General features: G+C 35.1%; 2 protein-coding genes and 2 long non-coding RNA genes across 8 annotated transcripts; 3 read left to right on the top strand and 1 right to left on the bottom strand.

Moving 5' to 3' along the window:
* Positions 1-27,011: 27,011 nt before the first annotated feature.
* On the bottom strand, positions 27,012-41,187 carry fbxo8 (F-box protein 8). Of its 5 annotated transcripts, XM_034013173.3 has the most exons (8): positions 40,891-41,186; positions 39,193-39,285; positions 36,334-36,385; positions 31,840-32,170; positions 30,854-30,980; positions 28,782-28,900; positions 28,483-28,679; positions 27,012-27,647 (listed from the first exon to the last, which is right to left on the bottom strand). In XM_034013173.3, exons 4-8 carry the CDS (start codon positions 32,160-32,162, stop codon positions 27,457-27,459), a joined length of 957 nt encoding a protein of 318 aa, XP_033869064.1. In that variant the 5' UTR covers positions 32,163-32,170; positions 36,334-36,385; positions 39,193-39,285; positions 40,891-41,186; the 3' UTR covers positions 27,012-27,456. The 5 variants fall into 5 exon arrangements, with proteins under 5 accessions (XP_033869064.1, XP_033869067.1, XP_033869066.1 ...); XM_034013176.3 differs by lacking the exon at positions 36,334-36,385; XM_034013175.3 differs by lacking the exon at positions 39,193-39,285.
* A 247-nt stretch (positions 41,188-41,434) lies between these two features.
* On the top strand, positions 41,435-50,550 carry cep44 (centrosomal protein 44). The gene is made up of 11 exons (XM_034927295.2): positions 41,435-41,719; positions 42,023-42,136; positions 44,265-44,412; positions 45,079-45,225; positions 46,403-46,501; positions 46,691-46,840; positions 47,377-47,586; positions 48,248-48,314; positions 49,256-49,380; positions 49,653-49,690; positions 49,870-50,550. The coding sequence occupies exons 2-11, from the start codon at positions 42,048-42,050 to the stop codon at positions 49,916-49,918; spliced, it is 1,122 nt and encodes a 373-aa protein (XP_034783186.2). The 5' UTR covers positions 41,435-41,719; positions 42,023-42,047; the 3' UTR covers positions 49,919-50,550.
* An 11,421-nt stretch (positions 50,551-61,971) lies between these two features.
* Positions 61,972-63,656, top strand: LOC131700594 (uncharacterized). The gene is made up of 4 exons (XR_009308437.1): positions 61,972-62,186; positions 62,472-62,634; positions 62,708-62,787; positions 63,007-63,656. It is a non-coding gene; the product is annotated as an uncharacterized LOC131700594 (long non-coding RNA).
* A 1,239-nt stretch (positions 63,657-64,895) lies between these two features.
* Positions 64,896-67,532, top strand: LOC131700592 (uncharacterized). The gene is made up of 3 exons (XR_009308436.1): positions 64,896-65,059; positions 65,371-65,585; positions 66,239-67,532. It is a non-coding gene; the product is annotated as an uncharacterized LOC131700592 (long non-coding RNA).
* Positions 67,533-72,089: the final 4,557 nt, after the last annotated feature.

Below are 72,089 nucleotides of genomic sequence, written 5' to 3'. Positions count from 1 at the left end.
TCAACTAAAACACATTTCCTTCTTGTCATCCCCTTTGATTTAAATCTTTTTTGGACTAGAGAGCTGCCTGGAGCTCTAATTTGTTTCAGAATAGTGTTCACAAACAAGTGCGCCCCAGCGGTGCAACTGCAGTTAATTATTTCGATTGCCCACAGTGAGGGTTCTAATAATTTACAGCAGTGTGATTTCAACCTGTCTGAGAGGTTATGCAGCTCAGCTTTCAATCCACACTAATAAAATATGAGGAGTGCTGATTGGTTTGCTGAGTAAGCAGTAGAATGGACTGCTCTAATTGAACTAGTTATGTGTGACTATCACTAAACCTAAATAGAGAACAAGATTTTCTCCATACAGTACTCATCCAGTTCATATGTATACAGTAATTTGCTAAATACAATATTGGCACTTGAATGATGTTTGTCAAAGTTAAGGTAGCAAACAGCATTCCAAGTGAAATGTGTTTGAAAAGAGTATGGATTAAACATACCCAATGACATATCTTTAATAGGTCTGTATTGTAACGGTTCTCATAAATCTTGAAAGCAATGCTGGGACAATGAAAGCTGTTCTACCACCCAGGTGCAAGTGCCTGCCCAGTCTTGCACTGCTTTCAACAGCTCTGTAATGTAGAGGAACACAGCAAGGAATCATGGGAAATGTAGTCTGTTTTCTTTCTTTCATTTTACCAGGTCTGAAATGTAAAAATTAAACCATAAGTGGTAATAAGACTTGATAGAATATGTGTTTTTTGCATACATTAGATTGTAAATACATATCACACAACAATATTATAATGCCTGCATTTCTTACAATGACAGAGCCATACATGTTATTTATGAAATACAAACATTGCATGCAGAAATACAAATTATTTGTATTAGTTATCAGACATTTTACTATCATGCAATGCTTTTAATTGGATTGAAACTGGTTTAAATAAAGACAACATTATCTTCCCAGCAGCTGCTATGTCTCATACCCACAACAGCTGGTTGAACAAGACCCTCATAAATTGAGCCAGCAGACAGATAAATAAGATAATCACATTTTTTTTTGCTGTTCAGCATTAATTATATAAACAAGTCTACTTTATATGTTTAACTCTTTGGGCTTTGGGTTTCCAAACACTGACACTGGTACAACTCATGTAATCGTAATTTACTGGCTATGTATGATACATATTTTTAAAGGGCACAGGGGTCATTTATTACATGATTTCTATTTATGAAATAGTGTTTACTAAACAAATACAGATCCCTGCCACATTGTATATTTAGTTAAGCAAGTTAATCAATTAGAATATGTGTAATTGGTGCAGCTTAATTTATTAACTCAAAATAGCATCTGTGAAGGTTTATTGATGTATAATATAAAATATACTGGTATTTAAAGTGCTAAATATTGCACTTGTGTGTGTAATGACAACAACAAATGTGAGTATTTTTACACCCAGATGGTATTATTAAAACATTTTTTTTTTTTTACTACAAGGCTATGTCATGAATTGTCTCCACTATTAAAGAAATAATGATGGGGCACGGTAAAACACTAAGCCTTACCCCTGCTGTAGTTAACCAGTAAAAAGGGCTACATCTGCTTTTCCTCACATATTAACATCAGTAATGGGACGAGACAGCTGAGGCCTGTGAGTGGGAAGGCATTCTGTAACTTATAAAGGCCTCAACTCCTCTATCTACCTTAACCAGCTTGGAGGAAAAAGCCCTTGGCACCATGTCACCCTTTAGGGAGAGACAGATAATGATCACGGCAGATATACTGTGGGCTCCTGCCTGGCTCACTTCAAAGACCTCCTTTCTTAATCTACATTAAGCAGTCTTTTTTTCTCTGATAGAGACAGCTGTACACAATCTAATTGTTTTAAAACTGATTAAAATTAGGTTATTTGCCAGATTTTGTTCAGCTTTGATCTGTTTGCCCCAGGATATGAGTAATTTATTATTATTATTATTATTATTATTATTATTATTATTATTATTATTATTATTATCATAACAATTTGTGAACCTGTTTCAACCCATAAGGAAAAATAATATATTGCAGTATATGTCAAAGCAATAGAAATATATTTAAAATACATAGTAATATATTGTCATTTCTTTCCTAAATATATACTGTATAGTGCAATATATTTTTTAATATATTCTCATACATTTCAGAAAACATTCAAAATCTATTGCAGTACATTCCTACAACAATACAAGATATATTGTTTAGCTGGCAAAATACCAAAATATATTGCAATACATTATTAAAAAAAAAATTAAAAAAAAGCTACTTTGCATGCCATGGCGTGCCCACGCTGTTTCTGTAACATACATATTTTCTTTAGTGCATTTTAACAATTTTTAAAATGTTATCCCGGGTCTAAATATAATTTCTTACCAGACATTATATTTTACTAATATAGGAAAGCAAAGAAACACTTGTATATTGCAGGTTTGATTTATTATTAATATGTATTTATCCTTTTTTGAAGAAGTTTAACACTTTATATTATCACACACAAGTCATTATTGTCTTGACACAAAACAACTTTATAAATGACATTACCTCACAGTACAAGGAATCACGGACCTAATTAGTATATGGCAGGCGCATGGCATGCTGGGACAGAGAGACTGGATTTTCTATTGGCTCTGAAGGACAGATTGACTGTTCTGTTTCCCTTTTCGGACGTTAACCTTTGTGTTATTGTTTCCCCTTGTGTTATTGTTTCCCCTTGTTCTGTTGTTCCCCCTTGTGTGTACCACTGTCCTGTCCTGTCTGACATAAATGTAATGTGTTACCGTATAGTGTGTGTGAGTCATTTGGTATGTGCCCTTGTCTGTTTGTTAGATGCCCTGACCTGTGTTATGCTCTGTAGCTGTAGGGTGAATAAAACTTGATTGATTTTGTCTGTGTTGAATAGAGCATTAATTCTGGGTGTACTGGATGTGTAGCAGTTGTGAAATGTTAGAAAATATGTAAATCAAAATGTTATAAAAATATCTGGAAGCATGTTTGAAGTATGTTCCCTTATATTTTGTTTTATGGGCATTTCATATATTTAAAGATATTTGACATGTATTCCCAACATATTTCAAAGTACTGTATATGGAAGCATATGTTTCCTTATATTTCATACTATATGTTGGGATATATTTTAAAATATGTCAATGTATGTCTAAAATCTATTTAAATATATACAATTACATATTTTTACAATGTATTTCAATATATTTTTGCAGCCATTTTTTATATATTCACTACATGTTTTAAAAATATATATATATTTTTAAATATATTTATTGTATATTTTTTTCCACATGGGAAGCTAGGATTGACTCTTTGTTCTTAATTGCACTTTCCATTCAGGTATGTTTTAATAGGCCACTGGGGACTAGACAGTCTTCATCTCTGTAACCCTGGTAAAAATATATATCCCTAGCTACTTGGTGCTACAACTTAGTTCTATAAAAATGCCAAATATCCTCTTTGGCTGTTGGTGGTCTATAACAAGCAAGGCCAGTTAACTACAAAATGGGGGTTTTGAATGCATTTTGTACTAAACGACCATCTGAAGACATAAACTTCAAAAGAGCTTAATCCAGGTACAAAATGTACTTTTAGTTTTTTTTAAAGCCTACATCTGGACCAGCAGTAAAGGCTCGGGCCACTGAAATATGAGAATGATGTTTTTTATGCAGAATTTAATTAGCTAATGTATATTTTAATTTTTGTGACATGTTATATCAAAGGAATCCAGCCATATTCATGTGTTTGTGTCTTATCATTTCTGAAGATTTACTCACAGAGGAGGCAATATGGACACACAAAAGAAAAAAGGGTACAAATCAAGTCAAATATTCTGCACTGAAATATCAAAACCTATTATCACCATCTGTCTCTATCAGCATGCAAACTGTTCCACATCAATATAACTATTTCAGCATATTTCCAAAGCACAGCCCCAGGTCTTTCAAGAGAGGATGGATGCTGTATTATCAATAACATGCATCCCCCACCACGGCTGTAAATGGCTTCAGTGTGATGAAGAAGCCAATGGCCATGCCAAATATCAACAGTATGTACAGAATAGTATACAACGAGAATATGCAATCAAATGTTTCAATGCAAGTACAGTATATGCAGAAATGTAAGCGTGCCATACAGATAGATAGATGGACGAACAGATTCCTCCATAAATCTTCTGAATCTGAAACTCATAATAATACTAAATAATGTTAAAACTAAGCTTCATGAAAATTGGATAAGCTGTACTCCAGAGTTATGGAAAAATAGGAAGTGTGATGTCCGCCTCCACTATATCACCTTGTGACTGAAATCCATAATAATCATCAGCACATGTCTATATCTACAAGTTATTCGATGCTAAAACTAAAGTGTATCCATTTTGAACAGATTAGTGCAGATGGATTTGTTGAAAACTGTTTTAAAAGAAATATAGTTGCTTTAAAGCAGTGCCGTGGTAGTTTGTTGTTTCATAAAGCTTTTTACACTGTAGCACAATTTTTGAAAGGCAGTGCAATATGACTTTATTCAGTTGTAAATGAATACCATGTGTGTAGGATGTCTCTTATTTTATTAGTTTTAATGCAAAAATATAAGTGAGACATACAGATGGTTGCAAGAACAGACATAAAAAGCCCCCCTATATAGGGACACCACCTTATATCCCCAGAATCTCAATAACTTATGCTTAATAGTGTTAATACCAAATTTCAAGTGATTATTTGTTCTTCTTTTTTTCATAATTGTGCCATGACAGTTGATTTCTTATACTTTACTCTTTTAGGTATAATTCATAATTTTATTTAACTTGGAAAAGTGGTAACAGGAAAAATGGTACAACGTTTATGAAAAGGCTTCATTCAGACACAATGTTTGCATTACACTTAACCACCCAAACTCAGATCTCCCAGTCGGGTGGTTTGTGGTTTGTGTTGTAAGTGTAACACCTGAAGAGTCAATGCAGAACTTCCAAAATCCCCTTTGAGAATTCTCTCAAGATCCTCTTTCCCATTTATCATAGTTTCCAATGTAAATGAAAGGATTGTTGTGAGGGATTCAGGTAACACATACTAGATTTTACAATTGGAAAATAGTTTACATTTTCTTTAAATTTAGACAGACAGTAGCTTAAGTCTTCTCCATTTGTAATAAAATAATGTGACTCACCTTATAAACAGTATTAAATTGAGTACCGGCTTAGTTATGTGAGCTTGGTCTGAACCCCACTCATTTTAATATGACTGGGTTCGGCAGGTGAAAAGAGGCCATTGAGGAAGAGGACAGCAAGAATAAGGTCATTTAATCCTCCTGATGGGTAAGTCAGGGACATCTGAACTGGAAATTATAAAGGCAAAATTGATTTAAAACAATTATACAAATTAACAAATAATTGAAAGAAATGAATATACACCATTTGCATGATTATCATTAGCACAAACTATATTTATGTTATAAATTGAAGCAGACATATGATTTGTTTACCATATCTTTGTGTTTGTTTGTTTGTTTTTCATTTAATGATGATTAATTATTGTAAACAACATCCTGTTGGACAGATTGAAATTGTTTGTTAAAGAAAAATCAGTGATCACTATAAAATTCTTTCCATACACTCTTTATTCATGAGAAGTAAATAAACTCATTAGGTGACTTTGTTTTTTTTTCTTTATCTATTATTATCCTTAACTTTATTTGCTAAAGCAACAAAGTGCAACATGATTTTCAAAAGGGATGGAATAAGAACTAAGTGGCATTTTTTTTAACCTGATACAGTATAAATATTTTGTGCATGATGTTCAGCAACATTGGAATGTGTTCCTCTTGAATATTTCAGTCAGAGAAAATCAGTTTTTAAAACATACTGCCTATTCTTCAACTTTTGAAAATCATACAGCTAGTACCCCAGACTGCTGTTACTAATCAATGTTACTAGTGCTATGTCAAAATATAACCTGTCCAGTGCGTATTGACATTTATTATGGGAGATTATAATGCCACCTAGTGGTTGATTAATGTATTAACTCCAAAGCTAAGAGTATATATATATATATATATATATATATATATATATATATATATATATATATATTAGCTCAAAGAGCCAGCTGCCCAACGTTTCGATATGTTGTACATATCTTTCTCAAGGGAGCCTGTGTTTGAATCAAAACATTGGAGGTATTTATAGGTTTTTGACGGCATGACAACTACTTGTTATTGTTTACATTCAAATCCATGATTTATTCTTACATGATGTAATAGTGTTCTATATATTGTGACATCATCTCTACTTCTATCTTTGAATCTGTATTAATTCTAATTAACATTACTTTATATAAACTTATATTTTTATTATATCATGCAATGCTGGCTCTGAGGATCAGTCTTGATTTGGCCTCCCCAGCGCATCAGCATGCACAACTATTATATAACTATATATATATATAAGTGAAGGCAACTTCAATTTACAAATATCACGGTGTTACCATAACATATTACAAATACAATAACTAAAATCTGTTCTGGGGGCAGCCTCAAATATAAGATCCATGTTATAGTTAATAGTTTTGACTAACCTGAACATTAAAAAAGAAGGTGTTCTTCTGCTGTCTTCACTCCAGCTTGATGAGGAAATGTATTAAGGTTTGCCTAATTGCTTTATAATAATATCATAATTAAATTCAGAAATTATAGTACAGTGTGAAAAAAAAAACTACACCATTCCAAAGATCTCCAAAGGTGTCTTGTTAACATAAATATTAAGCTATGAAACTGTTTGCTGTTTAAATTATAATGCGCTTAGACAAACTTCATATGTACTTGTACACTATTGTATGCGTGTATTTCAATGTTTAAAAGTGTGAAAGCAGTTGAGTATATTCAACAGAGGGATACAATATAAATTAAACTGTATAAAACAGTTTTAAATGTAATATAAATATGTTTTGGTGTTTGTACTCATAAATTCATAACATATGTATAAGCATTGCTTCTGATTTTACAAAGTTAAAACAATACCATAGGTATTTATTCAAATACAAAATCAAGGAACACAAATTAATCATGAGTAAAATATTCAGTAACAACAAACGTGCATGGATTTCATTGACTCTGCTAATAAATCATGAACGAAAACGTTAACGCCTATGTCACTGATTGCATTTATATATACTCTCCCTATTTTTTTTTTTAAACTCAAAATGAGGTGCCAATTTAGGCAATGAAGGACAACTGTTGTATTGAGTAGTAGGCTATACAGTGCAACGAAGTTAGCCAAGATATAAAATATTAAATGGATATAGCTTAGTAGCACACAAATTGAAGGGGTATACAGTGTATTGTGTAAATAAAACACTGCACTAGACAAGGACTAGATTTACAGAGCTTGTAATCCAGTACAAAACTTCAGCAAGTAAGGAACAACTCAACTATTGTTAAAAGCCTTCCAAAAACACACTGCTGAGTTTATTTCTAGTTTTAAAACAGGGATAGTATTTTATTCCACTTAAATTTTAAAAAAAAATGAGCAAACGGTACAACAGCTTGGTAAATCCAGCCTTTTTTTCTGTACTGTAGCATTACATTGAATCTCACATAATTTCAGCAAATGTAGATCATTTATATGCACATAAAAATAAAAATTACAAAAATGATCAAAAACAACAATATTTCTGCCCAGAATACAGGATTGCATTAAACTGAAAAAAATATATATTTTAAACTTTAATATATCAGTTTACCAATCTAATAAAAAAAAAAAAAAAACGCAGAGACTTGAGATGTACTGCTATGTATATACACGTCTAGCGCCATTGCACAGAAACAACTTGCCCTTTGAATGCAAAAGGCTGACATTTAATTTGTTTATTTATCACATCTGACAGATATTGTTGTCTGCAATTAAATATAACTTTAAATGTGAAATGTTTAATTGTATCACATTTCTGCAAATCATCTGTTTTTTTTAATCTGTAAAATAATATCCCTGAGGAAGTAAATTTATCATAATTTTTTCTCAGATATTCTAAATTGACCATGTTGATTATCATTGTATAAACAATGTCTGGCATTTGCTTCAGTCAGACTTGAGAGCAGAAACTGGCGCTGAGAGTCTTGAACCATTGAGCCGCTTCAGTTTAAGAAAGTGGCTGGAGTGTTTAGTGCAGACTGTAACGATGCCCAACATTATTAGACAACTGGACTTATGCTTACTGATAATAGGGCACTTTTCCAGTGTAACAATTTGGATGAGACAAGTTTAAATGGTAAAAGGTTAGAGTGACAGAGAGGGTTTAATGCTGCTGCTGAAAGAAGATTGGAGTAAGACAGTTATAGTGTGTAATGCTAGACACAAACATGCTGTACAAGAAAAAGTGTTCCTCTTCTTGAGAATTGATTTAAGCAAAGAAGCTCCCCTAGAAAGATTATGTAATTTTGGAAAATTCTTTGGAATGAAATGAACAATGAAGCTCAGTTAATTCAAAAGCATCCTGTAGATAAGCTGTTGGCAAGACAGGGATTTTTTTGTAGTATTCAATATGCTTGTTTACATTGCTAAAACAATTTAACAGCTATCACATTATTTAAAAAACACACAAGATACATATTTTGCAAAATATTGCACATTACTGTGTCTTATAAATGATTTATTGATTATGTCAAAATGTATTTTTATTATGCATTGGTTAATAATCCAAATGTGTATATTAACAATTTTAATTGTGCATAACAATGCATTTTATTAAGTGGTGTATACAGTAATGTCATCTTTCCAAAGTATTGTCTACTTTTAACAATTAAAAAATTTAACTATACAAGATTCTCAAAGCGCAGAAAGTTGCCTTCCTTGTAAAAACTATTCATGAGTATTTTAATATTCACAGCAAAGGAAGGGATTCAACACAATTTAATATAGATGTGGTAGGTGACTGCAATTGATCACAGTATTTTTTTTTGGTCACACGCCGGTATAATTATTATATAATATAAAATATCAGGCTGTGCATATATTTCTTAGTTAGCACAACTGTAACTGCAAGAGAATTCAAACTCTAAAATCAATAAAACATTAAATATTTGCTATGTAGTATTGTTTAATTGTTATTATTATTATTATTATTATTATTATTATTATTATTATTATTATTATTATTTGTAGTAGTAGTGGTAGTAAGCTACAAAATAAAAATATATACATGTATTTATAGAAAATAATCATAAAACATGTTATTATAAGCATGGGTTTAGAAAAGAGCATAAAACCTACATAGCAAAATGATTTTAAAACATGATTTAATTCAAAAACAATTATCAGTATTAATATTTTATTTCTTTAATTCACCTATAAGAATGTTTACCTAAATCTTGAAAAACTGTCAATTTTGAAATCAAAGCCTCCTTACCTGGTCCCTTTAAATACAGTTACTATTTAGTAATAAATACATATTCATAAAAGTCAATCAATGGCGCTAAACGTGGTATATATATATATATACATACACACACATACACACACACACACACACGTATGTGTGAAATAAATTTCTTTTCAAGCATACAAAGCTCAATTGAATGATGTTATGTTTAGCTAAACTGACATTTTAGGACTTGAAACACACATCCTAACTAAATATTTTCAATGCAAAATGTATGGATGTTCTTATGGTGTTTAACTTACGAAATAGTAAAGAATAGTACAATATTTATATTTTATATATAAATATATCTACCAGGTGTATAAAAAAAACTATGTATCATACACCAGTATTTTCAAAAATAATGTTTATGTAAATGAGCTGAAAAGTAAATTCACTTTGAAAGTGAAATGAAGGTTTGTATATGTTCTGCGAAATAATGCAGTGAACAAAAAGTGGTAGTATTGATCATGGTTGTGGCACGGTTTGTCTGCTCAGAGTTTCCCTGCCTCTTGATAAATGGGTTAGACATGGCATTCACAACATTGTAATTCACCTTCTACAAAGATGGAGCCAGTAAGGGGAAATTATTCAGGAGAGAGTAGATAGCAAACCTGCACTTTGTCACTCTGGTCAGGAAAGGCTGTGTAGACCTGTGGGAAATACCCAGTCTGTAGCAAAAAGACAGACAGCACTTCACCCAAGAGCAACTAGTTGAAAAGGCTTTTAACCACCAAAACACAAAGAGGAAACGCCCGCACACTGGTAGAGTGACCTTTGACATGAACAGAGGCCCAAAATACCTAGATTACTTGATCTAAAATGTTGTATATAAATTTAACAAGAACACATTGATGATTTTACCTCTAAAACATGTACAGGTGATAAAACCAGTATATACTACAATAATAGTAGAATTTAATGAGTAAAGATCATGGTATTAAATGAAAAAAATGCAGAATACATGAGGTAATATGTCACAATAACTCAAGACACATTTTAAATTACCATAGTAGATTCTGATGACACATAATGAAGGTTCAGAAACATGTGATACTGTAAGTTGATTTATATCTGAAGAGACTGTTAGATTGGTCACACTGATTATTAATGTATTGAAATATGTTGATGCTTATTTCTCATTGTCAAAATAACAATGAAAAGTGAGCAAGAGCAAATTTAAAATGTTGAACTCAAATATTTTGCTTAAAAAACGTTGAGAGTGTGTTTGCCTTTGGCTCTGTCTACATGAACATATCACGTTTTAAATGGCTTCTGTCATTGCATTTTAAATAAGACACCCCATTAACATGTAGAAGATATAGAAATCATTAATGCTAATTTAATGCATGAGAAACAAGGGGTTTTTCTACACCTAGGGGCCGGACCGAATCGAATCAAATCGCTCTTGCAAAAGTGTTTATGCTATAATATTGCTAGTTTCCATATCGCATTTTATTTCCAATCCGCGAAATGGGCTGAGAGATGTTTCGCAGGAGTAGGAGGGACTGCCGAAAGCAACATGAAAACAACCAGTCTCCAGAAGGTATCTGTGACATTTTGAAGGGGCGGAAACAAGGCGGTAACATGAGAAAAGGCAGGCGAAGACAGCCAGGGCAGAAAAAATAAAATAAAATAAAAGTCTGTGTTGTACTACTGTTTCATTTGAATCAGTGAATGAATGCTATTACATACAACTACTACTGGTAGTAATAATAATAAAAATATGTTTATTATTATAATAATAATAATAATAATAATAATAATAATAATAATAATAATAATCTGCTTTTATTTTTATTGTGTAAAATATTGAAAAATAAGGACGAAAACACACACACACACACACACACACACACACACACACACACTTGGCAATTACTTCATTTCCACAACGTCTGCAGCATCGTGCTGCATTGTTCTGTCACTGTTATCAAAGCGTGCCACATTGTTTTCATGATTTTTGTAAAAGTCCATACCGTGCCCTGGCTTGTGTCAGCACCATGCAATATCAACATCCTCATACCCGACTGGCATGGTGCTGCCCAGAGCCCTGTTGTGCACAGGGCTGTATAGTAACTGCACAATAACGAAGATTAAAAAAAAAAGAAAAGAAAAAAAGGTTAACAAAGAAACTCCGTGCGAGTATCATAAAATTAAAATGCTGATAAAAAAATTAAAAATAAATAAATAAAAACCTTGGGGTGAATAGAACATCCAAAAACCAACCTAACACTGTCTCCAGGATCAGTTCCGGTACATATTATATATAGGGCTTCTGTTTTTTGGGTTTATTTGTATTTTTCGGTGCTTATTTTTTAGCTATTTTCGAGTTTTATGTAACAAAAACTAACAAAAAACAAAAAAAACAAACAAACATCGTGTTTATCTGAAATGAAATCTGTTTTTCTTCAAAAACCTTCCAGAAGTAAGTCTCTTCATGCTTTCAAACCATGTTACCTAAAGATCAAACAGTTTGACACTGCAAAAATCTGCAGTTAAAAGACTGATCTGATTGGTTTGTTGGATGTTGGCCGGGGAATGTTATGACCGAGTAATTATGTGTCTTGGACAGATGCATTAACCAGGCTTGGAGCTGGAGCCACTGGATATTATTTTAGTGAGAAGGTCTGAGGAACTGACTCCTTCCCAAGGAGCTGACTGGCCAAGGTCCTGCACTGGTGCCTGTTCCAAGGACTTTTTGGCAACTGCTTCCAAAGATGCTTTTAACATTACCATCCCAAATTGGGGTCAATAAAGGCCATCAAACTTAATTTGTCTCTATGCTTTCAAAGACTTTCCCTAATTATTTATTTGCTTACTTGTGAAGGTATCTAGCATAGATTTTTCTTTTTCGTAAGCCTGCGTTGTGAAATCCACAAAGATGATTTCTTAAAAGCAGTTGCTAAGTATAACTAATGCTAGAAACGAGCTGGATAAAACCTATTTATTTTATTTGGATTATACAATGTAATATGTATGTGGGTAATTTAGGTACTGAAAACAAAACATTTGATAATTTAAATCTTTTTGGATGTTAGAAAGATTTTGTTCTAGTTCTTGAGGCCACAGTTACAAAAACCTAAGGTAGGTTTAGGGAACAGTGCATTATGTTACTTTCCTAAACTAATAAATGTAATGCACACCATGATCATTATGGCATTTTCTTTGACAGTTATATATTTTGAATATTACAACAAAGTTCAACATAAAGAAGCAGACTTAAAAAGTATGCAAGCTAGTCATTAGCCAATAACACCAGGATTTATCTTGCATTTACCTGAGAAGACAGGTATTTCCATAAAACATTTTCTGATGTACCTTGATGTACTAGAGCATCTTGAACTAGATGTCATGGAAATAATTCTTATACAAAAATGCATCATAAATCCCTCTAACACTTCACAAAATGTATAATCATGTTTCAGAGGGGCTTGAATGATGGGAATGCCATAGAACTACAGTAAGAAGGTAATTCACATAGTTGTTTCACTCCATTGGTACCATTTTGATTGGTAGTTCAAAGGATCTACTAAATGATCTAAAAATGATGGTCTTTCACATACCATCTGTAAAATGAAATTCAAGCAAAAGCACACAAGTGTGCAAGACAGCAGCAAGTGTCACAAGAAAAAAAATAACCTTTTCAGGATGCCTTTTTCAAACTACTGCAGGTAGCAAACAATAATGGGAGATATGACAATCTGAGAATCAAATTGCAATTATGACTTTTTATGGCTCTAAAAGTACCTACTACACGGACAATTTCCAACAGCTGGTATGCATATGGCTCTGTATTTGCTTTAGAGCCCTTTTAGAGTAGTGGAAGGCAGGGGTATTTTATCTGAATAGATGAATGATAAGAAAGTTATTTTTTGTAAAATATTGACGATTATACCTTATTTAGATAACAGAGACAATTTTGTTGCATATGGTGCACTGTTTGCTTTTCTGCGTGTTCGTCTTGGGCATTTATCTCAGATGCATGCAATGCACTTTCGGCAGACCGGAAATGGGACATCGAGTTTTCATAAAAGTAAGCAACGATTACGTAAAATCAGGACAAATGTACACAACTAATTGCCAACATGTTCTGAGAAACAAATGGGGAATCAGTGTAAATCTTTATTTGTTATAGAGAAAGCACAAGATGATAAATCAACATGAGAAGGTGTCGTATGTTTTCACGTAACTGTCCCAACATGTTACGTGAAAACAAAAGTCTCTTGTGAGATACTAAATAAGAATACCAGTTTCACAAATAGCATACATCGTTTATAAATTCTATATTGTTTACATTCGTGTAGAAAAGGGGTGTCTTTTATTAGTTAAAACTGAGATCTATGAGATAATGTGGATCAGATACCTCTGTCCGTCCGAGCTCTCAGATGTTACGTGAATTTCTCTTGCAGCTCATATAGCTCTCAATGGAAATTTCCACTGTGACGCGATGTGTACATTCTCTCGTTTTCAAGGCGGGCTTTGAAATGATAGCCTTCTTTGAGGTGCATGCTGAGGAGAAGTGCCGGTAATTTGTGAACGTTTTCAGTCCGTGCGCTACTTATGTGAGATAGTCCAGTTACGTGAGGAAGAGGAATTGCCTAATAATTCTCGGTAATAGCAGTCTACATTCTAATTTTGCTTTAACAATTTACATTTTCATAATCGCAAGTGTTTGAGCTATATAATAATAAAAAATAGGTTTTTTATTACATTGTTTATTTATTGACCCGAGTCCCCTATGTTTGTTTCCAAATTATTTGAAAAGTGAGAGGACGGACACTTGTTAATGAATCATGTAACACTGACAGAATTTTTAAGTTCCGTCCAAGTTACGATTTCAGCTTTTTAAAGTAGTATACCTGTTAATCCAAATATTTATTCAAATAATTATATTTTTGGAGAAGCTCATAGATATACAACAAGCAGCCAAAACATTCAGTAACTACAAACCAGTTTCATCTTGATTTGAGGCTCACCAGCGCAGTGTAACCTTGTGACAGGTACAGTTATTGCTAAGTACAGGGATACCCAAAAATGTTATTTGGGTATTTGCAGTCTTATTGCATACCCAGTTAACATTTTTGGGGTATCTCTGTCCTTAACAATGACTGGAGGTGCCAGCTGAAATGAAGGGAAAAATTACTACACTGTTTTGACTACTTGTTTATCTTATTATTAAGTTATTTAGCAGTTATTTGTTTATCTATGAGGTTCTCCAAAAAGAAAAGTGTCACAATGTTATTAAATTTGTTATTGATTTTGTACTTCATCCTTTATGCCTTTTAGTATGTATTCAAGACTTATTGTCTGTCATTTATTATATATTAAAGACTTGTCTGTTGTTTCAGCCGATCTGATTGAAATCAGTCGATTAAATGGCACGTTATCAATCAAAATCATCCCATATTAATGGGCCAGTAGGTACCTACTAGCCAACTAACCCCTAAATCTACCCCCTACCCTAAACCTAATGTATACCCCTAAACCTAATCTCAACCCCTAAACCTTACTATTAAAGTAATTTTTACTATTATTTCAGCACCACTTTTTAGTTCCCTTAGCGGCTGCTACATCCAACATCCATTAAAGCACTTCATCCCAACCTACTGTAACTCTCGGGAGACTATTAGGTACCTACTGGCCCATTCCTATGGGATGATTTTTTTTGATAACGTCCCATTCAATCAACTGATTCCAATCAGATTGGGTGGTTGTTTATTAATTTGTTGCAAGACTTACTGGAAAGAATTTATATTTTTAAATTAAACAGTTGTTTCAATAATTAAAGGCTCCGTGTCTGTCCTGTTACGTGAACAATAAAATGGCATCATCACTTTCACTTTTTTAATACATTTTTTAATCTCTATAATATCAATGTAGTATTAACTGGAAATCACATATTTATGTGCCTGCAAGTAGTCAAGTAAGTTTCAAGTGTAGGTGTGGAAGGGTTGTGGGCAATTCACTGACACACACGGGAGACAAGTTTTATTTGAAAACACCGCACTGGTGCCCAGTGTTATTATTTTTTTATGTTGTCTTTTAGCCCGCAGAGGGCGCTGTTGTCCGTGGCCTGAGTACCGGCAACGGTACACAGGACCACAGGAATACTAATAATGGTAAACAGTAAAAGAACTGGCGCACTCACAGGTGCTCAAAATAATAATGAAAACAAAGGGCAATAAAACTACAAAATAAAGGTGCTGCTTACGCAGTGCCCCCACTGTCGCTAAGCCGGTCAGCTCGGGGTCTCCGTCCTACGCTGTTATGCACTATACACTGGAGTGGCCAAGGTTCCCCTGTCACTACACACGTCCCCTTGGGTACGTAACAAGAGACTTACAGTGCCGTGAAAAAGTATTTGCCCCGTCTGATTTTCTGCATTTTTGCATATTTTTGACACTGAATGTTATCAGGCATGGACTAAATTATGTGGTAAATCAAATAATTAATAATTTGCTTTTATGTGTATTTAATATCCATGTTCTAGCATCTTGTAACACAATTATCACTTTTAAACAAAATTAGATGAGTAGTACACATTTATATGAATGCATTTGGACATGTCCGTCCTGTTACGCGTGTATGAGGTTGTGTTATGAAAGAACCACTATGTAGGAAGGCTGCTTTTAAGTTATCTTTTAAGTTACATAGTTTGAAACACTGCATGTCAGAGTAAAAGAAAAACACAGTTTCAAATGATTAACACTACCTTGGTTTTATTGCTACAATGTCCCCACAAAGGGACTCTAGAGCAAATACAGAGCCATCTGCTATTTCTATGGACAAATAGTTTCATGGATATTAAGCTTTGTTTAATTCTACCAAAGAGGTTATGCTACCAAAGAGGCCATATGGTCCTCTATAGTGGAGAAAGTAAATGCTGTTGGTGTTACCAGTAGGACAGTCAACCAGGTAATAAGGTGGCAGGACCTGTAGCGGCGAACAAAAGGGTTGCAAGACTTACTGGTGCAAATATTATCACATTTTATTGTAAAGGCAGTGAACATGAGTTTATTTCCTCTTAAAATAATTTTATCCTCAAGGGAAATAGGTAATCTGAATGTGTGTCACCTCCCTAGTATCTACACTCCTTGGTCAGGTTTTGTTTTATTGTCACGAATATTGTTTTTCTCAAACCCATCTGTGGCAATGTGCCCCGCCCCTGTGTGCAATTGTGTGTTATATGTTGTATGGTTGCGTGCGTGTGTTAATGTTGGTGTATAGTCATTGGTACACGGGATATAAACGGGTCTGTGTTTCACGTGTATTTAAAAAGTGTAGATTTGTATTTAGGCACGAGGAGAGCACAAATCACTTCACGTGCTGGTTAAATGTAATATGTGAGCACGGGGTTGCACAGAATTAATTCACGTGCTGGGATTCAAGTGAATAATTAATTAGTAATTGAATCCCAGCACAACAGTATATATAGATGCACATTTCTTTCACTCGGGGTTCGGTGTTCGTGAGTGGAGAACGGGTGAGAGAGAGAAGGAGAAATAAAAGTTAGGTTAAATATCAATTGCTATTACGTGCTGCATGTCCAGCACGATACTTGTTTATTTAAAACTCACCGTGTTTGTTTGTGTGTCTGTCCGTCTGTTTACTGTATAGTCCGTTTTGTTTGTCTCTTTATTTTTGGCGTGAAGTGCCGTGTCCCGTGTTTTGTGTTAAAACCTTTTATTTTCTGTTCTGTTTATTAAATGCTGAGCGCGATCACGCGCTCAGCTTCACCAAACCACATCTCTCTGTTTATTTATTATCTGGCTCTGGTCTGACACCACCCACTCCGGCCGTCTTTGTGTCACGATCATTCTGCATTTACCATCCTAAAACTTTCCAGCTTCATGCCGCTCTCTCGTGACAATAAATTGTTGATATTTGCATTATTTTGTTGTCCACAATTGTTCAATACAATACGTGATACAAATCTGGACCAACCAGTCTGCACAGCAAACATGCAATCACGATCCTAATGCTGCGTTTACACTGGCACCTCGGACCTAAGCCGATCCAACTGATCGCGGATATTCTTATCATTTTTCATGTACCGTTTACACTGCGGTTGTGCCCTGAGCCGGCTTAGGTCTGAATGCGCACACACACCATCTAAATTACAATACGTGCTCGGTGACGTCATAACGACCACTGAAGGGATGACGAGTTTTCCCCTCCCCAAACCACAAAGGCTTTGTTTGACACAACATAGCGGTTCCTGACCCATTTGTTATGTGAAGGATTTCACCTTGAGTAACATAAGTCAATATGCTGTTTATTACTGTAATAATAAAGACACTTTTGTTTTCAAAATAACTCTATTCTGTTTCTTCACCAATATTATCTCACCTTGTATATATACATAATTGTATGATGCATAAGTCCTTTATTTTGAGTTAAAATAGGCTATGCAGCCACAGGAATACCAGAGAAAAAACATTTACTGTATACAATTGCAGTTAACAAATTTAATTTTTTCAAATTAGCCTTGCTACAAATACTACTTTTGCAAATGAATAAATAATAATAATAATAATAATAATAATAATAATAATAATAATAATAATAATAATTTGCTATATAAGTACACTATCTAAATTGTTTGTAATTATTCAAAACATTTAGTTTCTTTTTTTTAAAAAATGACAAATTATTAAAACAATCTTTATTTAAAACATAGAACATAACATGTAAAACGCAATTGTGTACCAGATCAACTTTAATCAAAAAGTGCAGAGAGAGGGTTGCACAGATCTTTCGCCAGACCTGCCACTATTTATCAGTATATGTATTTATTTTGTGTTTCCGCTTAGAGTGCACTCTGGATTGGAGTTTCGCCCTACAATGCTGTGACAGCTCTGTTTTCTTGGTCTCCCCAGTTCACACCGCAGTTGTCAGAAACAAACAAAAAAAACAAACAAACAAAAAAAAAACTATTCCATGTTTTTAAGCTAATCATTGGTACAATCAAAATATTTATTTAAATAAAAATTTTAAAAAAATTAAAAAAAGATGTGTGTTAAAGTGTTTTTAAAACTAAACCAGTAATAAGTGGCTTACTGGGAAAAACACAATCCAGGATAGTTTTTGTATAAAATTCTTTTTGATAGCATTTTTTTTTTTTAAATACTCCCCAATATAAACAGTTAATAAATTGAAATATTCAGGACGCTTGTGTCTCAAGTCATTCTTCTCTTTTGTGATGCTGCAATGGCACTGCAGCTTCTTCCTGTTTAGATTCTGTGGGGGAGGAGCCGAGCGGCACACACGTCGTACGTGAGTCGTCCTAAAATTTGGTGACTTTACACTGCCTTTCAGATGGACCTAAGCTGGCACTAAGCCACCTCTTTAGTTGGCCGTTTTTAGGACAGCTGAAAGTCGTCCGTGTGCGTTTACACTGCAGAAAAAAGACCCGAGTTGGCCCAGAGCTGTCCTAAAAGCAGCCAGTGTAAACGCACCATAAAAGAGCCAGGCTCGCCTTGGTTGGGCAGTAGGACACACATACACTGGAAACCCACATTACTTTACTGCATGGAAAACAGAAACATGTTTCACATCCTTACTTCTCCATATAAACATCTTTCCATGTACTGTACATATATTTTAAAGCATCTGAAATATTTTGTGTTGAAACAGTTTAAAACACAATGGATAGCAATATTAAAATTAAAGCTGTAGTGCACATCACTTACAACAGTTGGTTTAATAAAACGCATAGCAGCAAAGCACAACTGTGTGACAGTGTTATATAATAGCATTTTCAATTTGAGTGGAATGTCAAAGCTTGATAAAGGTATGTTGGGAGCATTTAATTTTGATAGCAATGATATATAGCTGGGGAAGTGAGCCAGCCTTAACAATTATGCAGCCATTGACATGGTGGCCTATTTAAGGGTAGATTAGCCAGTGAAGCACAGGCAGTAGTTGTTAAGAATTCAGGAAACAATTAAACAAACAGAGGCACTCCCTTTTTACAGACTGTTTCTGGATTACATAGAGATTATGAATAGACACCACATGTGACAAGGCAACCTAAACAGCCCATCAACCCCATTTGCCAAATAGAAACCCTTTGTTGAAGTGACACTATTCCGTTTCTTGTGCCAAGTGTAGGTAATGTAACAAACCTAATCCTAGCAACCGAAGACAATACTGGGTATGCATATTGAGATATATACATCGATTCATGTCAAATAGTTTTCTGATTTCTAGCTTAATGTTCTTTTTTCTACTTAAGAAGGTAAACCAGGATATCCTATCTACGTAGGAGTGTTCTCTGACTTAAGTCTGGTTTAGTTTCAATTTATTTACAAACACCTGGAACCACAATGCCTGTGTGAAATGTGACTTTCCTTTGTTATTATTTTCATATTGATTTTTGAAAACGATTTTATAAATCTTATAAAGCTTGCACAAATTACTATCCCACTTTTGCACACGCAATCAAATTAGAAATGGACGACAAGAAATATATAGATAACCTGAAAAAATGTATTTGTCATTATTCACATTACTATCACATTTACTGTACATCTCGAGATTTTGAAAAAAAAAAACTATAACTTTAGTAATTTAACTTGTAAAATAAAACAAGCAACATTCTAACAACAATTAATCAAAAACCGCAGCACATCTGTCAAAGAATGGTATATATGTAGATAAATTCTGGAAAAAAAGAATATATAACTATTCACACGCACGCACGCACGCAAGCACACACACACACACACACAGTAGATTCATTTAATTTATATTTACGATAAAACTATAAAAATGTTAAATATGAATTGATAACTAAACCCCACTCTTACAGTCTAGGTATAATTTCTTTTGATACTTACCCATTGAATCCTTAAGACTGCGCGCTATGTTCTGTACTTTTACGAGATACTGTTGAACTTCGTGATATTATCTCTAAGACACCCCAAAATGAGATGTTAATATTTATATACTTAATATTAAATACAAAGAAATTACTTGCAATAAAAAGTATTCTAATCAATATCAGTCGAACTAAAAAACACGATTTAGATATATATATATATATACACTAAGCAACTAAATCTAAGCAATATGAACGTATCGTGTAGAAATGGAAATGTATACCTATAAAAGTTCTGTTTTAAATATGATACATAGGTACATACACACATTGATAAATAAATAAATAAATTCAGTTTCTTATCAATTAATAGTCAAGAAACGCAGATAATACTATCAGCCATTGATGTTTAATCATCTAAAAAGGTCAATTACATGTCTCTTGAATAAAAGCCTTTGTCTTCAGGGTTATCTATTGTCTGGAGCGCTGTTTTTGGAAATCCTGGTTTGCTATCTGATTGGTCTTCTCTAAAGCCTCATCTCAATGAGTTTAAAAACGCTGTGCTATAAAGTGCGTGAATTAATATATTTAATTAATCTCCCTGTAATTTACAAGCCTCGTTCTGATGGTGCCAGTTATTTACTGTAGAATACTATTCCCTTTAGACTGAAAATATGTAATTTATGTATGTTTCAAACATTGTTACAAAACGAACTAATAGTGTAAAACGGTTTAGATCCAGAATATAGCTTTCTCACTTATAGCCTATGCCAATACAATGTTACTGTACATTAACCATAAAGGCTATTAAAAAGTAATCAGTTGCGATTCTTTAATTATGAAGTCACCTAATGTATATGCAATATATAATGATAAAAATAACATTTAACACAAATGGTAGGCCTTGCTAGAACCCAAAATACTCGTCAACAACATTTTAAAACATTTTTTTAAACCATTATGATATATCAAAATATTAAGGGACTTAGAATGAATAATAAAAAGTGAACTACCCTAAACAAAGAAAGAAACAAACAAACAAACAAACAAACAAACAAATAAATCACTAAATAAATAAGCTCGTTTTCAAGCCTGAAATCGATCTTATGTTATTGAACAATATTATTTGAGAATAACCGTTTTGAAGAATGCCCAATCATGAACTCAAATGTAATCACTTTTTTATTTATCTATTTATTTATATAATATATATTGTATTATATCGATTTTTGTTTTTTTTAGAAAACACATAACACTAAGATTGTTGAAGCTTGTGACCACCACAAAAAAAAAAAAAAAATACTGAAATACATATAAGAAAAAAGAAGGAAAGAGAAGCAAACAAATAAACATCTAAAAAAATGTAAACTTTCACAATCACAACAAATAAGTCCATGTTAGAAGTAGCTGATGTTAGAAGCCCATTGATAAAAAACTATATATATAAAAAACAACATTTTAAATATTATAGACATTGAAAGTGTGCACAACTAAAACAATTCCTAAAAAATTGACATTCCTGGAAGATGGGGAAATCCTAGAATATTGTACCCTTTATTTCCAAATAATGTGTATATAGTACACTAGGAAAAAAATAATCATAATGTAATAACTAAATGAGAAGAATGTATGTTTTCTTTATTTATTGATAAATGATCCTAACAATCTATCTAGTAAGTCATATAAATATGTAATATGCATATTACAGATAAGGGTGTTATTTATAGCTGTGCTAAAATGTTGAAGGTATCAATGAGTGTATTATCCCTGAACAAACTATGAAAAGCCTAAAGACAATGCCACAGACATGTACCTGGTAAAAGTTATTTTGTTTATTGTTTCTTGAAAGGTATTTCCAGGCGACAGAGTGGCGTCATGGTTTCCTTGGTTGTTGTGTTGACAAACTGCAGTGATGTTAAATACAGGGAGGCAGACACAAAGTGATTAATCATGTTAAATTAAAACCAGCCTTTCTGTCTAACCCACTAAGGAATGCTACCTTTATAAATTACATTCAACCAAACAAATATCTATCTATCTATCTATCTATCTATCTATCTATCTATCTATCTATCTAGGGTATTATATTGTATCATATATATAAATATATATGATACAATAGAATACCCTTGGCAAAAACAGCGATGGGAAACAGTGAATACCTTCCCTGCCAGTACGTAAATGCATCATATATTATTACTTAGCAGCACTTGTATTGCATGTAAAAATTCTGCTAAATGTATAGTTTTTTCTGCATGTGACTTACACTGAGTACAGTTCAGTTTCCCCTGTTACAATCCTGCCAGACAAATACATTGCATGTCAGCATATGTACACCATAAAGAGACCTTGCCCCCATGAATCAGTAATGCCGTTAACATCAAGATATATTCCTTTTAATTCTGATGGCATGTGACATTGCAATCACAATAGCTTGTTTTTAGTCTCAAAGTATACAATTAAAAGCCTATATTATTGTATACTAATACAAAAAATCTTCACAATATACATTTGCTATAATAGTAAACTTATTTGTTAACAATCATTTAAAAAATGTAAATGAGTTTTGTATGCTATGTTATAATACACTCCATTAGTACACTACATGGTATCATTTTATATATATATATATATATATATATATATATATATATATATAACACAAAAAATTATTATCTCTTCAAGTGCCTTATCATGTTGCTGTACCTCTTTATCCAGACTTATTTTTCAAGTTGACACAGGTGAAGTGTACTTATCCTAACACCACACTATGCAGAAGATGTACTTCCTGTGCAGCTTGTAATAGTGTATCACCAAACGTGTAAGATTCAGGTAATACCTTCTGCACTTCACTAGAGTCAAAGCAAATATAAAGTTAACTCTACAATTGACAGCAAACTTATAAGGGACTTGTAAGTTTTATGGTAACAAGAGTTCTAAAAATACAAATCCTTAGCGATGTAGAAACTAATGTTTAAAATGTAATTGAAAATGTTTTCATTAAATTAGAACACCAATCTCTTAACAGGATATATTGAAGTCAGTATTCTATGCAACACAGCTTTACATTGTACCTCCAACTAGCCTCAATGCAGCACCCTCTGCTGTTTCAGTATCAAATTGCAGACCTAGATAACACATTCCATCATATTGTAACAAAGGGTTGGCTCTGGGACTTTGTTGTTCTGTGTGCCTCTGTGGAACTGTACTTGAACTGTTCTTGACTGTATTGGCTTGCACAACTGTATGCAGGACTGAGTTGCACAACCCTGCACCTGTGATTTCCTGTGTGCGGAAATGCTTCCCTGCTTGCAGCCCTACTCCCCATTCTGAACTATTGTTGCAACTTTGCACCAGTACTGACCCCTACCAAGTGTGAGGAAAGGCACCCGGGAATTGTTAAGTGCACCTGGCAAGAGCTAGGGGAGAGTGACAGATAACAACCTACTGACTGGCCAGGGTTCACCTACAATGTTGCAATGTTGATAGGGTTGTGAGCTATAAAAGAGGCAGCCTGCGAGCTAGCTGTAGATGGGGGATTCAAGTGAGTAGAGAATTGAGCTGAACATCTGTCTGCTTGCCTGTTGCTGAATACACAAACAGCCATTTTGAGAATACCTGCTCCACATTTTGTTCTTGTTAAAATACTACATTGGTGTTTAGAAGTGGAATGGAGCAAAGACCCTAGAAGGGGAAGGATAAGCTGGAGAAAGCCGCAGCCAGAGCCGATACATCACCACTGCTCAGGTGGATGGCGGAGAAAAAGGAGACCGGTCCAGGAGGGTGACTGCTGCAGCAGCTGTCCGCAATGGAGGAGAACAGAGCGAATCCAAAGGCAAAAGTGCAACTTGGCACAGTAAAGTTCCCTGGTTTCGATAGAACCAGCAGCTGGGAAGCGTTCCAGGTACAGCTTGAGATGCTTGCAAAGCTGCACGGCTGGAACAAGGCGGAGAAGGCAAGCTACCTGCTCGGCGGAGCACTGAGAGGCAACATGCAGCTGATTCTGTTGAACCTTCCCCCCAGAAGCCTGGGGAGCTACACAGCTAAAACTGAAGCTGCAATGGTGACTGCAGAGCTTACGCTTTGCCCGTGGCCAGCTTCAGGCGGCTGCCAAAAACAATATTATGACACTAGGCTACAGAGACAGCACTTTCTTCACGGGGAACTAGTGTGGGTCTACACGTCCCAACGTAAGCGAGACGCTGTCCCAAGCTGGACAGTGCCGGGCTAGGGTCCTGCCGGGTCCTAGAACGACTTGGGGAAGTGGTTTATCAAGTCCAGCTTCCACCAGGGACCACAAAGTTGTGCTGCATCGGGACCGTCTTGCTCCATACCGGAGGTGGGACACTGACTACTTGGAGGATGAGGCTGGGGACCCAGACTCGCCGTAGCCCGGGACTTCAACATCACAGGCCAGATCCTCCAGCTAGCAGCTTGCCGGGGCCAGCCCTGGTGGCAGCCCAACCAACCCGCAACCACAGTCCGTGGTTGGGGGTACCCCGACTTCTACCTCCTCCCGCCGGCCACAATGCCACAGAGCTAGGGGCGGGGGATGGATAACAGCCTACTGATTGGCCAGGGTTCAGCTGCATTGTTGCAGAGTTAGGGGTAGCATTCAACTACAATGTTACACTGTTGATTGGGATGTGGGCTATAAGAGGCAGCCTGCGAGCTAGCCGTGGTTGGGGGATTTAAGTGAGTAGATAATTGTGCTTGCCTGTTGCTGAATAAACAAGCTATCGTTTCGCTTCACCCTTCTTTCTTGCTAAAGCGTTATAATATGTACGATCAGACTTGATCCACAGCTCCTTTCTTAATTACAAGGATGTTGTGAATCACATATTTCGTGTACCTTTTTTAAAAGCTTTTAGATTTATTTTCCTTAATAAGATGACACATTGCTACTGCCATACCCGTGGGTAACGTTAAAGCGGGGGCGGGGCTATATCAAAAAGGTATTGTTATACTTTTGTTTGGGGACTGGTAAACAGTTTAGCTGCCCAGTTATAGTGTATAATTTATTTACTAAGTTTAGTTAGCATTCCTTGCAGGAGTTGGGCTTTTGTTTTGTTTGTTTTATTTTTTGTATTGTGTAAATAAATATACAGGCATTGCCCTGTTTACACCCTATCTGCTGTGGTTGTGTTTTTGATTACACAAAAAGACAGTGTTAAAGGTTCCGAAGCATGGCAAAGCAACCCCACTTTGCCTCATAATGTAGTATAATAGTGAAGTTTTTTGAATGAGCACGATTCTTAACATACAGTCCAAGGGAGTTATGTTAAACTCCCTTTGGCTCGGGACATTTAACGGCACAAGGTGGGCCTTACCAGGCGGCAAAGCCGTCTTCGAGTTCTATTGTTTAATTGGTGGACGGCCGTACAAAAATGGCCTATTCCAAACATACAAATATAGAGAGCAATACATTTAGTACCCAGATGTCTGAACAGTGTTTTTGAACCGTAATACAAGGTGTTTTATAAACCATCTGATTTGGCAGTATTTTCAGGTCTTAATTACTATTGAGAACCTAGTTAGGAATTACTTTAATTATAAAAAATAAAAAAGTAGAACACTTTATTTCAATTGTATGGGAACAATACTTACTACAGTAAAATGTACTGGGTTTCCACTGCAGCAGGAATGTTGTTGGGCTGACACTTTCCATCTGTGACCTTTGCACTGAAGTTGAAGACGAGCATATGCACTTGGTATGTTTTACATGCAGTCTTAAATTAAAATACGACATTATCAAGCACTTGTCTTGAAAGCACTCGCTTCTGTTATCACAATGTAAGTGCTTTACAAAATTTACAAACAAAAGCTTTCTTGATTAAAAAAAAAAAAAATGGAATAAAAAATACACACGGGAAGCATCTTTGTTGCTGGCTTACTTACACTAATATATTTTACAAATGGCTCCTTTTTGGTATGTCTGTGGGCTAAGGGTGTGGCAGCTTTAGGTTGTCCAATGAATAACTGAGCAAATATAATCAATTTGTAATTTAAAAGTACACATAGAACACATATTAGTGGGAGTTATTGCATAGGATATCCCTTGTGTTTGTCATGATTGTCTACCAACTTTCAGTCTTTCAATCATGAATCTTTTGTCTTAACATCCATGTATACAGGCAAAACTCAATCTCAATTACTTCCAAAACAAAATAGATCTTATAGATGAAATCACTTTACTAACCAAGGAGATATTTGGAATATTCTTTATCCTTTCTATGTAACTATTCACTCTCAAAAATATACAACATTCTTGGGTCAAAAGTCATGTTATGTCTCAACTAGGGTCCTCTGCCTTTCACTTATCAATCTTCTGTCTGACCTGCTGCTGCTAATTTGACAGTGCTTAATGCATTACACCACACTTAAACCTGACTGATAAATAGTCTTGCTTTGGAGAATACTGTATGTTCTGGAACACCTGACAAAAATACTACCTTTGATGCACGACACATTTTTCAATTTATCTGATGCATTTGCATACTGTAACACCCTCTTTTCCTTGCATGACAATACTTTTAGTTGAATCATGTACATTTAAAATTAGGCTGTCAAACATGCAAGTACCTGTACCAAATATTGTTTGTCCATATATTAGCTTCTAAATTTGAGTATCAAGAAAAAAAGAGTCTATAAAAGGAGTTTACAAATATTTTAGATATACTGTTGTCCAGTCAGTGTTTTGGAAAGAAATAAATGCAAATGTACAACAATAAAAATAAACTCACTCATGTTAGAGAAAATTCTTTAGTTAAAATACAATAAAATAATGATATGTTTATAAAGCTCTCTAGTTAAATATTTACACATCACACGCAATTTAAAAAAAAAGTTAGGGTTTAATTTAACTTAATTTAAGAAACCCCATTACCACAATGACCACTTTCTTGCCCAACCTTGACAAGTTAGTGTTATACAAATTACTGTGTTTTTTCAATGCGGTCTATTGGCACCACTATGTGCAAAACATGATAAATAGAAATACACAGAAATAGTGCTCTTCACACGATCAATCAGCTATCACACAGCAGCTAGCATGGTAAAGACTTAATAACTGATTGTATTATAGAGGTTAGAATGACCAGCACCAACACAACCCCTTGTCTATAGCATGATTATACTTTTATGTGCATTTGCTGCTTTTTATGCAAATGTTAAGTGCAATGTTTTGTTCTATGAAGCAGCCACATGGCCGATAAGATAAATGTTGTCGTAGAGGTGCCCCACAAAATCCTCACTGATGTTCTGAGCAGCACGGCGAGTATTTCGAATGAACTCTCGCTTTGACATTTTGTTTTTGACATGTGGGCTGGACAGGTCGATGGACAGCAGAATCAGGGAGTAGCAAAGTACATTGACTGCATCTGGAAAGAGTGCACAAATGGAAACACCAGTTACAATGTGTATTGTTTTTTTTTAGTAAACTCATTCTGTAGTTAAGATTCCCAATATAGCCTGCATTCACCTTTTAGAAGATAAAGGCAGCTGAGCTGTGCTACATATTATTAGAATAAGGAATCTCGATTGGATGATGCAGTGGCTTTCACCGCTAATGCTTTAAGCCTGCATGTGATTCACCTAAGAGTCAATGACATTAAGGGTGCAATACCAGGGTCTCCAGTATTCACTTTTACTGATGTATTGTTACTGACAACTCGTAGCAAACACACACACACATTGATGTAGTAGTGTACAAAACAGGAAATGCAAAAATATACAATGTTTTTAAATTGGTATATCCAAAATAAGGCCACTGCTGGTAGGATATGTGCAGAATTATGTTATATCAGTTAACATAATGCTGTACGCTTTTAATAAACTCTATAAGCTTTTAATACTTTATCTATAAGAGAAAAAGCAACTGTGTTGTAATATTTTGTGCTGATAGGGAGCAAATATTAGGCTATTTAGGTTCACTGTTGGGTGAAAAGAGACACAAGAAAACTGAAGTGACTTCTTGTCCTAATCTGGGAAATTTTTCAAGAACATTACTTTTCAAATCTAAACATATTAGGGACTAACAATGGTATAACACCCTTTAAATATTAAATCATAGCAGTATTTTCCCAAATAACTGATTTATTTTCCCCTTATTTTAGATCCGCTACTACTTAGATAATTAAAATGACCCCCTCAAGAAAGACTTTTTTTTTTTCAGCAGAACCTGAGAACGATTAACACTGAAACAATGATTTTTACCTGGACTTAGACCAACCTCCCTCACCAAAGCAGGGTTGCATGCACAGAACCGGTGTGAGAATTTAGTAATGAGAGTCTCAAGGTACTCGCCACGCTCCTCTGGTGCATGAATGTGCCGGAAAAACTCTCGCAGTGCATTCGGCAAGAACTGGTTGCTAAAGTTGTGAAGGGTTACAAGCTCATCCAAAACATCCCTCCTGGATGAAACAAAAAAGTGAAATGTTTAGAAATAGAATGTAAAAACACAAAACCTTTAAACTAGATCACATCACATTTTAAATACACTTAGGACCCTTTACCTTTCATCAAGATATATCCTTAACATCTTCCAATTTAGTGTTCTTGTGTAGAATATAAACTTAGCAAGTTCCTTTGGGTGGTCATTCAGAATACCCTTTGACATAAAGTATTCAATTCCCTAAAACAAAAACAAACAGTAACAAACTGAACAAAAAAAAACAAACAAAAAAAAAACAACAAAAACTACCAATGGAATTCAACATGAACACAATGATTAAAGCTAATAAAGGTTATGTTTTAGATGTATGATGTACAATATGGTGAAGTACAAAAAGCATACTTAAAGATACAATGAGCTTGACTTACAGAATATTCAAGTTTCTCTTATGTCTGTTTCAATCTTGTTTTAAGTGCTAGTTGTGTCTGAATTTCCATGTTAACACATATAATAATTAATAAAGGCGTTTTGCCTTCATTTACATAAATTACTATTTTAGTATCATGTTCAGACAGCATAACAATGATTTCTTTTTTGCATGCTATTAACAAAAGTTTAATGCATCAAAAGTTTTTGCATGCTATTCACAAAAGTTTAATCCAGTATTTCAAAATGTTTAGTGCATGGATTTCAGTGAAGTACCAGTCTGTTAAAAATGTAAACTCAGGAATCTACTGTTGAAGGAGAAAACTCTCAGAAGAGCAAAACTATTATGTTAGATTACAATTTTCACAAACTTTTTTAAATTCCATATTACATAAATAAATGTAACCTTAATAAACACAACCCCCCCCCCCAATACCTTTTAATATTACATTATATTAAACTACCAACTAAATATAGGTAAGCTAGTGGTACATATTTGTGGTGATGAGCACATTTTTCATCCATGACTTCAAACACATAAAACTTAAACATAAGTTTCCTTTCAAAAGGAAAATCCTACCAGAGGTATTTTGTACAATATATGAAAGTACAGAATTGTACATACCTATTCCATTTCAATGTCTGTCTCAGAGGGTGAAAACTGTGTGCCATCTCAATGAGTTTATTCTTGTAAAACATTTTAATAAATAAATATAAAAATACACTTACCAATAAAATCATGGTTTTTCCTATATTTTACTGATTGTGTAATTTTCAAACTATAATGATTTAATGAATTTGAAAACACAAAAGACCTGAATTGGCTATTCTAGAACACAGATTCCATCAGCTAGCCTGCAGTTTTGGCATTTAAGATACAGCTGGAACACATAATGTGTGTGTTACGGTAAAAGTCAGAATTCGGTGTCAATCTTACATTCTACTGGTAAATGTCTGAAATTATGAAGAAATAAGATTGCTTTTCAGACATTTACCTGTTAAGTTTATGATTTACAGAAGCATATTGGTAAATGCAGGTATATCATCAAAGAATGTATTTATGGTCAATTAACAATTAATGTCGAACAATATACTTATTTCTGCATACACATTTTCCATTAACAAAATAATCATTAATGAGCTTACAGTAATGCACAATTGAGCAATTCATTATGGCACTGAACAAAATTGTGATCAACTTATGTAGAACAACCAACATTCTGGTAAATTTGTGCATAAAACAATTCACAATGGTATTGAAGGATATTGTACAAATATGTAGTAGTTTGATCACAAATAATATGCTGTTAAATGCTAATTAAATCATTTAGGACCTTTCGTTATGACACAAAACGGGACAAATACAGGCACAAAATAGATATATTTACTTACTGCAGCATGGTAGACTCTCGTGGCACTTGGAGTTATACAGGACTCCTGAAGCCTTACATTCTTGAGATTTACCGCTAAATGTCCGAAATAAAGCGTTATCGTGTTTATTTCTGACATTTACCGTTTTGCTAGGTAAATGTCGACATTTACCAGTAAATGTTAAGATTTGCCAATATTCGTACTTTTACCATAACATATATACACACTAAAAAAAAAAAAGTAATTCAATCTTTGAATACACTTTGAATACATCAATAAGTTGATTATTATTGTCAGAAGTAATGATAAACCATTCACTGTGTATAAACATTATAGAAAACCACATCATTTCTACCACTTTAAAAATAAGTAAAATAATACATTGGATATATTTACCTCATTAGGGTTGCCGTTGAAAGTAAGACTGCCCTCATCTAGCTGCATGTAGAGTTTTCTGTAGGAGAACTCAGATGGTAATCTTCTATTGTATATGGAACAGTGACCCCATGTAGACTTGCACTGTCTGAAACAGAAAACCAAACTCAACTAGAAATATTTTGTGAACAAAACATCCCTGGGGACTGTATGGCATGTCTGCAGGAATAGTTTATAAACCATTTATATGGTCAGTATCAGGGAGTCAGTTTTTCACTGGACAACATGGGTTATGGATCCTGACCGTATGTATTTTAGAAAACAGCTGTGTAAAGACAGTAGGCTCTATTCTTTGTTAAAGACTTTCTTTCACAGTTTAACATACAGGAATTTTTATAAACACTCAAAAAGTGGTGCCAAAATGTTCTGTCTCTACAGCCCAGAAACTAGTCACATAACCTCAATATGGCAGCCATCTTAGGTCAGAGGTCAATGTCACAATCACCAATACATCAGGATTATATAAACATTGCAAATATGAAGTCAGTACCTCAAATGGTCTGTGAGACTTTAGTTGTGTGATGGGGGCAGTTTTTAAAAGTACTACTTTATCATCTAAATTTAAACCCTGCAAATATGGTCTTATTCTATCCATTGTTACTGTAAAGTAACCACATTTTATTGCCTACAAAAAACCTAGAAAACCTAGAAGTAATTGATCATAAATGTATTGTAAAAAGATTTGAATTTGACAATGGCATGTGGATTACAGTAAATATCTGTGATACCCAGCCCCTATCCTGCCCACTTTGACATACTTTTAAGTAAAGTTTACAATTTCAGTGAGTGACGAGAAGCTGTCTTTTTAGGCCGTTCTTTACAGGTTGATGTATACTGTGATATAAAGCCATCGCTACTGGTTTCTTCAAGGTAACATCAAAAGTCAGAGTGGGTTCCCCTCAACCAAATTCCCTGTTACACATAATGTGAATATACAGTTCACTTACCCTTGCCACAGGTACTCATCTTTACCTAGGTCCTGCCAGACACATGATGCCAGGCAGAGGTCAGTAGCATTCAGGTAAGACAGGATAGTAATACTCAACTCAGGCGGAAGCATTTCTAAGTCAATGAACCCTTGTTCTTCCTTGGATTTCCTAGCTTTCAACAACTGGTAGATATCTATTCCACCTTGGCCTTGTCTGTGGTGGTTCACATTATCAGCAGTTGCAGCCGTCCTTCTCCCACACTCCCTTGCAAGGTAGCTCTGCTCACTGTATTCTTGCTGAAACTGCTGGTTTCTAGCAACCCTCCACAGCACCTGACCCATTTGCACACCTGGAAAACGACAGAAATTATCCCCTTAAGAAACCCACAAAATGTATTTAGGCTATTTATTTGCAATGATGTAGCCTATCCATTGCTAAAAATCAACATCATGAAAACAAGGACTGTAATGTGTATTGCTACCTGTTATTTATTTTAAATATCACATTTTACTAAAACCTTCTAAAAGCTTTCAGGCAAATAAATCATGTGGTGGATATCTATTTTCTAATCTTTAATAAGCCTAATAATAGAGTGCATGAAAATACTGATGTTGAAAAAGCAGTTTAAATGGATTGATTCAGCAACTTTAATGAGGATAATAACTACCTACTGTACATTCAGGATAAAATATTTATTTTGTTTTTCAATCCAATCTTTGTTTTCAAACATTAAAAACTGAGAGACTTACTCTAGGAAAGTAACTGAGCCAATGAAAAAACAGTGGTCTTTATTAGACTCGAGAGATGAGATTCATACTATGTGTCTCTAGTCTGCCCACTGAACTGTAACAAGGGGACATTGAATGCTTCGCTACTTAAAAAAAAAAAAAAAAAAAGATATGATTATGTACAAATTAAACATATTTTCTAATGAACTTATTTAAAGTAAATGTCAAATCAGGGTACATTGTGGTACACACTTAGGTGATAATTTAAAACATTCTTATTGGTCATGAAGTAATGTTACTGTTTGGTGTGGATTATTGTGGATTATTGTTTACTTCACTTTAACAATAATTACTATTAAATGACAGACTTGAATTACACTGATACCAGTTTAGTGCTATAATATCCCAGATCGAGACCTAACCATATATTATTATTATTATTATTATTTATTTCTTAGCAGACGCCCTTATCCAGGGCGACTTACAATTGTTACAAGATATCACATTATTTTTGACATATAATTACCCATTTATACAGTTGGGTTTTTACTGGAGCAATCTAGGTAAAGTACCTTGCTCAAGGGTACAGCAGCAGTGTCCCCCACAAGGGATTGAACCCACGACCCTCCGGTCAGAAGTCCAGAGCCCTAACCACTACTCCACACTGCTGCCCATATAGTATAACGTAGTCCACACATCTCAAGAGGGGGGTGATCTCAGGGAACAAGAGCTACAACAGAATGTGCACTAATAATGTGCATTCATTAATAATAATAATAATAATAATTTTTTTTTTTTTATATCCAATCTTTTCCTATACAGTACTTTGATCAATAGGTGCGGCCGCAGAGTAAGTAATAAGCGATTCATTTTGTTTAGGAATAAAATCTTTTTTTTACTTGTATTTAAAATGATTTAACATGTATTCAATGTGATTTCATTATTTTTCTTTTCATTTAGAACGGTCCCTGTTGTAATTTGTGTCTAGAATAGAAACATGTTCAGATGATACGTCTAATATAAATAATATAAACATATTCAAAAAGGGTTTTATGGTTTTAAGTTTACATTTAGGTATATTTAGGTAGGGCAGCAGTGTGGAGTAGTGGTTAGGGCTCTGGATTCTTGACCAGAGGGTCGTGGGTTCAATCCCAGGTGGGGGACACTGCTGCTGTACCCTTGAGCAAGGTACTTTACCTAGATTGCTCTAGTAAAAATCCAACTGTATAAATGGGTAATTGTATGTAAAAATAATGTGATATCTTCTAACAATTGTAAGTTGCCCTGGATAAGGGAGTCTGCTAAGAAATAAATAATAATAATAATAATAATAATAATAATAATAATAATAATAATAATATATGGAGTTTAGATAGTTGTGCAAATATTGTGTCCTTGAGGCCCTCATGCCAGATTGTTTGTTCCTGTTTATTTGCTGTCTTGTTTATTAAATGCACTCTAGTGCTTAAAACTGCAGCTTTCTGTCTAATTCCTGCCAGGCCAGTAGCCAGTCAGGGCCATGATCCTAACCTGTCACATGTGGTGTTAAAGGCCTTAAAGGCTGCCACATGCCTTAAACTGATTTATTATAGTTAGGGTTTGACCATGGATTCAATGTTAAACTCACATTTTTGCCCTTTAATAACTTTAGAATCGTTTGACAGATTTGCCTGAAACATCGTACGCACTGTCCCCTGTGGTAGATCTCTTGATGTGGAAAGTAGTGTTCCAGATAGTGAAAAAAATGCAAAAAATTGCTATTTTTTTGCAGTTTTTTCTCTCGCCCTGCGCCAATACGATTTGGAATTTTAAACAGAATGTTTTTGTGGTAGAACACGCTAGGATGACTGAGTATACCTGCGTTTTGTTTTGTGTAAAAATATTAATCCGTTCAAAGATTATTCACATTTTCATCCCCCATTGTTTTCAACTGGATTTCCACTTTTCTTGGATAGATGTCTGATACGTAAAGTGTAGTGGTTAGCATGTTTGCCTAGCACATCAAATATCAGTGGTTCGAAAACTTATTTTTTATATCCCAAATGCTAACAGCTTATTACATTTTATATATTAAATATTTTAATGGTTACAGTAAAATTAAACGTCCTCACTTGAAAACTATCAACTATTACTATCTGTATTATATCCCAGCCCCGAGTCCATGTCTTTTTTTTTTTTTTTCTGAGCCCACTTTAATGACTAGACGTAAAATATATACATGGGCGGTTCCAGGGGGGGTTCCTGGGGGTCCGCCCCCCCCCCCCCCCCCCCTTCGTTAAAAATGTCAAAATATTGTTTACTTTATCGGTATGTTTCATATCAGGTATCCCCCCTTCATGACCCCCCTCCCCTTTCATGAAAGTCTGGATCTGCCCCTGATATAGGTTCAATCTACTCCACTGGGATTAGAAAAAAAAACGTAGCAAGGTAGTATTAGTGGACTGTCAATCAAAACACAAATTCCCAAATCACAGCTGACAGATTGTCTATCTGGAGGCGGGACGCACAGCGAGCGCTCTGGCAATAGGTCAGTGTTAAGGTCATGTGATAGCTCTCTACAGAACGATATTGGCATGTTGGATTTCGAAATGTCAAATTTTTTAATTGTTGTCAGTTTTTAATTAAGTATGGAAAACTACAAAGTGGTATGTAATTCAGGCTTCATTCGTCTCCATGAAGCAAAATGATTTAATTATATAAGGAGATATAATAGATAAATTACAACTGTACATGCTTACTGGCAGAATCAATAAACATAGTGTCAATTTACAATGGTCTGTACTGTATAGCAAGATGTGTTTATGTATTTCACCCATAATATTAATGTTACAGTTTATTACATATGCTGTAACTACTAGTTGGAACTCTTTGTCTAAACAAAATCTCCACAACGCACAAACAGCATTCCCAAATCGCTGTCAGCCAAAAGGCCGAATGTGTCTGAGTATGCCTGCCTCACAAAATTCCATTAACTCTGAATATTACTAATGAATGGTGAAAATTCAGTATTTAAAAAAAAAAAAATGCTTTTGGGATATTATTTTGTTAAGTTTGTTCATAGAATGATGTTTTTTCTTATGAGTTGTAACGAAGGCATTTGTACTGTGGGCCAGGTTTTTTTTTTTTTTTTATAGAAGCGTTTTAGTACTAACTTTTGTACTTGATAATATTAATTTAAAAATCCAACTGATGCATATGATTAATATGTTTTAATACGTTCCGTGACTAATTTGAAGATACAGTTTCAATATTAAGTAAACAGAGTCAAATTAATTTATCTTGTTACACAATTGATTTATTAAAATGTTTGGATATACTGTTACTTGATTGATTCCTGTCTTATTCACAGTCATCTTAAAATAACGTCACAATATGTTTTGTTGAAAAATAATATGTTTTTGACCGATTCCGATTTTGCTGCTGATGTATTTATTTTCAAACGGTTTTCTTTAGGCTGTGCTGCAGCAGCACTGTACTTTCTTTTTGGGGGAGGGGTCTACTTCACTGTCTGCACCAGGGCCCAGTAAATCGTAGCGGCGGTGTCGTAACCAATTGTGCCTCCCTGATGATACTGTCTTTTTGCTAACTGCGCATGTGCAGAACTTTGAAGACATGCGCAGAGCAGAACAGGGAGGCAGTATTGTACAGTGTTTCTCGGGAAAATGAATAGACTGATCTTTAGATCTGTGCTGCTTTTGCATTTTTTAAAATGTACACTCAGTTGGAAGGGTTTTTTTCTTTAAAAAATAAACAAATAAAAAACTCTGTGTCGAGTTACACACACCTTACATTGGGGCATCTGGTTTTCTGTGTTTTCGTCTGACTTTTCGCTCCTCCTTTGCAAATTAATTTCACAATTAACACATTTCTCAGTTTTCATTCAGAAACCAAAACACATTAAACAGTATTCAGAGTAATTTTAAAAGGAAAGTAGTTAAACACAATGAAAAAATATGTATTATTCAGTGGTAGCAGTTTGAAGCCTATTTGTTTGTCAGATTACATTTTGAAATGAAAACAACTGATTTTGAAGCGTTTTGATAGTTAAGACTAAATCAAAGTAGTTATTTTAGAGGTATAAAACTATCGTATGGGGAGGCAGTATCGGTTACGACACCGGCACTGGGTGGGTCTAAGATCGTTAAACACTTTGTGTGAATAGGTGAAGAAAAACTAATCATGTGTATTATATATAAACCTGTGTCAGTGTTTAATCAAGTTTAAAAATATAGCCATTTCTACTTTTTGTGCTCTATAATAGAATATTCAGGCTTTCTAGCTATACATGTATTTTCAAAAAACTTTGTTAATGCATCTTAGGGTTGATATTAAAATGACAAAAGTAGAGAAATTCGATATTAGGGTTTTTAATCCTAACTCTGCATTCCCTCCCACCCCCTTACAAGCAGTGGAAGGGGCAAGGCAACACAAGCAACCACAGACAGCCGCCATCAGTTAACTCTCTGCAAATAACACAAGAGACATCCATCATCATAGTCTACTAGGTGTATGAGGCCTACTGCCATGCCAGTGTGTTGGGGGGTCATGTTTAATATCTAGGCACTGCTTATGCGGGTCTAATAGGAGACAAATGCATAATAGTGGCACCAACATCACACTGTACCTCTATGAAATCCACTGCCATGATCAATGTCTAGTGTGGCATCCACATGTTTGATGTGCATCAGTTTGTTGGGTGGGTGCTGGAGAACAGAATGCATGGCAGCATGAGGGGAAGTGTATGTATGGTCAATCGTCAGACACAGGTGCATGACAGAAGGACTACCAATAGTGCTATGAATCTATGTCCTAGCATAACTTTCTGTTGTCTGGAATTGCAGATGTTCAATGGCATAATACAGTCTTTTGCAAGGGAGGAAGGGGTGATGGGCCAGCATTAGCATTCATAGTAACATGGATAGGGGGAATGGGAGCACTTTAAGAACAGGACACTCATGCGACAGATGTAAGACACAATGATAATGTCACCTGCAAAAATGGAAGTGTATGAGGTACACTGTTATGAAACATGGGCGAGTGGAATGTGTGGTGTGTCATGTCAGTTTCAACATTTTTCAGTGTCATACTGGATGAGCAACAGAATACAGCTTATGGGAGGGATGGTCTCAACGTCACAGTTGGGCTGTATACGTTTGCCAATGTTTTAGGACTATGTTGGCAGACAGCACACACATGCAATATCTGCAGAGAGTTGTGTGTTGTTCGTCTTAACTGATGGAGGCTGTCTGTGGTTGCTTGTGTTGCCTTGCCCCTTCCACTGCTTGTAAGGGGGTGGGAGGGAATGCTGAGTTAGGGTTAAAAACCCTAATATCGCATTTCCATACTTTTGTCGTTTTTAATATCAATCCTAACTGATGCATTAACAAAGTTTTTTGCAAAGAATATAATTGCATACAACATACCTTTTACTTATTATAATAATACGTTAGGCTGCCATCTAAAACAACAAATAAAGATTGAAAAGAGAGGACCTATTTCAGAAAACTTGTCATGTTAGGCAATCCAGATTGTCTGTCAACATTTTCTGTTTTACAGCATTACAGTGTTTGACTTTTACAGGACATTTCATTCATGTGCCTCTCTGAGACTTTAGACTTGCTGGACTGACAAGAGCTTTTTTCTGCTTTTTATTAATTACAGTGTGCTTTTCAGCTCACACCAGTGCTATTTTTCAGCTTGTATTAATTCCACAGCTAGTGTTCCACTGTTTATACCCAGTAAAACATTCCTCAGATGTTTCTAATTGCCTTAGATATGTGAAGTGGGTTGAATAGGCTAAATGTCATTGCAGTAATATAGTCCAACTTGTTGTTCAACATTCTATTCTAGGAACTTGAGGAAAGTGCTTGGTGAACTACATACCACACTCAAATAAATACAGTTTATTTGGCTACGCCAGTGAGAATTTACATTCAAATACAAAGTATTACTTGACAATGATAATTATTTAACAATCCAATACTTTCAGTAAAGCTGTTTTTTATTTACCACAATTTAGTATTTTTATAGTTCTGATTGATCTTTTTTTTTAGTTCAGCTTATTGCATTAAATATGATAGGTCACAAAATAAAGTATACTTTTATGTATTAAGTATATTTTAACTGTTAATGTTAAAGATTTTGAAACATATGCTCTATATGACCTTTGGTACTAACAAGATTGATCCTTAGCCAGCAGCACCACCTGGTGGATACAATTGAAACTGAACTATTTTAATTTACATAAATCTTTAAACACAGTCCTAAACACAAATCAAAAAGTAGTGTTTACTGTTATGATTCACTAAATACTGCAATTTAGAAATGATTACTTGTAAAAACAGGTTGAACAATTTATTTACAGTAGTTTTTGTAGACAAGGACAGTCCAAAGGCTCCAAAGGTTGACTTGCGCTCCACTGTCATGCTTATGATTTTTTTTTCATGAAGGAATGGATATCTAGCATTTCCAGAATGGCACTATATGTTTTTAGTATTGCTCCACAAAGAAAGCACCCCCAGTTAGCTGAATTTGTGACAAACTGATTTTAGCATGTGGTGTCGCTAAGAATTTAGTGTCTTCGAAACTCAATTCAATAAGTTAACCAAAATTTACTTTACAGTCCAATGCAACTTGACCTCACCTCCTATTTCTTTATTGTAAATTTTCAAAAACTCTTCATCTCACAGGTCCCTTAAGTATAATTTCACAGCGTACCAAGTTTTCCCTTTGGCTTCTGTTTTAAGAAAAGACAATGTTTAACAGTAGAAAAATTATAAACTGTAAATTGTAGGATATGTATATATTTGATAAATAATTTGCAGTGGTAAAACATTTTCCATTACAGTGAATTCTTGTTAAAACGAACTCAGATTAGACTAATTTCTGGATAGTACAGATTTTCTATAAGGTCCTGGCAAAATTTAGCAGTCGCTCATTGTAAATTACTTCTTATAACACAAATTAATTTAACACAAATTTCCTGTTAGTGCAAATTATTTTGGAGCCCTGCCAGGGAAAAATGTGAATAAAGCAAACTGTGAATGCAAGTCGTCAATGTTTCTGATTTGCTTAATATCCTGACGTTGAGGACACTCTGCTTTTATGGTTTAAAAATGCCTGTGATCAGAATGGGACATCTAGGTTTCACAGTTCATTTGCCATGTATACTTTTCAAAAGTTCACTTAGAGCCATATTTAACAGTCTCTCTGATTCATCATACTGATTCACATTCAATTGAATAATATTGTTTTTGCAATATTTACATTACAGAAAACATGACAGTTGTTACATACATTATTAATAGAATATCATTGTCAAGTTTTACAGTATCCACTCATAATATTCAACCAGTTTACATATTCCTATAACTGAGTGAGGCAAGTTCCCCATGAGCATGCTGTAGGTATGGGGAAGTGTCAATTTACATAGTCATGCTATTCTTGTTGCTTTCTTTGATTGTTTATGTATTTGTTTAATTGTTTACAGAGTGTTATACCACTAACTACAGTACAGAGTAAGTGCGACCAGCACTGAGAATTGAAATGACTCTCCAAAGCCTATGTGCATACCATAAATTCCCTTTGACGTAACACTTGGATAACAACCATTTTAGCCACTTAACTACAGTAATCCCATTAATTCAATCCAACATTGACAATTTATTTAATACTCTGCATAACATTAAAGCGGATTTATGTCATTCAGTCCATCAAAATACTTATCTACATCATCGCACATTTTAATGAAAAATAAATATACAGTAATGTTTAAAATCTACTAATACTTTACTTTTTTTGTTGTTGCCAATTTCCAATTCTGACAATTATCTGTCAATGTTTGTTTTTCAATGTAAAGAGAGAGGGGGTTACACTTAATTTCACCTGTAATATTACAAACAAATTCTTATCTTGCGAACATTATATTGACGATGAAAAAAAGAACATATAGTTTGATGGTTCGGTGTTATTGCAGCACGAGCACACGATACACATTCTTTAAACAAAACAAAAAAGACTGAACCAATGAAGCTAGTATCTTCTTGGCTCCCAAGGACATCATTGCTAGATTGTTTGCTTGGTAGTTTAATGGTTAATGTTGTCATAATAATATATTCCTGTCTATGTAATGTTGGACAAATGTCAAGTTTTGTGAGCCTCAGTATTTCATAGACGTCTTGTAGTTCCTATCAAACTTGCGAAACGGACAATACTCAGCACAAAATACCCCAGATTGGTTTACACAGAAAACAGAAAATTGGATAGTCTGATTGGTTACGCTCTTTTCAATCAATTCACTGAAAAGTACAATAGGTTGAGTTACTAAATGAGCGCCACCTACCTGTTAAATGTAGAGTTCCACCGCCGCCGCGACGACACACAATTTGAGTATTATTAAAAACTTTTGCAGTAATATTTCCCGTTTATCACTTTCTAAAACGACCCATTACAATACAACTAGAGCCAGTGAAGCTCCAGAAATGGCGACCTGTCTCTTCGTGTAGCCGCACCACACTATGGCAAGGCTGAGTTGTAACCTGAAAGTAATGCACCTAATCCTTCCTATCTGTCACAAGCTCATCCAGCAGTATCAGCAGCTGTTGTTGGTTTTGACGTTTCTAGTTGTTGTTGGTGGAAATGACGTACAATGTCAGGTAAATCTAAGGTTATCATTTATATACGGTAACGTACAAAGGCGGAAAAAAAAAAAAATCCCTGATTTTCTCAAAAACTAAATTAATTAAACAAGGCCTGTAAATGATAATAATAATAAATAATTGAATGTATATATAATGTTTATATAATGTTTAATGTAATGGATCAGGACTATGGATTGCATGTTTCCCGTGTGTCGAATGTGCGTTCCATGAATGCATGTCTTTTTTTTTTTGTCGTTGTCAACACTGCTGGCTGCAGCGCCCAATCAAAGGTCTTCTGAACCCAATCGCGCCTGTCTTTCTGTTCAACCGGCAAATACAAACTGAAGACTGTATCTAAGGAGAAACAGGAAAAAGCAAAGCTGGTTTGAGCAACCCAATAACGTTTACTAGTATAATATTCAGAGTACGAGTTAATATTCATATTAATTTAGTAAACGTGGATTTATCGTGTGACTGATCAGAAACAACTTCTTCTGCTAACATACAATTGCTAAAGATTCAATTTCTGAGGTGAGTAAAAAAAAAAAAAAAATCTAGAGCAAGTTATGGTACAGATAGTTAAACTGCCAAAATTTATTCTGTTCTGTTACAGTTAAAAATCACTAGGCCTAGATGTATTGTTGGGGGTTTGTGGTTTGTCTAACTTGTAACCAATTTTTAACATGATTTTTGTATTCTGTGTACTAACTTAAGATGCCCAAGTATTTAAACGATCTTCTGTTTAAAGTAAACTGATATAGCTGCCCTGCGTTTGCATCACCCTGTTTTATACATTAAGTATTAATGTTCTTGTTTAAACATCTTTCTATGCAGGTATTCAGTCTATTAGATACAGAGGATGGCAACAGGAGATCTGAAAGGATGTCTTCGAAAACTTCACCAACAACTTCGCTCTCTGAACTATGACAGAGATGTAGATTATGCTGGGTAAGAGGCAGGATTTAACAGTACCTTGCCGTTTTGGGAGAGATGGACAACTCAAAAACCTGAATAGAATTCCACCTATTTTGTTAAAAAAAAAAAAAAAATCAAAAGGTATAAATGGTCAAAACATATGGTACACTACTGCATGACACCTTCTCCCGATCATATAGTTTGTTATATGATGGTGAGAAAAGTGCTTTAGCTTATCTTTTTATTTTTATAAAATTATGTACACATACACATTTTGTAGTAGTTCATAAAAAGTGAATTTAACATCCCATGATATGCTTGCTTTTCAGTGCAATTTCTGCAAAGGCATTTTCTGTGATTTTACCTTACAGCTAGAGCAGGCTTCTATACATGTTCTTGCACATTTTATATCTACAGTTACTGAAGTGGTCAGGTGTGTTACAAAAATTAAAAACGGACTGATGTGAAGTACTGTACCTGTACTAACATCAATTTAGCGGTCAACAGATGTGCATTACTAGCCACAACCTAGAATAATAGTGTTATGATAATGCTTTATGTTTAACCAGCTGGTAGATATTAAGTGTATGCATTGATAACCTAGCCTTCATAACTTTAGAACACTCATTGGTGGTACTGTATATGTAAATTCTATGACAATTGAAGACATTGAGTTTATTTTGTTCAAGTTTTGGATGTGTGTCTGATGTCCCCTTACTTATAAATGACAGACACTGTGGGAGGCATTAGGCACAATATTTTCTAAAAGATAGTCCCTTTTACACTTTTCAGTGAGAGCAATAGAAGTTCAATTTGTAGTTATTTGAGAAGATAATATTTTCCCAAATGTATCAAGTTGTTGTTCCTTGTGCTTATTTTGACAAAAAGCCAATTAGAATTTGAGTTTTGAAGCAACAGAAAAAAGCTTATTCTGTACAAAAGAGAGAACCTGTACAAACATCAGTAGAGCAATATAATAAAATACATCCTTGGTTGGCAATTGGCCCTATCATTACACTAGAAATTGATTTACCATTGGAAAAAATAAAATCATGTCTCTTAGTTATTTCTTTCATGCTTTAACCTAATGCAAACTTTCCCTGACCTTTAAGCAAATACATAGAAAACTGAGCAGCTTCCTCTTAATTAAAGGACATTTTCTCAATCATCTTAAGGAAAGGCTAACATTAATCAGCTCTATTCGCTAATAGGAAACAGAATAAAACCTCAAATACTCTGTGATCCTTTGAAGCTATTTTTGTACTGGAAATTTCCCTGGTAAAAAATTCGATAGTCTGTAAACAGATGTAGTCAGACTATAGGGCAATCTTTTGGAAGAGTAATACATGTGATAAGTGTATATTTACTGCACAATTAAATGTAGCCTACATTTGGGTTGGCTTTAGTTAAACTGTACTAGGTTGAATACTGTTAATAATGTAGGCTTTTTCATTTATTTGGGCCTAAATATTCAAATGTATTAGTAAAATACCAGGAGCTGTGAATACTTTTATACCATGACATTACATTGATTTTTTGCCATGTTGTTAAGGGTGTGCTAACCAAGGTTTTAAAATCAATATACTTATAAAGCACAAACAATATAATCACTGGCCCAGTTTTTCTTACTGTATACTCTTTTATTTGTGTGTGTGTGTGTGTGTGTGTGTGTGTGGGGGGGGGGGGGGGTGGGGGGGGTATAATTATGTAAATATTTCAAAGATAATGCTCAAGATAAAAAGTTGGTGCTGCTTCCTGTTACTAATCACTGTGTTGTATTTAAAACTCACAATGGTCAAATAGTAATCAAATGCTACTGTACAGGGTTGTATTTTAAATATTTGCATAATTATTTAAATGACACACTAAAATATTCTCATCACAATACAATAGTGATCAGTGATGATGATAATATTAAAGTTAATAAGACGTAAGACAATGGATCACACAAATATGTATTCCAGCTTTTACATTGTTCAATTACAATCTTTTTTGCAGTCCACATCAAATTTAATATAATCTTACCATGTTACAGTAATAACATATAGATCTGGATGGGAAACAAATCTGTTAACAGGGGAGTTTGACTGTGAGTTGTCAGTTTCAGATATTGTTATGTATTTAAATTTGTTTAACATATTATCTATGTTCTGTTATACAGTCTAGCAAGAGGAGATCCTGCTTCTCTTTTACCAATCCTGAGCCATGCATTCATTTCTTATTCCTCATATTTGGCTGAACATCTTGTTGGATGTAGAGTGGAACTCGCAGGAAAGAATGATCTACGTTTTATTGAAACTGTCTATAAGGTAAATCAAGTGCACCAATGGCTTGTTTTGAGTTGAAAGCAATTTAAAATTGATACTGTTACTACAGTTTCCATTGACAGCAGAGCAAAATCAATGTAATTTGAACGGAGACTGTCTGACAGTAGGAGTTTGAAGTATTTGAGAGAATTTGCTCGAGACCAGTCTCTGATGGAGAAAGTTACCAAATAAGCACCCACTGTAAATGCAGGTTTTAACTGTGGATTGCAGAACAACATTTAAGCAGAACAGAGGGTTACATAGAGACAGTGTCCAACCTTTATGTAACATTCAATTGAAGATTGGATTGTAGACAGAAGATGGAACCAGTGGCAGCCCAGTTTAATATTGGAATGAGATGGGATCCAATTTTAAAGATTGTTTCACAGTGCAGATGGAAACCTGGCATATAATAAATATTGTACAATACAAATCTCACAAACTCACCAGGTCTTTATTTGTCAGTTAAGGACTTACAGCACATTGGTCACTAACTCTTACAGATCCAAGGAGTAGTACCAGTTGTGTATGTTCAAATTACATTTTATATATCCAGTTCTGCATGAGGGATTCATAGTTTCAGCTGAACCACACACTCTTTTCAGTACTTCCAAGCATGAAAGACTATTATGGTCTATGGTAAAAAAAAAGATTGTATACCCATTCCAGGTGCTGCGGGACCAGTTTCATTATAAACCAGTTTTATCAAAGCAGCAGATTCTCCAGTGTGGATATGCAGAAAGAAAGATCAACATTCTTTGTGACATTATCAGCTTTGTGACAAAGAAGCATAAGGAACTGGCACATCTTGATAAGGTAATTTAAAAAAAATAAATAATGATAATCTAGTCAAAATTGTATGGAAAATGTAAGATCTTATAATGTATTATACCCCACAGGGCATTAATAACCACATCAATTAATTAGGTACCTAATGGCGACTATCAAGACTAGATCTGCTTGTAGATTTTATTGTTTCTGATGTACCAGAGGATATTTAAACTGAAGGTATGATGAGACACTTGGTATACTCCTACTATCTGTTTCAAGCCTGATAATTACCTATAGATTTCTAAATAATTGCTTGCGTGGACTTGGTTGTTAGAAAATATGTATCTAAACACAAGTAACTTTCCCTGTTACAGACAGGCAACCGTCTGGGGCAGACTGCTAAAAAGACAACTATATTGAATGATAAAGACAAATAACCTTAAGCTGCTCATAAGTTTGATTTTAAAGATTTACCTTGAGGTGGGGCTAGGGTCTGTACCAGTTGGGCTGCAGGGCAAATTATGCATTTACTGGAGTACATAGATGATGTTAAAGATACTTTTTCTGACAAGAATCATTAGGCTTGTCCCATTTCAGGAATGCCCAGCTATTGTAGAAATCAAAGACAAAATGTATTCCATAAGCATATATCTGAAATGGCAATTACCATAAAAACTATGACAGAGACGTGAAAAACATTTTCTAAAAGCTCCTTTTGGGTTCAGCTGTCAATTACCCATACTGGACATGACAGATTGGATACGTCATATCATATCATATTGGTACATTTTTGTTTTGAAATCTGGCCATATTTTTGTATCTTCTTGAAATTCATTTTCAATTGGTTCTGGAAATTGTTATAACAATAACATACTGCAAAACAAGTTATTGTATTTGTGCAACTCTTGGTCTTTATTTAAAGAAGTACTAACAAGCAATATTGTCACTGGTCCCTTTTTTCTAGAAGATCTTTTGGTTCTTTGCTTGTATTTTATACCTTTTATTTGTATAGATATTTCAGACATTGCTATTTTGTAGATACAGCAACAAGTTTTCCCTTTTTGCAGTGTTCTGTAGTTTAAATTCTTTCGGGTGGTATAGCTGTAATCAGACCATTATGTACAGCAAAATCACAGAATACAGCAGTGTATCTAAGGTATTGTATTTGAAATATTTGGATAGCCTGGATTGTGTTGAAAATAGTTCTATAATATCTTTACAGGCTAAGGTCCAGCCAAAGAAGAAAGCGTTTGCCTCCTCTAGTGTTCAGCCACAGACACAAATTGTGTTTCCTGAAACTTTACAGCCTACAAACTTGAAAGTAAGCCTTTTATATATGTATGTATGTATGTATGTATGTATGTATGTATGTATGTATGTATGTATGTATGCATCCATGAATGCATGCAAACAAAATGCCTAAAGCTAATTTATTTTTAATTGTTTTTTAGTATGATTTGTTATTAGTATGATTTATTTATTTATTTATGTATTATTTTTTTTTTTTCAGACAAAACCTTTTGTGGAAAGACATTTACCAGTAAGCCTTTCTGTAAATGTACAGGCACCTTCATCCTCAGTGAGTTGTGACTCTGAGGGTTCTGATAATGATTCCTGCACATTTGAGGAAGAGATTAATACAGAACAATTGGTGCAAAAAGTAAGTATACATTTGTTTCTTAAGATCTGTACATCTTTAATTATGGAATGTGTCAATTATCTGATGGCAGTGACTCTGTGCTGCACTGGATTATCATTCAGATTTTCAATGCAGATCCTCTGTGAAATTGAATTGAAATAAATTGGATCAATATTATAAATGGATCATGTTATAGTGCAGTAATGTGTCTGTAGTGAATGATGTAAAGAAGCATAGAAACAACGGATATTCATTAATCATAGGGCAGCAGTGTGGAGTAGTGGTTAGGGCTCTGGACTCTTGACTGGAGGGTTGTGGGTTCAATCCCAGGTGGGGGACACTGCTGCTGTACCCTTGAGCAAGGTATACCTAGATTGCTCCGGTAAAAACCCAACTGTATAAATGTAAAAATAATGTGATATCTTGTAACAATTGTAAGTCGCCCTGGATAAGGGCATCTGCTAAGAAATAAATAATAATAATAATAATAATAATTTGCTCCTCTGTCATGTTCTGGAATCTCAGTCCAAGTTTATTAATTGTGTTAATTTTCACAGGCTGCAATTGAAAATGTTCAGTTAAAGTCCCTGGAACTCCAGCTTGCTGAATGTCAGAACAAGCTACAAAAACTTTTAGTGATGGAGGAAAGGCTCAAGGCTGTCGAACAAGAGATGGCAGGAAAAGTGATTATAGATAGGAAGGACTGGAACAACCTTGTAAGCAGAGTTGTTTTACTTGAAACAGAGTTAATTTTACGCTCCAGAAAGGTAAGTTCAATGGCCATCTTTACATTATTGCTTTTTTTCAGAGTGGATAAAGTGCCAGGACACTTGTCTAGGGGTACTATTCTGGGGAAAGGAGAATCCAATTTGATTAAGGTTCTGTACATAGCACAAGACAATTTACAAATAAGGCCATATGGACAGTTCCTAGAAGCTGATTAATTAAAAAAAAAAACATTAAGTTTGGGTCTTAAAGGATCTAAGTGAATCTGTCTCAACAACATGACTAGGTAACCCATTCCATACCCCTACCTCTGTTATCTGCCCTGAGGTCAATCAGTAAAACTTGTAATAATCTTTATGTTGAATAGTGTGCAAGATTAAACTTGCCATATCCGCTACAGATGGTTGGGAAAAAGCATTTGTAAAGGCTTGTAAAGGCTTCAGTAAGTTTCAGGCTCCCTCTTGTGGTCGCAGTGATTTTTCATTTTTTATAATTATTATTATTTTAAGAGATTCCTCATTAATGTTGATGGTGGAGGGGTGTGTGTGTGTGTGTGTTGTGTGTGTGTGTGTATATATATGTATATATATATATATATATATATATATATATAATACAATATGATATGCTCTTTTTAGTGGACACCACATATAAAGTAGTCCGTGTGCTAAAGCTTCAATTTTATTTATTTATTTTTACCAGGATGATACATCCCCAGATATGAAAGAAGGGGATGCCTCTAAATGCAAACTAAATAAGGTTTCAATTGGTAAGTTTTTTTTTTATTATTATTATTATTATTATTATTATTATTATTATTAGTATTAGTATTAGTATTAGTATTATTATCTAAATTAGTTTAATGTTAAGCATATCTAGAAAATAATTTAATAGAGGCTACTATTTTTACAGTATTTAAATATACATCTTGGTATTAATAAAAATTATAGAAACCTTTTATATATAATATATTTGTTAATGAGACAGGCGTGTAAGTGACACTAATTCCCTGCCACAGCTGTAAAGTCAAAATTAGAGTTATTAGTCAACATGACTTAAATCTACTGTGTGCACCTGTAAAACTGTCAGTTTGACAAACAGATGGCTTTATATACCCTCACAATATTGGACATACAGACAGACCGCTCCATAAATCCCCAGATTTCCGGAATTTGCGCTAAACAAGGTCCTTAGTTAGTTTTGTTACAATTGGACAACCGGATCTCTAAAGTGTGATACAGACATATGCTGCCCCCCCCCCCCACCTCTATATCTCCTAGCGGGGAAATACTACAATTTGAGATTAGAATGATTTAATTAATGACATGCCCCAAAATGAATTAAGGCAGTAATTTTAGATGTGCTGTTTCCTGATGTGTGGCAAGGAAAGCATTATAATTTGTGTTATTGACAAAGTCATTTTCATCATTACCTTTAAAGCATCTTGTAATTATAATGTACTGTTAAAATAGTAATTTTTAATGAGTAGATGACAGTTTTCAGGTTACAGGTTCCGTCATTTTAAAAGACTCATTTGTCATTTTTGTATTTCTTAAATTGTCTAGTAGTTCTTTAGCTGCATAATGGCTTGAGCAATGCATAAAAATAAGCAGTGAAAGAAAAATAAAACTATCTTCCTTTCAACTGATACTTTTTTCCTTTTTTTGTTTTTGCCTAAACTATAAATCAATTTTTTTTTGTTAAATACAGAGACAAGATCTGAGACGCCAGAGATTCTTCATCATAACTCGTCTGGATATAGCTCAGTCCTATCCACAGACACATCTCCTAACGCCACTAACATGAATTATCTTGTTTGGACAGAAGTTTCAAAGGTGAGTATAACTGGCAGCAGCTTAGCTGCATTCCTCTGTGAGGTCAAGGGTACAAACTGACATTACACTCAGTGATATACACTGCTGGGAATCTCAGAACTATTTAACAACATGCTTTACAACTGTGTTCGCTACATAGATTGGCTTCAGTTGACTTTTTGCTATTCGTTTGTTGTGGTTTTGTGTTTTTCTCCTTTGTCTTTTTTAACTTTGCCTATAAATTAGTATATAGAGTTTTTAGTAAATAATTAATGATTTTTATTTTACTGCAGGCTACTACGAAAGAAAGACTAACAAGAATAAGCACAATGTAAGTACTGGTATCTAAGGTTTCAGTACCAACTAACCTTGTTAACTAGAGTTATGTCATTTTCGGTTGAACTATGGTATGGGACAGAATGTTGTACTTTTTTTTTTGTATATATAAATATATAAATATTAGATAATCATCATTTTTTGTTCATCTGCTGACAATGTATTTTCTTTCAGGATGAAAGAAACTGAAGACCTGCTGAAGTGTAAAGAAGATCCTTCTTAGATCCATAATCAGCCTTCTTGCTTTATGAGTAATATGCATTGTTTTGGAATAAGGTTAGAAGTGCATATTTAAATATTATATAAAATACTATTGTCTAACATAAATAAACCAGATTTTTTTTATGTGCATCCCTTGTTATATGATTTTAAATATTTGTTTTCTTAATCTTAAACATTACTGTCATGTGTTAGAGTGATTGTGGTTTACACTTTCATCAAAACAAACTACAAATACATTTTTTGAGAGATTAATTAAAAATAGAAACATTGCAGGAAAGGTAACTCACGATTATAAGTGCACTCCCTCAATATCTCTGCGGGTTGAAAGTGGCTTCTCGTGTATTTTGTGAGACACAAGTCCTGCAAAATATTTACTACAATGGTCTGTCCTTTGATGGCAGTATGTTGGAAGATTTAATGACAGAAAATATAAAAGGAATCTAGGTGTCCTTTTTAACATTTTCAGAATTGATTAGTAGTTATTTAGTAAAGTATTTTTGGTGCCCTCTTCTGATGAGTATACAGAATATTAAAATTGTTGATATTCATTTTTACTTGAAGTCTTAAGGCCCTATACAAAATACAAAGTATGTACTGTATCTGCTGTTTCGTAGTAAAACACATTTTTGTTCATTTGCTTTTGTCTTGCTCTTTTTTTTCTGAAAATAAGCAGTCCCAGTGGATGAAAAAGGAATGTTTTGTTTAGATAGTTAGGAAGCATGGTAATAATCTAAGCAATACTAGGATTATGGAGAACGCAGAAAGTAACAGGATGTTAAACTGGTAAAAAAAAAAAAAAAATGGTATGAAAATATGCCTGATTTGTAAGTAATTCATTATCTGTCATAGTGTTTACCTTATATTTTGGAAGTCTACTCGATGTATAAAACAGGTTGTTATATAAATAGAAAGAACAGACAGGGAAAGCTTTTATATTTGACTTTTGTAACTGTAATAAGCTTACCTTATATTTGTGTGTTTTTATTGCCCATTGATATAACGCAAGGGACATACAGATAAAAATTGAAAACATTTCAATTAATCTAGCCTTAGAAGTGATGTACTACTGTAGGTAAATCCCAGCAAGTTTTACAGATTGGTCCACTGACCTCAGAACTGCATCCATTTTTATTTAAAAATTATATACATGGACATATTTGGAAAAATGTGATAAGGTGTAGAGAGTTTTTTCTGTAGATTGGTTAAACACTAGAAAGCAGTATTTGTGTTGTAATTCATTAAGTCTGTATTAACAATACTGTAGATATTGTTTAAGTTATACTGTAAGCAGCATTTACCCAGAAAAACGGGTCCCTAATGTCTGTAATGTTTTTTTGTTTGTTTATTTTCCTGGGGTTCTGTTGCTCCAAAATTGAGATCTCAATTTTCATAGAATTGGGTGTGACTTAGCTGAGCAACGTTCTGTTTCTAAAATGTACTTGCTGAAAATAGCCTGAACATGTCGTACCAATTTATTTTAGACTTTCTTTAGACTGTTCAGCGCAAGTTATCCTGAATCAATATCTACTTTGTTGCTACATAAAGTCAACATACAAATCCACTAAAACACCATAATGATCATACAGACCACCCCAAGAAAATGATTGATATATAAAATTTATAAAACGGTCGTGTAATGCCCAATGTGGAGGGTGTTATTGTTTATATACTTAAATATTACAGCACAATTAACTACAATTTTTATTGATTTTAACTGAATTTATTTAGGTTTTCCTTTTTTTATGCATCCTTCACCATAATAAGCACTCTAAAATGAGCATTCTACATAGTCCTCCATAACAACGATCTATAAAATGGGTGTACAAAACAGTGTTTTTTAAAACTGTATACTTTTATTTGAATAAACAGAGAACAAAAGATTGTGAAAAAAAAGATTTATTATTATTATTATTATTATTTTTATTAGTAGTAGTAGTAGTAGTAGGAGGAGTGCACAGTCCATTTTCTTTTTTTTTGTTGTTTTGACCTTTTATAGAGCACATTGAGCTCCCACTCCTCGCTCACATCACACACCCAGTCCCCAATGCACCAATGGTTTTTAAAACTGTCCAAGGTCCTGCACCATTTGATAATAATAAAAATCAATCTTAATCCTGGAGACCATCAGAATTCTAAAAACACTTAGAGTGTTACTAAAACCAGTGGCTAAATTGTCATTCGGGATTTTAAAATGGCCAATTTCGCCTGACCCAGTACAAAGTTGACCAGTGAGCACCTGTTTCTTTGTTTAAAACTATATTTAATGTTAAAAACAAAGCTGTTTTGTAAAAAAAACACTTCCCAAGGAAGACAGCAGGTTCTCTAAAAACAGAAAAAAGGGCTGCAGCCGGGGGCAGTCTGAAAACAGATGGAAAACTGTCTCCACTGCGGGACAGAAGGGGCACTCATCACTGACCCCCGGCCCCACACGGCCCAAGTACCGGTTTGTAGCTATAATTCCGTGCAGCACTCTCCACCGCAGGTCTCTGGAGCACTCGGGCAGGGGTAGTTTATATAAACTCTCCAGACAGGGGATTCATCATCAGGAGCACTTAGGTGAGTTCTCCACTTAGTGTCCCCCAGGTCCTTCAGCTGATTATAGTGACGCCTTTTAATGCTCATTTCATACAGCTGCCTTTTCTCTGCTGTGTGGAAAGCTACCTCTGCCACTTTGTTCAACAGCAGTATTTTGCCAGGTGACTCCTCCTCCTCTGACACTGCAAACTGCTCTGGAACCAAGAGCTCTGACAAAAAACTAGTAAGGAACTGGGACATAGCTGGAATAAAAGAGGCCTGTAAATCACTCAGGATCTTTTCTACAAATTGATTTGATGTTAAGTGCTGTTGCTAATTCCCTGCTGGCTTTCCATTTAAATAGAATAAAACCAATCAGCTGGCCAAGCTTAGCAAAACCTGCTTTATAAAACACTGAAGACTTATGTGCAGAATTAAAACTCACATTTAAAAATGGGATTAAAAAACAGGGGCTCTTCAAAAACCCATTGTGTGCAGAGTGACTCCTCTGATCTAGAGTTTTTTTAAAATCCTTCATGCATTAAGCAGGTTTTTATAAAAACTATCCATCCTGCTATCATTGAGCTGTTCAGGGGATATTAAAAACAAGTGCTTGTCGAGCCCCAGCCCTCCTGCTCTCTAGGCCTCTCCAGCTCAGCTCTGCGGCATAGAGCAGCTTCTGGGCATCCTGCAGCCTGAACACTGCCACCCTGCTGGGGATATCAATTAGCACCTGCCCCCCCTCCTCACGGGGAGGTACAGTACGGCCGGATGCAGCCAGTGATGCCCACTCCAGAAAAACTGGACCAGACACTCATGAATCTCATTTGACAGACCCAAGGGAGGGTACAGACACACCAGCCTGAGCATAGATGCCACCAGATTGTTAATAACGAGGACCCTCCCCCTAAATGAGAGTTGCATGAACGCTTCTTTTCCAAAAAATACTCCCACTATCTTAACCCCAGTGTTTTCCCAGGTCAGCGCTGGGGGCAGTGATGGGGGAGTCACTCCATCCCAGCTACCAGACAGAAAAGCTGCACTTTTTGCCCATGTGACCCGAATTGATGTGGCCTTTTCATAATTCTTAATGCAGGACTCCAGCACAGCGACGTCCCTGTCATTAGTAACAAAGACATTAAGGTCATCAGCATATGCGGAGAGCCTGATGGGGGCACTGTTGGGCGCAGCTGGCATAGGCAGCCCTGTCAGCTTCTCCCTCAGCTGGTGCAGGAAGGGCAGTATAGAGAGGGAGTAGAGCATCCCTGAGAGGGAGCAGCCCTGCCGTATCCCCCTCTGCATAGGGAAAGGGACCAGATCATTGTTTACTTTCACCAGGCTAGAAACATTCTTATAGAGGAGTCTTATATTAGAAATAAAAACAAGTCCAAAACCAAATGCCTTCAGTGTAAGAAACAGATACTCATGGTCAACTCTATCAAAAGCTTTTTCCTGGTCAATTGAAATTAAACCAATATCAATGTTAAAAAGGTTGGACACAATAAAAAGGTCTCTTATTAAAAACAAGTTATCAAAAATGGAGCGCTTTGGCACACAAAAGGATTGATTGATCCTTATGCACCACCGATCCTATTTGTGTCAGCAGCCGATTTGCCAGCGCCTTGGAAAATATTTTGTAATCTGAGCACAACAATGAGACGGGGCACCAGTTCTTAAGGTTGCAGAGGTCTCCTTTCTTGGGTAGCAGTGTGATTACTGCCCTGCGGCAGCTCAAAGGCAGCTCTCCATCCTGGCTGCACTACTGAAGGACCTTGTAAATGTCCTGTCCGATACAGTCCCAGAACCATTTATAAAATTCAGCCTGCAGCCCGTCTATCCCAGGCGCTTTCTGGTTGGAGAGCTACATGACGGCGGCAGTGAGCTCCTGGAAGGTCAGCAGGGTGTCCAGCCTGCACCACTCCTCACTCAGACTGGGGAGCATCTGATGCAGTCATTCCATTTCGGGGGCATCTCTGGGACATAGCTGGAATAAAAGAGGCCTGTAAATCACTCAGGATCTTTTCTACAAATCGCACTGATTTGATGTTAAGTGCTGTGGCTAATTCCCTGCTAGCTTTCCATTTAAATAGAATAAAACCAATCAGCTGGCCAAGCTCAGCAAAACGTGCCCCTGACAGCTGATTTTGATTGACTTTAAACCATGTGTATTGTTTGCTGGTGGGATGAAAATTCCTCCAGATGTCAACCAGGTCAAAAGTGTTTAATACAGTGGCCAGCTCCCTAATAGACTGGGGATTGGGCTCCCCGTGGTTTCTAGCTATCATTGTTAAAATCCATAGTGCAGTTAAAATCCCCACCCAGTATGAGGACATGACCGGTCACAGTTCTCAGGCTTATAGAGATCACTGTAGAAAACCACGGCCACACACCTGAGCTTCGCAGGGCTGGAGACCTCTCTCACGCAGGGCAGCCTCAGACAGCTCATCTGCTTGCGCTCCGCTGTCTTCCTTTCCAGGCTGAAGAAGGCTGTGGGAGTGTCCATGTCTTTAAGCTCAGTGATGCGGGCTATGAGCAGGGAGTCCTTCACCTTCTCCTCCAGCAGGCTGCCCAGGTGCTGCCGTCTCTCCTGCAGACCCCGGTATGCCTCCTCAATGCGCTGGCCATCCAGCTGCCTCTCAAACAATCTCCACAATCTCACTCTCCAACTCACTGACCACTGCATCTACTGACCTGGTGACACTCTGGGTGTATTGTTCACAAAATACTTTAATTTGGATCTTTCCGATATCCTACCACTGTCTCAAACTGGCATACTTATTTTTTTCTCCAATTCTCCCAAAATAATTTAAAATAATTGGTGAATTGTTTGTCTTCCAGTAGTTTTGTGTTAAAGTGCCAGTATGATTTTGAATGTGTTTTGGTGGGTAAAGAGATAGTAGCAGATACAAAGTGAAGATCGGAAATAGAGTTGGGTGAGATACTGCATCTAATGAATTTATTTATGTGATGTTTTGGTGTGTAAAACCGATCCAAACCTGCCCCGGACAGCTGATTTTGACTTTAATCCATTATATTGTTTGCTGGTGGGATGAAAATTCCTCCAGATGTCAACCAGGTCAAAAGCGTTTAATACAGTGGCCAGCTCCCTAACAGATTGCGTGCACCGCGGTACCGAAGCACCGGGGGTGGGGTTTGGATTACACAAATGTGCCTACCCTAACCATGCAGTCACACACACCTGGAGAGCACGTAGCGTGTACCAGGGGGACACAAGGCCGAAGCCGCGGTGGGCGAGTTGAAGCAGACAGCAAAAACAGTAGAAAGATAGAAACGGTAGAAAGATAGTATAGGGGAGAGCACACTGTTTGTTTACAAGGCCCGACTCACTGAGGTGAGCGGGCCTACGAAGCTGACAGGGTCTACTCGACAGCGGGGATGCGGCAAGGCCTAGCCCCGTGGAGGATCTGTGTACTCTCAGAAGAAAAGACAACCACTCGTGGATGACTGCACAGGCAGTCGCTCACACACGACAGACAGATACAAAGAGTGGCCTACCACGCAAGCGAGGAGGCCGCTGAAAGACAGCGTTGAAAGTCGTTGATTCCGGGAAAGTGGCGAGCCAGCTTTCAGCAAGAATGCAAGGGAAATACAATCGACTCGATTCGACTCGAGAAGCTCTTTTCTATCAACACGCTCAGCTCAACACAGAGGTCTTACAGTACCGTCTTGAGAAGGAAAAAGAGAAATGGCTTCCTTTGGATGAGAGCTTTATTCCCTCAGTAGGCGGGACTGAATGCATCATCCAAGGAAGGGGCCTATCGGCAGCTCTGGTACAGAGCTCAGTGATACCTACCCAATGGGCAGGCATATCCCATACGTAATGCCATTGGTGGTTGTCTTCGAATTGAAAGGGAACCCACTTACAGTACCATGCTGTACGTGCGTACGTCAAGTTTCCCATTCTATTCTATGATCCGTTTCTCAGTCTAGTTTTTCAGGTTTCATTCTCTAAGGCAGTGCTAGTACTGTGGATTGTGCATTGAAAGTTGGGGGAGGGTCAGGTGACATTTGTATCCAATTGTTGTCATGTAGCAATTCTAGTCTACCTGTGGGCGTTTAGAAGTCTGAGATATATTGTGGGAAGCCATTCAACTTTTACAAGTATATATATATATATATATATATATATATATATATATATATATATATATATATATATATATATATATAGTGTTTTAAATTATTATTTTTAGTTTTATTATTAGTTTTACTTGTTTATTGGTAGTTTATATAGTTTTTAGAGAAAGCTAAACATGGCAACGTACATGGTCTTTCTATAATGAGCAACGGGAGTGAAGCTGGTTTGGAGGATTTAGAAACCAGCGACAGTGATGCTGACTTATCACTCAGCGATGATGAGGAAGAGGATGTGGAGCCAAGAACAATACAAACTGTACAAACAGAAGAGCATGCAGCTATTTTACAGGTAAGCCAGCTGCAAACGGGAAGCTGTTTGGTTTTAAATGGCAGTGCTGTGACGAAATACTATCAAAACACAGAACTGAGTGCAAGGCAATAAAGCAGCCAGATCCATCACAATGCCTGCACAAAGTAGCTGTGTACACGCATTTGTGCCTATCCCTCCAACACAAGGGAAGCAGAGACCGCAAAAAAGGTGTAGGGTCTGCTATAAAAATGAAAACAAAAGAAAAGAAAAATGTGCAGTGGTTGCGAAGGCAACCCCGGGTTCTGTTGTATTGAACATTTCAATAAATGGCACAGAGCAAGTCGATTAATGGCACACGTTTTGATGTTGTTTGATTTTGATTTGATAATTACAGTCTACTGATTATTATTATTATTACCAGTGTTTTTTTTCATTGTTAAAAAAAAACAAAAAAAAAACGTGTTTTTATCTCTATATTGAACATGGGTATGTCGTACACCGGAGCATAAAGGGTTAATTAGTTTAGGTCATTTATTTGTGTTTTATTCATCATATGTTAACATTTTATAGCAATTACAGGTTTGAAAACATTATTATTATTATTTTCAAAATCTGGTACCTGGGAAGGGGTTTCATTTTTACATCTGGAGTTGAAGTGGTTAAGTTGTAAAACCAAAAATACATTTTTTTTTCTTAAACCAAATATTAAACAACTGTACTTTGATTAAATAAAAAATAAGTGTGTTATATGTATACACTATTTACCATTGTTATGAATTTACTATTCATCAATATTATGACTGATAAACAATGACATCATTAGTTGCGCAGAAATCCACTGAGCACCAACTACGGTTGTGTTAGCGCGGTTGTAATACACACACACAGTGCGCATTAACTAACCGAACTGAATTAATAACCACACTCGATACTTGTTCCGAACAGGATTAACTACTGTGGTTGTCACTGCCCTTTGTAACCGAACTGTATGTGTATAAAAACATATTTATTTATGTTTATTTAAACTATTTTAAAGTTACTGATACAGCTCACCACTCACACAGTTCACTGCTCCTTGCTCACAGGCCCCTCCCACAATCCAGAGAGAGAGAGAGAGAGAGAGAGAGAGATGGGCCTCAGTGAGTTACAGGAAAATAATTCCATCTAGGTTTTATGTGACGTCATAAACTACGAGACCTCAGAGAATGAAACCTGAAACACTAGACTGAGAAACGGATCATAGAATAGAATGGGAAACTTGACGTACGCACATACAGCATGGTACTGTAAGTGGGTTCCCTTTCAATTCGAAGACGACCACCAATGACATTACGTATGGGATATGCCTGCCCATTGGGTAGGTATCACTGAGCTCTCTATACCAGAGCTGCCGATAGGCCCCTTCCTGGGATGATGCACAAAAACCCGAGATGGAATTATTTTCCTGTAACTCACTGAGCCCATCTATTATTTTTTTTATAATACATGGATATTACCATCTGTAATAAAAAAAGACAATAAACAGGTGTTAAGGTTCAAATTACAAGTGAATTTAATGAATAATAATAACATACATTAAGTCAATATTAAATCATCTTAAATATAATGTTCTTTTTTGATAATTCAGGAACAGTGATTTGTGCCTGTGTGCTGTTGTGCCTTGCATGCAGCATGTGTTTTCCTCACATCAAGGCTGTTTTATATGCTGTTAATGTATTTTTGTTTACGATTGTAAGTCGCCTTGGGATAAGGGTGTCTGCTAAGAAATAAATAATAATAATAATAATGATGAAATATTGCTTTGGGTAGGGCATTCATTCTCTCTTTGTTTCACTATCTGACTTACACATAAAAAAAGTTAATTCTTGAAAACAGCAAATTCTTGAAAGAGTTTATTGTGAAATACTGTGGGAGCACTGTACCCACATTTGTTACAGTACCAGTAGCGTGTTACAGTATCGTATTATACAAGTGTATGTAGACACTTTGAAGGTTATGGATTGTATGGAAAAACTTACTGGTACTTTATTATTATTATTATTATTTATTTCTTAGCAGATGCCCTTATCCAGGGCGACTTACAATTGTTACACAATATCACATTATACATTATTTCACATACAATTACCCATTTATACAGTTGGGTTTTTACTGGAGCAATCTAGGTAAAGTACCTTGCTCAAGGGTACAACAGCAGTGTCCCCCACTGGGGATTGAACCCACAACCCTCTGGTCAAGAGTCCAGAGCCCTAACCACTACTCCACACTGCTGCCTACTTTATGAGCAGTTACAAAATTACTGCCAAGATTTGGCAATTGCACATGTTCAGAGAATTTTTTTATTTTTTTCCAGCCATTGGCTGTTGTATTAAGTATGATTCAGCCTTCTTTAGCTATAAGAAAGACAGATAACATTTGTATTATTATTATTATTATTATTATTATTATTATTATTATTATTATTTTTATTAGCAAAGGTGTCATTAGTTCTTCAGGGCTCACAGAAAAATAGATAAAGGAAGCAAACCTCGAATATTTGAAGGCCCTTGCACTGCATTTTCCTCATGCCCCTTTGCTCAGTTCAATGCATGTGAACTCAGCTATGTTCCAAAGGTATTAAAGCTAATTTTCACCCTAATTAGATGGACCTGAAGCATGTCATTGAACTCTTTAACTTCCTGGGATGCCAAGCTAAAACATTATAGGCATTTCTGTTTCACTTGTTCAGATTTGAGGCAATCATTCAAGATGATGAGTGGAGGCAATCATTCAAGATAATGAGTGGAGGGTTTTTTGTTGGATGACAACAATTCTTAAAAATGTAAGCTCATTTGTGGTGAGGACCACATTTTTGTAGCAGATTTGAGTAAAAAAAAAACATTTTAACTCCTTATTTGTTTGTTTAAACGTCTAATAAGCAACTGCTGGCTTTATACTGGCACATGCAAAAAAAAAAAAAAAACTACATGGAACCCCTACAGCACACACACACACACAAACAAACACACACACACACACACACACACACACACACACACACACACACACATATGACAAACAGGCCATAATTCATATACTCTGTGTATGTAGTACATTGCTTTGTGTGTGTACTATATTGGTTTGTGTGCGTACTATATCGGTTTGTGTGTGTACTATATTGTTTTGTGTGTGTACTATATTGGTTTGTGTGCGTACTATATCGGTTTGTGTGTGTACTATATTAGTTTGTGTGTGTACTATATCAGTTTGTGTGTGTACTATATCGGTTTGTGTGCGTACTATATTGGTTTGTGTGTGTACTATATCGGTTTGTGTGCGTACTATATTGGTTTGTGTGTGTACTATATCGGTTTGCGTGCGTACTATATCGGTTTGTGTGTGTACTATATCGGTTTGTGTGTGTACTATATCGGTTTGCGTGTGTACTATATCGGTTTGCGTGTGTACTATATTGGTTTGTGTGTGTACTATATCGGTTTGTGTGTGTACTATATCGGTTTGCGTGCATACTATATCGGTTTGCGTGCATACTATATCGGTTTGCGTGTGTACTATATCGGTTTGTGTGTGTACTATATCGGTTTGCGTGCGTACTATATTGGTTGTTCATGTGACCTAAGTGGGCGGGGCAGTAGTAAAATAAAAATCAATGCGACAACAGTATTGGACAGGTGCTGTCCACGTGGAGACTGAAGGAGGGAGAGGTAGGTGTATTATTTGATCAATGTAGTTTAGAATTTTGTAAACCGTTTTCGTAATTAATATACCCTACTATCAATAGTTAATAAAGGACCGTATACTCTTCACATGTATTTTCAGTTTGTAAAATAATAATGCGATTTGAAATGCTGAGGTTTAAACGATTTTGGTCACAAAGTGAAATTAATATTAATTTGAACCGAAATTAAATCGTCAAATTAATGAACGATGATTTATACATAAACAGCATCTATAACCCGTATGCACCGTGACTTATTTTAGTATTTGTATTCCTTAAAAAAAGAAAAGTGTCCGTAGGCCTATAACGATTTGTACATCCTTTTGAGTACGAGCCCGGCCCCTATTTACCATTTTCTCTATGAGAAAAATAATAAACTTTCAAAGAATTGGTCGAAATCGCAGTTATTAGTTGTGTTGTGTGTTTCAGGTTCTGTGTCATGGAGGATCGGCGGAACATAAGTATTTGCAGAAATCTTATTTCATCATTTCTTAGCAGCCCTACTGTCCTCAGAGCTGTGGACGAGGCATTACACCAGACAAACTCACCATCATCAGACAGCGTAGCTCAACTAAATCGAAGTGCAGAATCTGACCACCACGTGGAGTCCCCAGTTGACAGTGAAGTTAGGAGAATTTTTCGGTGCAGAATTCTTGCTAACGCACCTCGTTTTACTGCGAGATTAAACATGTCGCAGAATTCAGAGTTCCTCAAGACTGTCTGCAAAAAGGTACGTTTTTCCGCCCAATTCATCAAAATTAACGGTTGCAAAATGTATATAAAACCCTGTTTGACGGTATATCCTCGGTATATTCATTAATTGATGGCAGTAGCACAATTCATAGCGCAATCATCAAGGATGGCTTTTGAGTAACAATATGTTTGAGTGAAAGGTTTGTCTTATTAATAATAATAGTAATAATAATGATAATAATAATAAATGTTATTGAATGAATTTAATGTTATTGAATGAATTAATTTATCCCTGCCATAGGACATACATTTTCAACTTAAAATGTAGGTCTTTTGTACAGTTAGTAGTAGTACAGATCCATGACATATTGACATGGAGTTTTTATTATGGTATGAATATTAACCTTTGGCATCACCATCAAACAACATGTTTAGTTCTTGGCGTTTTGTCACAGTTGTCACCTTGTATTCAAAGATCTAATAAAGCCTCCAAAGTTATTTTTGTTATAGCTGCTATAAGTAAGAATACTAACAATTTTATTATAAATAAAATATGATATGTATGTAACCATAGTCATAATATTGTTAATTTATTATTATTATTGGGCAGCTGGCTCTTTGAGCTATATATATATATATATATATATATATATATATATATATATATATATATATATATATATATATATATTCCCCTAATTTTTCCTATCATAGAAACTTAAAAAGAGGGATATGTGATCCTAACACTTTCACAAAGGAGGTAGTGTTACTCCCAGATCCTACAGCTGAATTGGTTCCTCGACGGGGAATGAAACAATGGCTTTTTGATAATGGTCATGTCAAGAACGCAGTGGAGTTTCAAAAAGACTGGGATGCCAAGACCATAGTGGAACATCTCCAAATGGTTTTTCAAGATAAAATTGATTCCACCACGCAGTGAGTGTGCATATGTTTGCATAAGGTCTTTGTTTTCATTGAATGTTAAGTGTGTATTTTCTTTTAAAAAAAAAATAGGAACATGAAGTTACTGTAGATATTTCAGAATACATTTATAGATTTATTAGAACAATATGTTGCAGTGCTATACAATGAAGGGATTATTACATTGAAAACCTTACTATTTTCAGCATATATGTACACTTTGTTATTAACGTCTTAAAATGTGTTTCTACAAATATAAATTGTATTTGTTTCTAATATAGCTTTGTATCTTAAATGCAGATTTGAAATTCTAATGGGACTTCATAATAAAGTGGTAAAGCCTAACCTGGTTGCTGGCCAAACTCTGAGTGGATTTTAAATTCACAAAGTATTTGCATCTAAAGCCATGTATCTTAGACCAAACAAGATGCTGCTTCAGATGCCACATGATGACACAAACAAGGTATGTTTTGATATTGCATTCATTAAAGTAATTAGTCTGTCAAAGTAATTCACTAATATTTTATATGTTTCAGATCACAAATGCATATGCCAGTGACCTTCAAGATGAATCACAGAAGCCTTTAAATGACGAGTCACATTGTGAAGTACACCAGTAAGTTTCCTTACAAAATATGAAATGTAATTTTAATAAAGGCTTGTTAAAACACATTTTGAAATATACATTAAGTGGAATGTAATATTTGCATTTTAGTGATTTCCTTTTTTTTTTTTTTTTTATTAATTACTATTTGCTTTACATGTCAAGTCAGAATCAATGTAAAAATCACATTAAAGTTATATTAAGATACATTTGTTTTTTTCTTGTGAGCAGAACGGGTGAAGAACTGCACCAAGAGATACCAACCCTTCAGCTGACAAACACTGATGTTATATGCAGCACACCGTTCTCTGATTTAGGGAATTACGAAGTAGTCTGTTCTGTTTTACCACTTCAGTTGATGACACAAACTCGGACACCTCCAAACCCACATTCCAGCTGCACAGCCACTGCAGAAGAAAGTAAATCCAGTGACCCATATCAGTACATATTGCTGTTTGCAGCATTTAAATAAAACTGTGCTTAAATTGAAAAAGTATTTTAAGGTGCTTCAAGTGAAATTGTTGAAAAATGTATTTAACAATGCAGAAGGTTAAAATGAAGACCCTTCTGATAAATGTAGCAAAAAACATGTCAGCATAGCTACTATAGAAAGAAACTTATCAAATCAATTTCTGCTTCGTTTAAAATTTTCTGCGCCATAATTCATAAAAATAGGTTAACTTGACCCATGACTTGCTATGAAATTGCTATGATCAGATGACTACTTCATTGCCAGAAGAGCTATTGCTGTGAGCCTTGTACATGGTGGACCACCGCCCCGATTTCTGGCAACTGAACTATATGATGCACTAGTGAGAGGACCAGAAAATGTGACCCGTGATTTCCAGAAAATTCCAGATGAAGATTTAAAGTCAAAACTGGAGAAAGTAAGTATGTTTATTAAAATGTAGGTGTTCTGTTAAAAATAGTAATAAACATATGGAATTGTCAAGTTGATTCTATCAATTAAAATGTTATATTTTTATATTCTTTAACACAATGAAGTTCAAAAAGGTTCCTACATATTGTGCAAAACCTGCAAACTTAGTTTCAAGCCATGGATTAGTCATGGAAAACTGATGACAACATAGCAGAATGACTGGTATACAGTAGTCTGTTATCTACTTCACAGCTGGAGAAAATTGTTCATATTTACCTTAAACAAAAAAATACATTAAAGTTAATTAAATTAATGAAACTAAAAAGTTGTGATAGGTGATAAGTCTTACAGTTTAGAAATCCCTTGCATGTACAGCACACCCTCGCTATAACACCCTTCATTATAATGAACCTTTGGCTATAACGAACCTGGCCCCTGGCCCAAAAATTAAAAATTAAAAAAAAAGATCATCTAAACACATACTGCCACCTCTGCAGTGAAGTCAACTCTTTTATCTTAATAAAAAGCGCGCTGTGTAACTATAGATCCAAAATCTTGAATCGTATTTTGTCACACTTGTACTTGCTTGAACCAAAGTCATTGTATTTATCTTGCTCTTAATTGTATTATTACTTGTACTGTGATTCTTGAAATTTATTTGCTTACGATTGTAAGTCGCCCTGGATAAGGGCGTCTGCTAAGAAATAAATAATAATAATAATAAAATGAAAATCATTTTATGTTGCAACAAAGCTGGAAACTATATTGATTGTTAAAAAAAAGTAGTAACGTAGTCAAACTTTTCATGTCGGGATGATTTGGAATAAAAGATCAGTTTGGGATTCTTGCATGTTGGATTAAGATTTGATGCACTTTGAAACGATTCATGTCAGATTGATTTTGAATAAATGTTAAGCTTCAATTCAGGATTTGTGCTTTCTGTGCTGCGTTTCAATTCTTTAACAAACAGAATAAAGCAAAGGTAGAATACTGCATACTTAAGACGAATAGGTACGTGTAATTCTACTTGTATTCATAATCTCATTTCATTAACTTACTCCAACAGTTTATCATTCATTTTGATTGTCCTTTCGCTATAACGAACCCCTCGATATAACGAACAAAAGGCTTTGACCCCAACAGGTTTGTTATAGCGAGGGCGTACTGTATTATCAAATCCAGACTAGTATCACTATAACACAAATTGAGAAATGCTAAATTTGTATTTCATATTGCTGATGCGCAGAGTTTAGAAGCAGCAGTGGATGCTGTCTTGATGTCACAGGATTTCCTCAGTTTAGCAGGGTGTTTGCGTCATGTGACTTCTCTAGAAGGTCATAAACAGCTTGTAAAAGAAGCTACAAACTGGTATTTCTTTGGGCGAACAAGCAGTGCATTTGAAAGGTATGCATGTAGGTGTTCAGACAATGTAAAGTGTTTTATTTTGAATGTGGTTTTGTTGCACTGCAGTTATTAGTTGATTCTACATCAACCTTTGAAAGTGTTTTTAAACTATGCTATTTTTCAATTTTGAGGAAAGTTAAACATTAAACCTACATTCCAAACTGCGTTGGTTTTAAAGCTGGACTTTTAAAGAGATTTAGATGAAATATAAAGAGGTACATTAATTGAATTAGAGTGATTTTTATATATATATATATATATATATATATATATATATATATATATATTATATAATATATTATTATTTACAGGTTCAAGTTGGGTCTCTCTACCCTGGATGTGTTAGATGCAATCCGGAAGTTTCCTCAAGCATTTCAACCTGCCTTCTGCCACACAGAGACCAAACTTACCTCTCAAGAAATTGATCAGATGTTCTCTATCGTTCTGGAGAGTGAGGGAAGCAACAAAAGGCAGACGCAGTCAAAAGTCACAGGATGGTGGCGAGATTATCTGATAGATGCACAGGGTTTGTATTGTCCTAATTTTATACAAACAGTAAATAGAGGTGGCTTATTCATTGTATCAGGCTATTTTTGGGATGATAGTCATTATTTTATTGTCCCAAACCAGCAGATTTGTCAGATTTCCAATTCCCAGAAATCACAAGTGTTATCATTGCATTAGTGTCCAGGTTGTATGCATTGACAACTTGTATTATAATATTGTACATGTAACATAGTATTTTTATAACTGAATAATCCTGTATGTAGCCTTATAATATTTTAGCAAATATTTACATAAAATATTGGATCACACTTTTTAATGTGCACAAATTCCTACAGAACAACCTAAGGATGAGCACCTGAATACCTTCTGCACTTCCTCTGAGTTCTGATGTTGATCACATGTGAAAGGGTTAAGGTTAGGGTTATCGTCAGGGTTAGGGATAGGATTACAGACTAGGGTTCGAGTTAGGGTTTACACATGTAGGAATTCATTAGGATTTTTGCCCATTATTCAAAAGTGTAACTAAAACAGTGTTTATTTTTACAGAAAACAATGCACCGATGTTCGTTGTAACCAAGTTAAATGGTTTTCCATTCTGTTAATGTTAAACTTTTAGAACCTTTTAGACCATCACTTAATATCTTAATATCTTACTTTTTTTTTTTTCCCCAGAAGAGGAAACCGGAGTTTCACTTGGAGAAATTCTAGCTTTTGCCACAGGCACTGATTATCCTCCAGCTCTAGGATGGGAAACTAAGCCATCCATTGAATTTATTTACAGCAGCGACCTTTTCCCAACTGCAAACACATGTGCTAATGTTTTGCGTTTACCAACAGTTCACAAGGAATATGAGGACTTTAAAAAGAACATGGACTTTGCCATTCAGAATTCTCCAGGGTTTGGGCAGGCATAAAAGACACATGAGTAAATTTATGTATGTACTAAAAAATCACAACATGACTTGTTTTATTGTGGTAACTAAGGACCTAACATTTGTGGTGGCATTCGAACTACTGCCTTATTAAGTTTTGATTCCAAATCCTTCAAGAGGTCAATCAAACCACTCCTAGTTAATTGGTCAAATTGTGCTCGAATTCAGTAGGTCCTTAGGCATACATTGGACATCAGATCCTGCATCTTTTTCTTTTCAGAGATAGAATCACTTTTTTTTATTATTATTTGTCAGTTGAGGATTTTGTTTATCAAATAATATATTTGATGTATTACTGTTCATAATCTGAAACTTTGTATTAACTAATCTGGCCTTTAATGTTAAAAATTGTTATGGCACTGACCAAGAGATACATTCTTATAGAAAATACCATATGGTGTGTAGTATATAGTTTAATTTCAATTAAAAATATTTTAAGCACATGAAAATAAGAGCATGACTTAAAATGTTAAATATTAAAGGTAATGACAGGTCAGTTTGTGTTGTTAGACAAGGAGTTCACATTGTTGGAAAACTTGTTACAGTAGGTTGAGTATGAGGAATTGTGAATTTTTTGGGCTATTTTAGTCTTTGAAGTATAGTCAAAACTGTTCTTAATACAGCTATTTCAATATTGTGCACAGTTACATTATCTGTTTTTTGTACCTTTTGGAGAATGTCATAAATGTAGCTGAGAAAATGTACAAATTCTTGTGAACCAACAATTTTGATACTTTAAAAAAATGTTTGAAATTTCCTGACATTTTTAATTAGCGCTTTTTATTTATTTATTTTTTTAGATATTTTCCACTGGTTTCAGCTGATAAACAGGTGGAGATAAGTTAAGTGTTCAATTAAGTAGCTGACAACTCAATTAAGTAGCTGGAACGAAAACCAGCAGACACTGCGGCCCTCCAGGACCAGGGTTGAGAACCACTGGACGAGGGCATTTAAGGGTGAATACATAATCATAGAAACCTTTTAAAATATAAGTATTCAAAATACTGTATTTATTTAACAAAGTATACACCCCAGTTTTTCAGCCTTTTTAAAATGTATTTTACAACATTGAAGTACAATTCTGGTTATTAAAGGCTGCACAGTATAGTTTTAACAGGACTAAGGGAGAGGAGAAGGGGTTTCAAGTGGGTTTATTAACATACAAGTACAATATTACAATTCACCCATAGTTCAGTATAAAGGGTGGTAATAAGGTATTTTAATCACCTCCTAGAACATAATTTCTGCTGCCATTCATGTTACCGTGTGTGTACCATGTGAATTTAAAGTGCATTGGATGCACAGTTAAAGAGGTCTCAGTGGTAACCTAGATCTGGGCTGGTTACCTACAGGTGTTGATACTGGCAGCATGCTGGTTGCACTCCAAAGCTGACTCCTGTATTGATGTGCTCTTCAGATTTCCAAGTGAGGGATGGGAAGTGACTAATCAAGTTCAAACAATAATAATAATAATTTTTATATAGCACCTTTCATAGTGGACCACCATCACAAAGTGCTTTACAAGATATGAGACTAGGGTGTGTGAACTATGCATCATCTGCCGAGTCACTTACAACATCTCGCCTGAAAGACAGCACAGCGCGGTTAAGTGACTTGCTCAGGGTCACACAGTGAGTCAGTGGCTGAGTTGGGATTTGAACCGAGTGTTGCAAACAGTTACATGAGAATTCTAGAAAGCTACTGTTTTTCTTTTTCAAACACTACAATAAAGATTATATAAACCTATTATATGAAGACTAGAAAGTTCTATTATCAAAAATGCAGGGAAGGCACATCATTACTGGAATTTTCTAATACAGAAATATTCAATTCAGTATAAAATGTATAAACCATGAAATACTAATAAAAAATTATATTTTATTAATCTCTGGCAAGCACATTCTCAACATATTCCTTGACAGCTAGATAATTATTAATTCCATGGTTGTTATCGTCCTGTAAGGGATCAATCAGTTCTTGTAAATGTTCATACTGTGCATCTGAAGGGGTGAAAACGTTTTCAGGAACAACAATTTGTGGTTTCAATTCCCAAGTCTAACTGTGCTAAAGAATGGAAGTTAGAGAGTCCTAGACTGTTTGTTCTGTCTCCTGAGGAAAGAATGCCAGCGTGCCACATCTGAAGTGGGGACACATTGTTCACTGCTTAATCTGTGACTGTTCCACTGATTTACAAATTCATTGGCAGCTGCAGTAATCCTGGGCATGTAAACATAATGTAGACAAAAAATATCAAGTTCTGAATTGCTGTCAAGAAGCAGGTTTTGTTCCATGAAGCAAAAGATGTCTTTGAAAAAGGAAGACACCACTCTATTCAGTTCTGCCCAAAGGCGTCCAGTTCTCTCGTCCCACTATAAAGCTTCCACAATTTGATCCTCTTTCGTTTATCATGTATCTTGCCACCTGCACATTTTCAGTTCCTGCATCACCTCGAACCTGCAGAGGTAAGCCAAAATTCCTTAGCCCTTCCTCAAACAGATCGAGAACTGTTGATGCAGTATTGTTATTTGCTGGTTTTAAGTGCACTATGGTCTGGCTGTAACCATCAACACACCCATGAAAAACAAACCTCCATGATATAAGTTTATGGTTACTGTCTATGTGCCTAAAAAAGAAAGAAAAATTACAATATGCATATGCATAAAAAAACCATGAGAGTCATATGCTCCTGATTTTACTAGAAGGTAACTATAAAGGTATACGTGTGGTATAACAGGTGTGTATATATACAAACACACACACTACAGGTTAAGTTTGGACTCAAGCACAAAAAAAAAAACATAAGTACATTAAAAGTATATTTACATGTTTTTTATTGTATGTTATAATGCAGTAAAACTACAAAATACATGCCAACATTCATGATCAATGAAAATTATAACAGTCATCCATCATCTTTTGCCCGACCATGGTGATATGTTAAAAAGCCAAGAACCTTCTAGATGACCTCATACTCTACCTGTACAAATTCTGTTGGTTGAAGAAAGACCCAATCAGAGATTACCAAGTGTTTCAGAGCCCTATATATGGAAACAGGTACACTGTCAGGAGCTCAGTTTCAGTAAGAACTTCTGAAGGTGGCTGTTGTTAAACCTTTTTGTAAGGATGGCAAAAAGAAAGCAGACTGATATAGGAAAAATGTTCTGCTATTTGTACCTTAAGGAAATAAGGCATGACTGAAAGAAAGAGAAGTATTTGCTTCCAAACTTTTGACCTGTAGTGTATACAGACGTGCTCAAATTTGTTGGTACCCCTCCACAAAAAACGAAGAATGCACAATTTTCTCTGAAATAACTTGAAACTGACAAAAGTAATTGGCATCCACCATTGTTTATTCCATATTTAATAGAAATCAGACTTTGCTTTTCATTTTTTATTCAACATAATATTGTAAATAAGAAAACAAATGAAAATGGCATGGACAAAAATGATGGGACCGCTAACCTAATATTTTGTTGCACAACCTTTAGAGGCAATCACTGCAATCAAACGTTTTCTGTAGCTCTCAATGAGACTTCTGCACCTGTTAACAGGTAGTTTGGCCCACTCTTCCTGAGCAAACTGCTCCAGCTGTCTCATTATTTCAATGAGCTGTAAGGGTACCAACAAATTTGAGCACGTCTGTATGTAATATATAATTATTTCTTTAATCTTTTGGAAATTTTGCTAGATTTTATTTGACATTAAAAAAGTCGAACAAAAATCTGTGAAAGTTGTAAATATTATGTTATTGACGTAATGCAATGATACTCACTCCTGGTCCTGGAGGGCCACAGCCCTGCAGGATTTATAGGCAACTTCAAATTTGCAAGGGCTATAGACCTGGAAATAAGTGATAATTTAGACCAATTAGACCCTGTGGCTCTCCAGGACCAGGCGTTTGTACTACTGATGACATGTATCACTGTTTACTTGCCAAAGATAGTTTGGTCCAGGAACACTATATATTCTTCTACGAATTATAACTCCAACAGGGTCAATTATATGAAGTCTTTCTCTTATTCGCCACCGTTGCACTCTGATGTTGCGTGAACGTATGCTGCCAGAAATATATGTCTCTCCTGCATTTGGAGTTGAACGCCTTATTTCAAGGATCAGATTATCAAGCTCAGAATCAGAGATGTTGCTGAAGCTGGAGTATGTAAGAAGCCCCAAACGTTGACGGAGTCGGTATATGGTGCGTGTTCCAACAGACAGAAGTCTTGCAATGGAAGTCCAGGAAAATCCAAGATCACTAAGGTTTTCCAAAAGGTTCCTAGGTATCTGATACCTGAAAGTATTAATATATTTTATTTTAAACTGATTTCTTTGTATTTGGTGAAATATTTTGCTTACAACCTAAAACAAGGGTGGCCAACTCCAGTCCTTGTGGGCCACAATGTCTTCTGGTTTTTGTAACAACCAAGCTGTCAGTTTATTGGCCGAATTATTTGATAAACTAGAAAGAATAATACTTTTGCTCTGGCCTAATTTTGTTATACAGATACTGAACCTTCAATCAAGTACAAATTTTAAATCATCAGTATGTAAAATATCCTGGAAAATGTCTCATAAAACCTTAAATATTTTCCAGTAGCCAAATAATTAGATCTATAAAGCAAGACCTGAAGTTAGAATAAAAACCAGAAGGCACTGCAGCCCACGAGGCCTGGAGTTAGCCATCCTTGACCTAAGATATGAGAAATGATTGGCAAGATTGCATGCTAAAATGCTAAAATGTTAATAAAGCACTAAAATGCTTTATTAACATCATTTTCTTTTACGTTTCCTTACAACAGCTTCCTGTAATAAGCCTTAGCTTGATAAAACGTAATCGTATTCCAATAAAACTTACTCCACCCTATTACATTAACCTTTGCATTGTGTAAGAATACATATAACTATACCCATCTGTACTTCTTTACAGTAGCTAGTGAATTTATTAATGTTCTCAGTAGTCATTTGCTGAAAGTTAAAATGTAAATTGTAAATCTTAAAATAACTAATAGGCTAACTAATAGGTAAAACAAGTAAGCAATAAGTAAGCAATGCAATAACAGAATCACTTAATGTATGATAGACAGTTAATAACCTTTATGTACAATATACAGTTAATAAACAAGCAGTGTGCTTAAAGAAGCAGGGATATCTAATCCCAAGCCAAGAAATAGACAGCAGTGTTTTTAAAATCACTATATCACTTTAGATGTTAAAATAGTTACTTTTTAAAATATTGTGTTTGGAGTTAAGATGTAACTAATATAACTTAGTACTAAAAGGATAAGTGTAATAAATATTGGCTTACCTTGGTCTTCCAGGGTTTTCACTGAAAAAACGACCAGGAATCAGCCCTCTCTGGTTTGTGGAAGGGGTAAAACTGAGAAATTCTTAATTTCTTTCTAGCCACAATATTCTTTCTTCAGGTTGTTCATACAGGCAAATTAATGCACAAAGTAGTTGATTAAGAATAATGAAAGCTTGATTTTGAATGGAAAAAGTGGCAAGGATACTAACAATTGCAAAAATCAACTGAAGATGACCTCCAAGATGACGATGAATTCGCTCAAGTTGAGTAGCATCATTCTGCACAGTTT

Source organism: Acipenser ruthenus, chromosome 2 (genome assembly GCF_902713425.1).
Source record: "Acipenser ruthenus chromosome 2, fAciRut3.2 maternal haplotype, whole genome shotgun sequence".
NCBI classification, from domain to species: Eukaryota; Metazoa; Chordata; class Actinopteri; order Acipenseriformes; family Acipenseridae; genus Acipenser; species Acipenser ruthenus.
Note: the sequence above shows the minus strand (reverse complement) of the source record. Positions and strands in the feature narration are given on the sequence as shown.

Excerpts from the sequence above, each read along its gene's own strand:
- cep44 (XM_034927295.2), top strand. The coding sequence starts at position 42,048 with ATGGCAACAGGAGATCTGAAAGGATGTCTTCGAAAACTTCACCAACAA. Across the intron at positions 46,841-47,376 it reads CAGAACAATTGGTGCAAAAA|GCTGCAATTGAAAATGTTCA; the intron begins GTAAGTATACAT and ends TAATTTTCACAG. Across the intron at positions 47,587-48,247 it reads TAATTTTACGCTCCAGAAAG|GATGATACATCCCCAGATAT; the intron begins GTAAGTTCAATG and ends TATTTTTACCAG.
- fbxo8 (XM_034013173.3), bottom strand. The coding sequence starts at position 32,162 with ATGGGTCAGGTGCTGTGGAGGGTTGCTAGAAACCAGCAGTTTCAGCAA. Across the intron at positions 30,981-31,839 it reads GATGAGTACCTGTGGCAAGG|ACAGTGCAAGTCTACATGGG; the intron begins GTAAGTGAACTG and ends TTTCTGTTTCAG. Across the intron at positions 27,648-28,482 it reads GGAGGTTGGTCTAAGTCCAG|ATGCAGTCAATGTACTTTGC; the intron begins GTAAAAATCATT and ends CACTCTTTCCAG.